Consider the following 60,948-nt stretch of genomic DNA (forward strand, 5'->3'; position numbering starts at 1 on the left):
GGAGTGGGGTGTGTGTGGATGGGGCAGAGGTCCCGGGGGGGCAGTCAGGGAATGGGGGGGGTTGGATGGGACAGGAGTCCCGGGGGGGGCAGATAGGAGGTGGGGGCCGGGCCATGACCCCTTCCCCGAACCGGCCCTCCATACAATTTCCGAAACCCGATGCGGCCCTCAGGCCAAAAAGTTTGCCCACCCCTGACCTATATGTACCTAAGTAAGGGCTTGGCTACACTTACAAATTTGCAGCGCTGCAGCAGGGTGTGAAAACACACCCTCTGCAGCGCTGCAAATTGCGGCGCTACAAAGCGCCAGTGTAGTCAAAGCCCCAGCGCTGGGAGCCGCGCTCCCAGCGCTGTCCGTTATTCCCCACAGGGAAGTGGAGTACGGACAGCGCTGGGAGAGTTTTCTCCCAGCGCTGGCGCTTTGATTACACTTAGCGCTTCAAAGCGCTGCCGCGGCAGCGCTGCCGCGGCAGTGCTTTGAAATGCAAGTGTAGCCAAAGCCTGAGATGCACTTGCACACAGTGCCTGTGGGCCTGAAGGCCATTGTCTGATGTGTTAGGCTCAAGGAAAGAGAAGCAGATTATACAGCTAGCTTCTCCTGTTTCCTCCTCTTCTACTCGGATGCTTTGAGTGGTCCATGCTGATGATAGACTGCTCTATAATGCAGCACATGGAAAGAAACCAATCATTTCAGTGTAAGTATTGCATACACTGACTAACAGTAATAAATTAGCCCTGGACCCTCTGCTCAAATATTTGTTAGTGAGAAAACTGAGTGGGAGAGACAGTGAAAAGAAATGTCAGCAACTCTGTTTAAGTTAGACCTGGGGTCGGCAACCTTTCAGAAGTGGTGTGCCAAGTCTTTATTTATTCGCTCTAATTTAAGGTTTTGCGTGCCAGTAATACATTTTAATGTTTTTAGAAGGTCTCTTTCTATAAGTCTATAATATATAACTAAACTATTGTTGTATGTAAAGTAAATAAGGTTTTTAAAATGTTTAAGAAGCTTCATTTAAAATTAAATTAAAATGCAGAGCCCCCCAGACCGATGGCCAGGACAGTGTGAGTGCCACTGAAAATCAGCTTGTGTGCCGCCCTCGGCATGCATGCCATAGGTTGCCTGCCCTGAGTTAGATGTTAAACAACGAGTGCAGCAAATGAAAGGGGGATAAAACAAACCTTAACACAAGCCACAGCGACTTGGTGCCTTTCCCCAGGCTCTGCAGCTCAGAGAAGGTTTGGGAGCTGCTGAGTCACTATGCCCAAACCAAAATGCAGGTGAGTTCACAGTGGCCTCTGTGGCCTATCAATGGGCACAACTTGCCCTGTGAGCAGACCTCACAGGAGACACTGCCCTCAAGTGCCCAGTTCTCTGGGGCTGCTAGTTGCTGCTGGAGGTTCTGCAGCAGAGGCACTATTCTAGGATGGTAGATTAGTGGCAGGGCTGATTCATAAGTAGCACCATGGTGGGAGTGTCAGTGGATGGCCAGGGTGACAGGGCCCAGTCATGCTGGAGTGGAGGCCGTACTGAGTTTCTCTCTGGTTCCCATGAACAGACTCCTATCTCCCAGTTTTAAAGCTTCTCCTCAAGATGGAGGCCCAGTGGGTGACATCTTCCCCTTCCTTGAGCCAAGGACCAGCCAGCAGGGAGAAGCAGGTGCTGAGGAACCCACAGCACAGTCTCTAATGCCTTTCCTCAGCTTTTCCCCAAATCTGTCAATGTTATCATGCCCAAGGCCCAGCGCATACATGCCCAGGAGGGGAAGAGAACAGCCAGTGACATGAGGCCCGGAGACTGCACATCCTCCAGTGGGGAAAGTGACAAAAGAGGTAGAGTTTATTTCCCTTGTTCTTGGAGGACAGAGCTAGAGTGAGCTTGATCAGGCTTCAGCACAGGAGAGCACCTTCTATCATAATAGCAAATCCCCCTAGCTGGGAAAGATAGGATTCAAAGGAGCATATCTGTGGCTCAATAAGAATGGGAAAAGACCTCAAGATAAATCCTGGGGACAAGAGATGTTGCCATGCAGGCGGCTGAGTCTGACCTAGCCTGTGATTTCAAAGACATTACACTAAAGATGCATTTGGCACAAAAACATTTCAATTCAGCAGAAATTTGGATCAGATTCTACAGCAAACATTTAATCCTTCCAGCACAGAGTGAGCCTCTAATCCTGTCCAGGAAAAGGGACCTCCTTCTCCCCCTCAATCCAAAGGACAGCTTGTCAAATAGTGAATGAGCATGCAGAGCTGTGGAGAGGATGTGTGACTGTGGCTGAGACAGAAGAGGAAGGAGCCCTATGTCTGGATTATCCCTGCACCAGAGGTAATGATGATTATCAGCGAGTTCAAGGAAACCCAAACTCCTTTTGGGAAGGCTCTTTGAAAACCCAGCTTGACTCCCCATATCCTAGAGCCTGAATTGTCCCCACAAAACCAGGGCCGGAGTAACAATATGTGGGCCTGGCACCAAACATATTTGTGGGCCCCCACTGGGGCAATGGAGCATGGCGTGGGGAGGTCAGTCCCCAGAGCAAGGGGCCAACCAGGGGCAATGGGGCATGGCAGGAGTGGCCCCACTCCGCCCAGCCCAGCGTGAGGGCACTATTTACAAACTGGCAGTTGCCAGACACACAGTGGCCCGCCCAGCCATGTGCTGCCAGCATGCCCCTTTCCCTTGGGGGTTGGCCTATGCTGCGCCACACAGCCCCCCGCCTCCACCCAAAACCCCATAGGTTCCGACTCCGTGGGTGCTCCAGGGCTGGAGCACCCACAGAAAATAAATAGTGGGTGCTCAGCACCCACTGGCAGCTCTGCCGATCAGATTCTCCCCCTTGTCTCCAGCGCCTCCCGCCTGCTGCTGATCAGCTGTTCAGCAGCGGGCAGGAGGCGCTGTGGGGGAGGGGAGGAGAAGGGGCAGGAAGAGGCAGGGGCAATCTGGGCAGGGTGTGGAATGGGGCAGGAAGAGGCAGAGGTAAAGCAGGGGCAGGAAGCGGTGGGTGGAAGGGCCTTGGGGAAAAGGGTGGAGTGGGGACAGGGCTTGGGACAGAGCTGAGGTCAAGCACCTGTGGGGAAATCAGAAATTCAGCACCTCTGCAACACCCTCCCCCTGACTCCCTATGGCCAGAGCCCCCTTAGGATCCCCCCACAAATGCGGCTCCCAGCGCTGTACGTTATTCCCCACAGGGAGGTGGAGTACGGACAGTGCTGGGAGAGCTCTCTCCCAGCGCTGGCGCTTTGACTAAACTTAGCACTTCAAAGCGCTGCCAAGGCAGCGCTTTGAAGTGCAAGTATAGCCATAGCCTATATGGGGAAATCTTCATAGCAGTACAATCTCTGCCTTGGGGGGGTGGATGGAATTGTCTCCCAAGGGAAGGCTGGAACGAACTATCTGCTGTGGTAGTATGTGTTTAGTTTAGTCCATGTGCTCTGGCAAACACAAGTCCAGGCACCATGTTGTGGGGTAGGGAGAGGTAGCCTGATTTTTCCCTCTCCTATCGGGGAAAAGTTAAACTTGAATTGTTTCCTAAGGGAAGGGCTTGTGATCATGTTGGGAGGAGGGAGAGGCATTGCTGAGTCCCAGGGTTGAGTAATTGTCTGGTGATGGTGGTCATTAAGTTACTAATTGTCATTCAGTTGCTGCACACAATGGCTGGTGATGATTGTTTAACAAGGTCAATGCCTTGTTTCTTGGGAGTTGCCTTCTGTAACGTCTCTAATTTCATCCCACTCTCTCCTGTGAGTACAAATTCTGGTTCTAAGGACCTGGTGCCTGGATCCCATATTGCGATGCACTGAGATTGAGAAATAGTGCCCTGACATGCAACTCCTCCTATTGTGCCAGTGTAGATCCTGCTGTTAGTACAGCTCTTTGCAGGTGCCCTTGTCTTGTGTTTAGCTGACTGACACTACTATCCTGCAAAAAGAACAGGAGTACTTCTGGCACCTTAAAGACTAACAAATTTATTTTAGTATGAGCTTTCGTGAGCTGCAGCTCACTTCTTCGGATGCATAGAATGGAATACACAGACAGGAGATATTTATACATACAGAGAACATGAAAAGGTGGAAGTATGCATACCAACAGGAAGAGTCTAATCAATTGAGATGAGCTATCATCAGTAGGAGGAAAAAAAACTTTTTGAAGTGATAATTAAGATGGCCCATAGAAGGTGTGAGGAGAACTTAACATAGGGAAATAGATTCAATTAGTGTAATGACCCAACCATTCCCAGTCTCTGTTTAGGCCACAGTTAATTGTATCTAGTTTGCATATTAATTCAAGTTCAGCAGTTTCTCCTTGGAGTCTGTTTTTGAAGTGTTTTTGTTGCAAAATTGCCACCTTCAAGTCTGTCACTGAGTGGTTAGAGTGGTTAGAGAGGTCATCTAGTCCAACTCCCTGCTCAAAGCAGGACCAATCCCCAATTAAATCATCCGAACCAGGGCTTTGTCAAGCCTGACCTTAAAAACCTCTAAGGAAGGAGATCCCAATACTCCAGATGAGGCCTCACTAATGCCGAATAGAGGGGAATGATCACGTCCCTAGATCTGCTGGCAATGCTCCTACTTATACAGCCCAAAATGCCGTTAGCCTTCTTGGCAACAAGGGCACACTGTTAACTCATATTCAGCTTCTCGTCCACTGTAACCCCTAGGTCCTTTTTTGCAGAACTGCTGCCTAGCCACTCGGTCCCTAGTCTGTAGCAGTGCATGGGATTCTTCCATCCTAAGTGCAGACTCTGAACTTGTCCTTGTTGAACCTCGTCAGATTTCTTTTGGCTGAATCCTCTAATTTGTCTAGGTCCCTCTGTATCCTATCCCTACCCTCCAGCGTATCTACCACTCCTCCCAGTTTAGTGTCATCTGCAAACTTGCTGAGGGTGCAATCCACGCCATCCTCCAGATCAGTAATGAAGATATTGAACAAAACCGGCCCCAGGACTGACCTTTGGGGCACTCCACTTGATACTGGCTGCCAACTAAAATTCAATAAAATGTTTTTAGAGTGAGAGTCCCTAGTATTGTCTACAGCTGTCTGGTTGGACAATAATCTAGAGAGAGATCTAGAGGCCCGAAGATTCATTTAGATAGCAATCTAGACACCTATCTGGACATTTATGGGATCATAGAATCATAGAATATCAGGGTTGGAAGGGACCTCAGGAGGTCATCTAGTCCAACCCGCTGCTCAAAGCAGGACCAATTCCCAACTAAATCATCCCAACCAGGGCTTTGTCAAGCCTGACCTTAAAAACCTCTAAGGAAGGAGATTCCACCACCTCCATAGGTAACCCATTCCAATGTTTCACCACCCTCCTAGTGAAAAATATTTTCCTAATATCCAACCTAAACCTCCCCCACTGCAACTTGAGACCATTACTCCTTGTTCTGTCCTCTGCTACCACTGAGAACAGTCTAGATCCATCCTCTTTGGATAGTCATGTGCTCCAGCCCCCTAATCATTTTTGTTGCCCTCCGCTGGACTCTTTCCAATTTTTCCACATCCTTCTTGTAGTGGCTACAGTTAATGAGAAGGAACTAGAGCTAGAGATGTATGAGGTATTTTTAAGAGAGATCACCTGAACTGGAATTGGTTTCATTGGGATTTCTCCCCTAGGAAAGCCCTCCTAAGCTACAAGCGGCAGCACCTCTTTAGCAGAAGACAAATGTGCCAGAATGCTGGGTTCTGATGGGCTGATGAAGAAACAATGGTACACAAGGGTAACCCTTTGCACCAAAGGGCTGTGATTGGGGGCTAGCTGCAGGTCTCGGTAAATAGGGATTTCCGGGTGTTATATCTGAGTGCTCTGGTAATCCATGGCCATCTTCACAGAGTCCAGCACACAGCTGACAAAACAGTTCCTTACACATGGATTATTATGGCATTAAACTACACTCATGCTGGATTTCAGGGACATTACACAGGGGTTCTCAGGACAAACTTTTTGGTGGCCTCAGAGTATGGTCACCAACTCTTGCTGGTGGCCATGCTGACAATTTTTCCTAAAATACTTAATTATCTTAGGAAAAATAAATATGCACATATACATGATCAAATCATTGTAATTTATATGTTCTAGCTAGTAAGTCTGTTGTGAAGAGTGATATTAACAAACATACAAGTATTACTTTTCATAGCGGATTTACTCAGTCTGGGCAAGCCTGGGGACAAATTAAGCCCTGGATGGGGGGCCAGGCGAGGCCCGAAGCCCCACGGTCAGAGCTTGGAGCCTGCTGCTGCACAGTTGGAGCCTGAAGCCTGAGTCCCACTGCCCCTGGGAAAGGGGGGAACTGACTGGTTGCCTGCTCCTCAAGCGTTGTGCCCCAGGTGTCTTTGGGGGGGACAGGGCCAACCCCTGCTGGTGGCCCCAGCAACCAACCCGAAGGCGGTACATCTAGGAGCACCAGGGAGAGGGAGGGGCCAGTACTTGCACACACACACACACCCAGTCACACCCAGGAGGCTGTGGCCACAAGAAAAGTCCCTGGTGGCCACATGCCGGTGGCTGCATTTGAGAAACGCTGACATAGGAGCTCGTTCTTTACTCCTCCCCCATTCCTGTAAACAATTATGCATGTGCTTAACTTTATTCCCATGCATAGTTCCTCTAACCTCAAGAGTTTGGTGGATAATGACCTAAGTCACAACTCTATTATACTTTCCTGCCCACCCAATCCTCTGTTTGGGCATGAGTAGCAGATAGAGATGATGACAGGTGGTTTAGAAGTAATTGGCTTAATCAAGAAGTAATGGGCTTAATCTGCAGCAAGGGAAATTTAGATTAGATATTAGGAAAACCTTTCTACTGATAATTGTTAGTTAAACTCTGGAACAGGCTCTCAAGGGTGGTTGTGGAATCCCCATCATTGGAGGCTTTTAAGTACAGGTTGGATAAACCCCTGTCAGAGACGCTCTAGGTTTATTTGGTCCTGCCTCAGCACAGGGGGCTGGACTAGATGCCCTCTCAGGTCCCTTCCAGCCTCACATTTCTATGACTACTAGAGCCTGTAAGCAGAGCTCCCTTTACCTGCCTGCTGATCCCATAACTGCATTCATGCACTGAATTCCCCCCTCTCTGGGGTTTTCACTTCTTTGAGCAGTCCCCTATTTTTCTCTGTTTTAAGCCCTGCCCTCTCCCATCTCCCTGCCCTCTCCCCAAACATGCCATGCTCTGCTATACAGCCACTGAACTGCAGTGTGGCCATGGCTCAGGCTAGATGCCTGTGTGTGTATGCATGCGGGGGGGGGGGGGGGGAAGGGGGCAGTATTCTACCTGGTGACAAGCTGCTATTTTTAGCATGCTAACTCAAGCATCAGCATGTGTCTGTCTGTCCTTGCTGGGAAGTGCCCATCCAGCTGCTGTGCAGACTTAGCCACTATCCTTGCCTGTGAGGACTGGATGAGACTTCATTTGGGGAACCCACTACAGTTGTTTTGCATTTGGTTTCCGCCTTTGCCCTGAACATTACTTAGAGTGATAGCCCAGCGTGTTCCTGGCAAAGCTGGTTTGAAGCAGCTTGGTTGGTGATACTCAGCCATTGGTAATCACTTTGTTGTGGGTGTTGTGTGGAGGAGGGTAACTGTCACTAGGATGATCATTAGGGAGGGTGTAATGTTACTGTGCACAGCTGAAAGTCAAGAGTTCCCCTCCACACCATGAACAAACAAAAGGTCCAGTTGCTTCCTGGACAGTGTCTCGGTGTGTGAGACTCACTGTACCTTTTGCAGATTCAAAATATCACGAGCTGGGGTTGCCATGGTGGTGCTGCCAAATAACTACTGGTGTCACTAGGAATGGGCCCAAGAGCTGCATTTAGATCTGCATCTGGAGCCAACTTTCTCCTACATCCAGATCTGGGATTTGGCTTGTCCCGTTTGAAGATATTTCCAGCAACATATGGGATAGTGCCTGTTCATTGTATTAATTCATTAAGGGCAAGGTGGAGACATAAAGCTGAGATCTGCTTTCAAATCAGCTTGGTTTTCCTCCACTTTTATGAGTGAATTTTATATACATTTTTTCACTATATGTCCTGCTCTCATAGCCCGTCCACGTGCACCAGTATCCTGATGGTTTTGTGTACATGTGGCAAGCAGAGGGTAGGTGTGCATGATTTACCCCAAGACCCAAGGTAGGGTCCTTCGCAAGAGGATATTAAGGAAGTGTGGTCAGCATGGGTCAAGAGAGAACAACTTTGGATTCATATCAAATTATGAATTTTATTTCTTACTTACATAGCCCTTTACAAACACCAATGACAATGGATTCTCTGCCCCAAGGAATTTGCAATCTACATTGAAAAGTAGCAGGAAATGTGCAGGGTAAGTAGGAAAATACAAAGAGGACAGTGGTCCAGATCCTCCAGGGTATTTAAGCTCTTAACTTGCATGAAATCAACGTGAGTTAGGTGCCATATCTTTGAGGATCTAGGCCACACTTCTAGAAGGGAGCAAAGACATTTCATTTTATTATAATTAAAATTCCCCTTGCCCTGCATGCTGCTGACACAATCATAGACATGTAAGACTAAAAGGGACTGTGAAAAGTCATCAAGTCCAGCCCTCTGAATCAATCACATAGGCAATTCTTGTGCATATAATTGTATAAAAGTTGCTTAATCTCCAGGCTGATGGTGATAATAAATACAAGGAAGTACTGGCTGGATAGACAGAGTCCTCCCTCTAGTCATGTAGATCCAGATCCTCAAAAGTATTTAGGTGCCTGACTCTCAATGGGAGTTATGTGCCTACACGCTTTTGAGGATCTGGGCCGTACAACAAGCAGAAGGGAGGAAATGAATATATCAGGTAACACAGGCCTTGTCTGCACTAGGAAAATTAGGTCCCATAACTACTAGTGCAGCTCCATTGATGGCAGCACTGATGGAAACCATGTATGGTCAGATTGCAGTGTTATTACTACCAGGAGTCCTGCTCAGAGTAGCACCCTTAAGTCTGCACCGTTGGGGGATTTAATGCTTGAGGGACTTTAACATTCCTGACAGGCAGTATGTCCTCAAGCCACTGATATGGCCCTGCAATCCTGATTGCGGTCTATCTTGGGTACTTATTTGGTCCCATAGGATATAACCACTGCCTCCTAACACTCCAGCGAGGCAGGGCAGGGCTATTTTCCCTATTGTGCAGATGGGAAACTAAGGCAGAGAGTGGCTACATGACTTGCCCCAGGTCACACAGGAGGTCTGTGGTGGAGCAGGGACTTGAACCCATGTCTCCCTAGGCTAGTGCCCTAAGTACTTCACCTTAACAAAGTTTTGTATATGAAATAAATATAAACAGGGTGGGGGTGGGGAAGAGCTCCACCCCCCACCGAACACCTGATCCAAGCATCCCTGAAATTCGTAGTTCAGATCTAGATGTGAGCTTTTAACAGGCCCTGCTCTAAATAATGGGCCAAACTGAAAATGGTGAATTCTGGTGGAGTCTGGACCTGAGAGCTGAAAGTTGCTGCTCAGCCTCATACCTGAGGTGCCATACACAGATATATTTGTCTGAGCTGTAGATGTACGTCAGTAGTCTGGCTCACTCTTTATTGCTCGTGGCAGTTCATTTGCTGCTGCTGCTGCTGCTGCTGCTTGGTGCCCAGCTGATGGCTGTGGGCTCTGGAAATGGGCTTTGATCTTACTTAGCTTTCGGATTTTCTTCTCAGAGCTCTGCAGCCGAGAATTGAAGAACCTGCAGAACTTCTGCAGCCCTTTCTCAGGGTCCCTCAGGTATAAGGTGTGGAGCTTGGAAAGGCTCACGTTGTGCATGGACAGCATCTGCACCGAAGGCTTAGTGAGAAGTTTCTCATTCAGCAATGGCTGAAGGGAAGCATAACATTCCAGATTAGAGCAGGTGAGCACAGGCCTCGGGTCCTCCACTGGATCAACCTCCAGAACTGTGCACAGATCCCTTAGGGCCTTTGCATTATCCAGGGGGCTGTTATCACTGAGCTGCCGCCAAATGTAAGTGTTGGCCAGGTTCTTCAGTTTGTAACTCCCAGCCTTGGGGATCTTCTCTTTAATCAGGGGCAAGATGTCCAGGAAACCAAAGACAGCTGCACTAAACTCCTCTTTCTTGCTAAGGAGATCTAGGGATTGAAACAGGACAGGAAGGGCTGGTGACCAGAGGTCATACCCTGCTAAAATGGGTTTGTGGACAGAGCAGAGGTAGTGGAATAAGGTCTTCACACCAATCTCACAGACGCCGCCTTTTGAGATCAAGCCAGGCAAAGATTTCAGCGGCTGAATCAAGATGGTAAAGCTCTTTTCTCCGTCCACCACAGCCAGCTGAAGGATCTTATTTGCTGCTGGGAGTGAAAGACAGAATTAGACGAGGGAAACTAGAACATTGAGTGAGCTCCTCACCTAGTATAACTATGGACTTCAATAGAGCTACAGCAATTAACAGCTACTGGAGATCTGGCCCATTCCAATTCTCCTCATAGCCTTCCCCAAGCAGGTCATCAATGTCTGACATCCAAGTATAGCTTGCTGCATCAGGGATGCTTCAACTAACTCTTCCCATTTACAGTATTAACTGCTATCTCTGTAGCATCGTGTTCCTGGGAGAGGGGAAAGGTGTCTCTCTGACGCTGCTATGATGGGGCATCTGAGGTGCTTGAAAAGCAGGCGCTTCCTCCCTCAAATGTGTCACTTCTGAAAGGGAATAGCTGCTCCAGGAAGTCCTGTGGCCATTAACCTACAGCCCTGCATGACCATGTGGAAGGTGCACTAGCCACTTGCACCTGACCATTCTTACATAAAAATATTCATGTCCTCATGGACTTGGTGCTCCTCCCAATGGCAGAGCTGCCTCGCCATGCTGGGGAGCATATTGCACCCTCATGGGGACATGGCAGATTATACTTTCCCCAGCATTACCAGGAAGCCCCATGACATCTGGCCTGCCCCTCTCTCCCCCAATAGGGCTGTTGCTAAGTGCAGTGATCTCGCCCCAATGATTTGCAGGAAGGATTCACAATCTGAGGATCTTACTCAAGAACTTGAGGTCGAAGAAGAGCAGTGATGCTTGTCTCATGTCGAGTTCCCTCGGGCTGCCGGCAGGAAAGGCCAGGAGGTCTCCCTCGCTGCTCTCACAACTGACGCTGTTGATGTTGTCTGGCAGACTAGAGTCCTGGAGAAGGAAATGGTGACTTGTCAAAAGCTCCTAAAGATGCCAGAGCAACAGCTCTGGAAACTCATGCCCTCTAGTTCCCCCAGGATGGGCTGAGGCACTGCAAACTTACTAAGGGTAGGTCTATACTTACCTGCTGGGTCGACGCGTAGAGTTCGACTTCCCGGAGTTCGAACTATCGCGTCTAATCTAGACGCGATAGTTCGAACTCCGAACGCGCTCCCGTCAACTCCAGAACTCCACCACCGCGAACAGCGGTGGCGGAGTCGACGGGGGAGCCGCGGACTTCGATCCCGCGGTGTCTGGACGGGTGAGTAGTTCGAACTAAGGTAGTTCGAGTTCAGCTACGCTATTCGCGTAGCTGAACTTGCGTACCTTAGTTCGACACACCCCCCAGTGTAGACCAGGCCTAAGACTCTGTCTTCGTTGCAGAGTTCATTTGGATGATCGGCACCCGGGGCTGAGCTCCTGGGTTAGCCTAGCCGGGATGTGAGCAGCAAAGCCCTGCCTGGGTTACTGTGTCCTCATGGGTGCTGTGCTTCCCCGTGTGTGTCCCTAGGGCTGTGGGGCCGATGGTTCTTAACACAGCAGTGAGCTAAGCTGATCTTCCCAGAGAATTGGGGGAGACCTCCTTTATCCTTCTGGGCACAAGGGGATTGTGGGAAGGCAGTGGAGGACTATCAGCACTGGAGTGGTTTAGCTGCATCCTCACTGCAAAACAGATGGGTTACCCACCGCAGTGAAAGCAACACCTGGGCTCTACCTCCACCCCCACCCCCAAGCTGGGCAAGCTAGCCTGGGTGTAAAGCACTGCTAAACTCAGTAAGGGGTTTTTGCGTGTGGATAGGATGGGGGTTGGGGCAACACCAAGGGAAGAGCCCAGGTTAACTCTGCAGGGAAGACAAACCCTTAAGGTAAATCCCATTAGGCGCCTCTCTGCATCGTTAGGTGCTTAAATACCTCTAACAATCTGGCCAGGGGCATCAAATCTCCTTTGAAAAATCAGTCTAAATGCTGAGCGCCCTACATCACATGTTCAGACAGTATGTTCCAGCTGAGACAGGTCATACTGGAGGTTGCTCTCAATCTCCCAGCATCTGCCCTGGATGCTGTGATGCCATAGGTGCTGTTGAGCATTATGCTGCACTCACTGTTGACTCTTCATCACTGTAATCCCCTTCAGAGCTGTCCAAACAACCTGTGGGATCATCTGCAAGAGACGAAAAGGCACATCAGACCCCTGAAGGGGATTGGTGTGTGTGATAGGTGACCTTCCTTTTTCACATGGTGTACAATTAGCCTGTGGAACTCACTGCCAGAGGAGATCATTGAAACCAAGATCTTAGCAGGATTCAAAAGAAAGACTGAATATTTACATGGATTTCAATTTTGTTGCTTCTAACTACCCTGACTGTCCCCTTGTTCTTGTATTATGAGAATGGGTGAATAGCAGCCCCCATCTACTTTCTCCATCCCATTCATGATTATGTATGTCTGTGTCACATCCCCTCTCATTCATCTCCTCTCTAAGGTGAAGAGTCCCGATCTTTTCAATCTCTCTTTCTATGGAAGTTTTTCCCTGCTCTAATAGACTCAGACTTTAAGGTCAGAAGGGACCATCATGGTCATCTAGTCTGACCTCCTGCACATTGCAAGGCACAGAATCTCACCCACCCACTTCTGTAATAGACTCCTAACCTTTTGCTGAGTTACTGAAGCCCTCAAATCATGATTTAAAGACTTCAAGTTACAGAGAATCCACCATTTACACAAGTTTAAACCTGCAAGTGACTGTTCCCCATGCTGCAGAGGAAGACGAAAAATCCACAGGGTCTTGGCCAATCTGATCTGGGGAAAATTCCTTCCTGACCCCAAATATGGCAATCAATTAGACCCTGACCATGTCAGCAAGACCCATGAGGCAGATACCTGGGAAAGAATTCTCGGTAGTAACTCAGAGCCCTCCCCATGTAGTGTCCCATCACCAGCCATTGGAGATATTTGCTGCTAGCAGTCGCATATCAGTTACATGCCATTGTAGGCAGTCCCATCATACCATCCCCTTCATAAAATTATCAAGCTCAGTCTCGAAGCCAGTTATGTTTTTTGCCCCTACTCGTCCCCTTGGAAGGCTGTTCCAAAACTTCACTCTTCTGTTGGTTAGAAACCACTATCTAATTTCAAGCCTAAATTTATTGTTGGCCAGTTTATATTCATTTGTTCTTGTGCCCACATTGGCCCTCAACTTAAATAACTCCTCTCCCTCCCTGGTATTTATCCCTATTGATGTATTTATCAAGAGCAATCATATCTCCCCCCGCCCCCTTCTTTTGGTTAGGTTAAACAAGACCAGCTCTTTGAGTCTCCTCTCATAAGGTGGGTTTTCCATTCCTAGGATCATCCTAGTAGCCCTTCTCTGCACTTGTTCCAGTCTGAATTCATCTTTCTTAAACCTGGGAGACCAGAACTGCACACAGTACTCCAGATGAGGTCTCACAGGGCCCACATTTATTTCAGGAATCTCTTTGTGAATTCACTGATGTAGATGGTCAAAGTGATCATCTCTGCCTACCTGGCTCACATAGTTTGTAGATGTTATTTTCCAGCAAGTCAGCTACTTTGGCTGCACTGAAGCTGTCAGTCACACATGAAGAGCTGCTTGATGTTGAGGAGCTGGTCCCCGGTTGTTCCAGCAAATTCTGCTGGTGCTTCCTTGCTGATTGCTCCCATTTGCCTGCATCAGCTTCAGTCTTGATCACCTTCGCAGGGGCCTCAGTTTGGACTCCTTTCCTCTTCGCTGGTAAAGACAACGACGAGGCCTAAACAATGGAAACAGATCCTTGACAGCTCATCGTTTTCTGCTTGGGAATATGTTTGAAAGGGTCTTTGGAGATGGCGTGGCTCTAGGTTACTTAATGTGGAGGCTAGACATACGCATTTTACACAATTTGGCATACATAATAGGACATACCATAACAATACCTGACATACCATAACAATAGATGATGGATGGATGGACAGACAGCAGTGGATGTTCTCAGTTCTTGGAGATGACCCCAGAAATGTGGAAAATGGGTGGCTCCTTCTGCCACCACCCGCCAGTGGATGGAGAAGGGAGCAGCACCCAAGTCATAGTCAGTGATAGTATCATTATTTTTTTCTCTTTGGGGAAAAAAAACCCAAGGTAATTCAGTACAAATAACTTTGTTAATTGAAACTGAAGTTGGCAATTTAAACCCTCATCAGGAAATTCTGACATAAGGAGAACTTACATCTGCTTACTCGCTCTGTCTCTGTTCTCAGGAAGTCACTTCATCCTCCCAGCACCCCAAATACATTTCCCATTCTCCCATCCCCTTAAATAGTTTGTGAGCCCATTAGTGACCCTCACTTTCTTCTGTGCTTCTGAAGACACCAGGACCCTGTCAGAACAGCGGCCTATATACATAGGGAGGCCGTGCATGTAAGAGATGTCTCGTAAACATGCTCATTTGGAGCCACCATACCCATGTGCTTCCTTTATATTACATATGTTGAGTAAAGAGCCAAAGACACAACAAAATCCCCTTGCCAAGTATCAGTTAGGGAACCGTTCATATGCATCTGTACATCCCGAGCATTTGCTAACATTAGAATCTGGAATATTTACATGGCCTGTGTTTTGATGCCTCAAGGCTCAATGTCTTTCCTACACCCTATCATGTAAGGTGGCAGGGTTAGGAGTGGCATGGGAAGGGCAAGAAGGACAGTGAAGGCTAGGCTCTGCAGCCCTTCCTCATGTTGGTGAGTTCTTACTCACATCAGCAGTCCCATTGGTGATAATGCTACTGATCTCCTTTGTAAAGTTCTTTGAGATCTACTGATGAAAAAAGTGCTAGATAAGTCTGACAGGGTGTATCAACCCCACACTGGCGAGGTGAGGGTTAACAATCTGCTTTGGGCCCAAGACGCCACACCCCCTCACCCTTTCTGGGCATGCTCCCAGTAGAGAGAGTGTTCAAAAGGGAGCAGCACAACACAGTCTGGGCTCACTGAGGAGAGCAGCTGTGTGCTGCAGTCTCCTTCCAGGAAGCCGCCAGGACTCCCAGCTGCTGGGGCTGAGCCTCCTAGTCAGTCGGCCATGGGAACCAAAGGGGATGACTTGCTATTACCGGCGAAGGAGCTGCCCCAGATGGACCGGTGCGATCATGAGAGATACCCCACACCCGACCCTGGAGATGATGCCGGAGGAAATGAGATGAGGGCAGGAAGCGACCCAGGGTACGATCTTAGAGATATTGGGCCTGAGCTCTGTGCTAGGCTACCTGGTTTTAAAGGGCCTCGGGTCAGAACATGGTGGAGTAGGGTGAGCCCTAGTTCCCTTACCCTCCAGACTCTCACCACAGGGCGATAATGTCACGAGGAAAAGAGGCTCCTTGGACTCTCACCACAGGGCAACAATGCTGTGAGGTGAAGCGGCCCCTTGGACTCTCACCACAGGGCAACAATGCTGTGAGGCAAAGCGGTCCCTTGGACTCCCAGCCACGGGGAGGTAACTCCACAAGGCGAAGCAGCCCCTTGGACTCTCACCAAGGGGTGATGACTCTGTGAGGCGAACCAGCCTCTAGGACTCTCACCACAGGGTGATAACGCCACAAGGCGACGCAGCCCCTAGGACTCTCACCACAGGATGATAACACTGTGAAGGGAAGTGGACCCTTGGTCTCCCACCACAGTGTGGTAATGCTGTGAGGTGAAGCGGCCCCTTGGACTTCAAGCCATGGGATGATAATCACATGAGCTGAAGTGGCCCCTTGGACTCTCACCCAGGGGTGATGACTCTGTGAGACGAAGCATCCTCTTGGCTCTCACCATGGAGCAATAACGCTGTGAAGTGGCTCCTTGAACTCCGAGCCACAGGGCGAGAACGCTACACAGTGAAGCGGCCCCTCGTACTTTCACTATGAGGCTATTACTCTGTGAGGCGAAGCGTCCTCTTGGCTCTCACCTTGGGGCGATAACGCCATGAGATGAAGCGGACCCTTGGACTCCCACCACAGGGCAATAACGCCGCAAGGCAAAGCGTCCCCTTGGACTTCCAGCCATGGCGCGATAACTCTGCGAAGCGAAGCAGTCCCTAGGACTCTCACCACAGAGCGATAATACCACGAGGCAAAGCATCTCCTTGGACTCCCAGCCACAGGTTGATACCACCACAAGGCGAACTGGCCCCTTGGATTCCCAGCCACGGAGTGACAACTGTGCAAGGCAAAGCAGCCCCTTCTACTATCACCACAAAGCGATAACGACACAAGGCGAAGCATCCCCTTGGACTCTTACCACAGGGCGATAATGCCATGAGGCAAAGCATCCCCTTGGACTCTCACCACAGGGCGATAATGCCACGAGGCGAAGCAGCCCCTTGGATTCCCACCAAGGCAATATCTCCACAAGGCGAAGCGGCCTCTTGGGATCTCACCATGGGGCAATAACCCCATGAGACGAAGCAGCACCTAGAACCCCAACTATTGGGTGCTATATCCTAGAGCATCATTGGATGGTGCTGTCAGCCCAGTTCACCCAACCAACCCCCTGAGAATAAGAGCTAGAGATTAATATTTGTATTGGCTCACATGTCCACCAGTATGTATGTGCGATCGAACCTTGAGGCAGACCAAAGGGATGGAATTGAGGGAACAATAGGACCTTAGATTAAAATTGCTGTTTTAAAAAATAAGACGGTGCAAGAGAAGCATGTATATCAACCAGCCCTCCATTCCAGCCAATGAGCCTGGGAACTGAGCTTGGATTCCTGCCACAGGTGCAGGGAATGCTGCATGTGCTGATCCCTACCTCTGTCAGAACAAGCACAAAACTGTCTTACCTTGCTGAAATTATCTGTGAATCTAGCTGGGGCAGCTTCTAGAAAGAACAAAAAAGAATGAGTTAAGTAACAGGTCAAACCACCATTGGCATGCATGGGAACAGCAGTTCTGGCTAATAACAAAACCTAGCTCTAATATAACATTTTTCAGTAGTACATCTCAAAGAGCTTTGCAAAAGAAGTGTCATTCTCCCTGTTTTAAAGATGGGGAAACTGAGGCACAGAGTGGTGACGTGATTTGTTCAAGATCACCCAGCAGGCTCGGGGAAGGGCCAGTAACAGAGCCCAGGTCTCTTGAATCCTAGTCCAGTGCTCTATTTACTAGGCAAAACTGCCTTCCAAAATTGCTGATAGGAGCCCCTGCAGAATGCAGCCAGAGAGCAACTAATATGCACAACCCATTCTCAGAAAGCTGCCAAGGACAGGACTCAAATTCGCAGTACACTGGAGCTGCATGGGATGAATGGCCATGGCATATCAGCTGCCATTATTCAAAAGCCCTAGCAACTTTCCTACATGCCTGAAAATGTGCTGCTGCTCTGACTGAGTCAGCTGGCACCACTTGGCTCACACAGCTGCTCCCTGAACTAAGCAGCCATTGCACACCGGCAGAGCAGCCTACTCACTGCTCACAAGACCCAGCTAACACATTGCAGGATCGGGGTTGCACACGGGACCTGGGAGGGGCAGGCAGAGAGAACACACATCCTCACGCACTCACACACGGAGGGAGACAGCAGGCATGTACTAGGGAACTCATGAGAGAGGAATAGATGGGGCTAGGTGTAAGGGAAGGGGGAACTTCCTCATCAGGCAGTGAGGCCCCGAGGGGAAGGAGCCATATGGCCCTTCTCTCAAGGCCACAAGAGGCTGCTGAGGCATACAAAGGCGGAGAGGAGGAGGTGCAGGGTGAAGGGGAATCCAAAAGTCCAATGGCCAGAAGCTAATGGTGCACTAACCCAGCCTAGAGATAAGGGGCAGATTTTAACAGGGAGGGTAACTGACCATTGGAAGAACTTACCAAAGGAGACAGTGGATTCTCATGCCATGAAGTCTTTACACTGAGACTGGATAGATGTCTGTCTAAAACATACACTCCAGCTCAACCATAAGCTTTGGGCTTGCTGCAGGACCCCAGGTGGGTTCTCTGACCTGTGTTATACAGGCAGGTTGGACTAGATGACCATAATGGTCCCCCTGGCTTTAAAACCTATCAATGGATGCAGAGACACACCTACAATTCAATCCAGCAGGACTTCACTGGCCTGCCAGGCTATACAAGGGTGACAGACAGACAGAGCCTCGGGAACCTGTCAGGGATAGTTGCTGCGTGCTATGCAGACACATAATGAGAAACAGTGCTGGTCTGAACAGCTTGCAGCCTGACTTGACAATCCACCAGGATGAGGCAGCCCAATGGGTTTGGGGGTTGACCTGCTGTGCCCATCTGTCACTCCTGCCCGAGGGGCTGGTGGTTGCATGTGCTAGGCCTTGGCTGCCACCTCTCTTCTAGGGTCAGGAACAGTTATTTCCCTCACAGTTTTTTGATGAGATGACTATTCTGATTCCTGCAGTAATCTAAGGAGAGGTTTTCCTCACACTCCATTGCAACTCGGATACTGGCATGGAAGCTGATTCCAGCAGAACACTGAGATGATGTCATTGTAGTACTAGTGTTATGCAGAGGCCCCTTAATGCTAGGTGCTGTACAAACACATGGTGAATGACCATCTCTGCCCCAAAAGACTGACACAGGCAATGCTGTTATCCCCTCTGTACTGAGGAACTGAGGCACAGAGAGATGGGGTGCAATGCCCGGGCTCACCCAGAGAACTGAGCCCAGGTCACCTTAGTCTTCCTTATACACAAGGCCATCCTTTCTCCTTAGTGACACTCGCTTTTCAGGGACATAAGGGGAAAGGAAACATGCAGCGTCCAACTCTGGCAATTATCAAAGCACCAGGAAATCAAGAGGACCAGCAAGGGGAACATTAATGCTTCTTCTTTTTGGAAGCAGCTGTAGTCAGGCCCTGGCTTCTGCACTCGCGTCGCTTGCCTCTGCGATGATCCATCGATGCACCGGTTCCTGTCCCGGCCCCCTCTCCTGTCCTGGCCCTCTCTCCTGCCTGTTTGCGGGAGTGAAAAGGCTGGGGTTGGACAGGTGGTTTGGTGGAGGAGGTAGATGCCTGGGGAGGAGGGGAGATGGAGTGGCTGCTGGAGCGATGAGCAATGGGTGCTGCTGGGAGCAGGGAAACACTGCCCTCCGGGGTGTCAGGAAGGAACAGGTCCAGCAGGTCCGAGGGCAATGATGGCACTGACAAGCCCATGGTCTCAGGGAGGGGTGGGCTCCCTGGGCCCGGAGGGACTGGAGGAGGCAGCTGCATGGCTTGCCACCAGCTAGTGGTCTCCTGCAGAAAGGGGTTCAAGGTTGAGGTGAGGGTGTGGAGGGAGCGGGAGATGGACGTGACCCCACGCAACATAGACAGCAGGTGCCTGTTTGTGCTTTGCTGTCCTTTCAGGATGCTGCTTCCTAACACCAGGAGGCTGTCTGCCTGGCTCACACTGGCCCTGGGCCGGGCCGCTAAATCCCCATGCTCGGAGGCCAGAGGGCCCCGTATCCCCCCAGGGACACTCGGGATTTCCACCTCAGCACTTGTGAGCTGCCTGAAGGCGTTCTCCTTCTCCCCATTCCTTCGTGCCTGGGATGGTGGAATGATTGGTAGCACTGGAGAGCCATCACCCCAGTTAGCTGGACAGACATCTCCTCCTCCATCCTTGGGTGGGCATGGCTCAGTCTGGGAGCTGGGGGGACACGTGGGGTCCTCATGGGAGAACAGCCCTTCACTGTCATTGGCAGGGAGGTGTCTCCGCTGGTGGGAAGCCTCTGGAGGATGCAGAGGCTCAAGGCTGAGTGTCACAGTGCTCTTGTCCTCCGACGGGGGGGCGCATTGGGGAGCAGAGGTACCTGTGGGAGGGGGACATAGGAGGGAGAATCAGGAACTGAAGGGCTGCCTGCTCCATGGGACCAGTGACCAATTCAACAAAGCAGATCGTAGGGTTCACAGGCGCCTGCTCGCACAGGTGGTAGCACTGTGGACAGGGGAGTAGAATAGATGGGATGGAGATTCCTTACTGGAAACCCCAACCATCTGGGGCAGTCTCTTTCCAGTTGGCTACAGCAGGGGTCTTCTGAGGACCTACTTGAAATGCCTGCCCCCAGCTCTGTGCCCCGGACCCCAGGAGGAAGGATGAACAGAGTTGCAGGCTATGCCAACGGTGCCCAATCTCCCAATGCCCATTATGGTGTCTCAAAGCATGCCCTCCAGCAAAGCCGCATCCTGGGTGGAGACATTGAGCCCCTGTGCCCCCGACCAGCTAGCCCACAACAGACCACCACACACGCCACATTTATTTCAGTGATGCTGCATGTCTGCCTCAGAACTAGTGCCATCTGCTGCACGGCTACGCTGCTTCATTCAGACTCCGAGGCTAGCGTCTAATCATCAGTGCCACTGCTCATGGAGGTCGAGGCAGCAGTGCACAGCTCCCATGCGAAGCGTGAGACATGACAGTGCATGTAATCAAGCCCAGTTGTTCCTTTGCACCAGGGTCCCCCAGTGTGCTGTCTGCCTACATATGTTTCATCGCTATGTGCCTCCCTTCCTGCCCAACCAAGCGGGTAGGTCTCTCCCCCCGTACACTCTTCTTTCATCATATGGTGAAGTGGCTATGTCCAGTAGCATCTCTGCTGTTGCCCATACCCCCGGTGGCTACTACTTCCTGGCCAGACTGCCCCTTTTTGAGCACTTGTGACTGCTGTTATCTTGACCAACACATTGGGATTGAACCAGGAACTGCCAGGGCCACCCAGACCGGGGGGGGGGGGGGAAAGAGGGGGGGAGTGGGGCTATTTGCCCCAGGCCCTGCAGGGAGCCCCATGAGAGTTTTTCAGGGCCCCTAGAGCGGGGTCCTTCACTCGCTCCGGGGGCCCCGGAAAACTCTCGCGGGGCCCGGGCCCCCGGAGCTTCTTCCGCTCCGGGTCTTTGGCAACAATTCGGTGGCGGGAGCCCCCCGCTGTGAGTCTTTGGGGCACTTCGGCGGCGGGTCCCGGAGCAGAAGGACCCCCTGCCGCCGAAGCGGGGGCCCCCCGCCGCCGAAGATCCCAGGCCCCCTGAATCCTCTGGGCAGCCCTGGCCAGAGCTAAACGCATGAGTTCACGAACTGGAGCTGTAACAGACATCTCCTGTGCACTGGACATAGATAGAGGCTTTGTCACACCCACCTACCAGTGGGTTGCACACATTCCCCTGGAGAGGGGCCAAGACCCATCCCTAATGGGCAGTGTTCAGTGTGTATTTTCTGAAGCCTTTATATAGCCGAACTGACATCTAGAAAACTAGCATCACATTCAGTGCAGCCAAAGGAGAGCTCTCACGCCTGGAAACTCTGGCCTTAACCCTTATTTTTGCTTAGCAAGTCATTCCAGAACCAGCTGTGTCTTTGCTATTCATCAGTACTCACTGACGAGTCTGGACAAACACATTTCAGATCAAGGATTGTTCACCAATGTTTCACTTTGACTAGTCACTGTTCATGATTCTTGCTGTATGATTTGTCACCTAACCCTTTTCACTCCCTGATTGGATAACTGAGTATAACAAGTAAGGAATTTCCCTCTTTCCAGCACTGTTTTTCAGACAACAGTTCATTAGAGTGAAAGTTCAGGGCTGTCAAACACCCAGCTATTTTTCAGATAATGCGCCCTCACCAGCCAGTGAATGCAGCTTGATGTTTGGGTTAGAGGAAATATTGGCAAATCCTTTCTTTTACCATTCAGCCTACTCTAGTGAATGACCATGGTAAGCAGATAACGTTGATGGTGTGGGGAAACTGGGTGATCACTAGGACTGTCAAGCGATTAAAAAATTTAATCGCCATTAATCACACTGATAAATAATAGAATACCATTTAAATATTTTTGGATGTTTTCTACATTTTCAAATATATCGATTTCAATTACAACACAATACAAAGTATATAGTGCTCTTTATTTTTATTACAAATATTTGCACTGTAAAAAAAAAACAAAATAGTATTTTTCAATTCCTCCATTACAAGTACTGTAGTGCAATCTCTTTATCATGAAAGTTGAACTTACAAATGTAGAATTATGTACACAAAAATAACTGCATTCAAAACCAAAGCTTTATAGCCTACAAGTCCACTCAGTCCTACTTCAGTCAATCACTCAGACAAACAAGTTCTGTTACAATTTGCAGGAGATAATGCTGTCCGCTTGTTGTTTACAACGTCACCTGAAAGTGAGAACAGGCATTTGCATGGCACTGTTGTAGCTGGTGTCGCAAGATATTTACCTGCCAGATGCGCTAAAGATTCATATGTCCCTTCATGCTTCAACCCCATGCTTCCAGAGGACATGCGTCCATGCTGGTAATGGGTTCTGCTCAATAACGATCCAAAGCAGAGTGGACCAATGCATGTTCATTTTCATCATCTGAGTCAGATGCCACCAGCAGAAGGTTGATTTTTCTTTTTTGGTGTTTCAGGTTCTGTAGTTTCCACATCTGAGTGTTGCTCTTTTAAGACTTCTGAAAGCATGCGCCACACCTCATCCCTCTCAAATTTTGAATGGCACTTCAGAATCTTAAATCGTGGGTTGAGTGCTGTAGCTATTTTTAGAAATCTCACATTGGTACCTTCTTTGCGTTTTGTCAAATCTGCTGTGAAAGTGTTCTTAAAACGAACATGTGCTGGGTCATCATCCGAGATTGCTATAACATGAAATATATGGCAGAAGGGGGGTAAAACAGAACAGGAGACATACAATTCTCCCCCAATGAGTTCAGTCACAAATGTAATTAACACATTATTTTTTTAACAAGCATCATCAGCATGGAATGGTGACCGTAGCATGAAGGGGCATATGAATGTTTAGCATATTTGGAATGTAAATACCTTGCAATGCCAGCTACAAAAGTGCCATGCAAATGCCTGTTTTCACTTTCAGGTGACACTGTAAATCAGAAAGCATGCAGCGGTATCTCTCATAAATGTATACAAACTTGTTTGTCTTAGTGATTCACTGAACAAGAAGTAGGACTGAGTGGACTTGTAGACTCTAAAGTTTTACATTGTTTTGCTTTTGAATGCAGTTATGTAACAAATGAAAAATCTACATTTGTAAGTTACACTTTCTCAATAAAGATATTGCATTACTGTACTTGCACAAGGGGAGTTAAATACTATTTCTTTTATCATTCGTACAGTGAAAATATTTGTAATAAAAATAATATGAAGTGGGCACTGTATACTGTATTCTGTGTTGTAACAGAAAACATATTTGAAAATGTAGAAAAACATCCAAAAATATTTAATAAATTTCAATTGGTATTCTATTGTTTAACAGTACAATTAATCATGATTAATTTTTTCAAATCACGATTAATTTTTTTGAATTAATCGCATGAGTTAACTGCGATTAATTGCCAGCCCTAGTGATCACTAGTTCATAGGCCAGAAGGGACCATGATGATCATCTAGTCTGGTCACCTGCCTAACACAGGCCAGGGCATTTCCCATACAGGCTGTAGAATTGATGCTCATCTTCTATTCTCACACACACACAACCCCCCACCCCCACCCCCGAGGCAATATGCTCCATCCTCACTCTTCAAACTGACCCAACTTACTACATTAAAAAAGCAATCAAAAGCTCCATCATGCAGTCACACATGACAGGGTCACCAGCCCCACTCCATCCCATGCTGGCAGCAGCCAGAGACAACCATGATACCATGTCCACAACCACCACCTCACAGACATGTGTCAGATCTGTGAAAGTGTCTTACCTCCCTCCCCAGTCACTCTTTCAAACAGAGCCTGGAGTCTGGCTTTACACTTGGTGAAGCCTCCAGCCTGGATACTGGCTCCCACAGCCAGAGGCTGCAGCTTCCTGAGCTCCTCCAGTGATCCCTTGATGAAGGAGTGAAGGTCCATCACCTCCTGGTCCGATGCGTAGAGATGCATCTTCTCCACCAGCTGCTTGCTGGCGCCCATCCTCTTGAGCACGGCTTCTGTCTGCTGCAGCTTCCCCTCCAGCTCCTCGTTCCCCAGGTGGTGCTGCCTCTCCACCATCTCCAGCAATTCCTGCTCCTTCTCTCGGATCAGCTGCACCATCTGCTCAACTCTCTTTCGGATCAGCTCCTGGGTTTCATTCCTCACCTGGTCCAGATGGTCAGCTTTTCTCTTCAGGTTACAATAGGCATCTTGGAAGAGTTCCTCCTTCTTCTTCAGCTCTTCGCTCACGCTCCCCAGCTCCTGCTGCCTCTGCTGGATTTCCACCTTGATATCACAATGCCTGCCTGTGTGCCGGCTGTCCAGCAGGGCACAGATGCAGCAGATCGGTTTTTGGCACTCTCTGCAGTAGATGCTGTTGATGAAAATACAATTTAGAGCAGTCATTTAAACGACTCTTACCCTATTCTGCTGGTGGCCTTATCACACCCTTCCCAGAGCCAGTTCTCCTTTGTCTAAGGGAAGTATGGGAAAGTGGCCAAGGATAACAAACAGTAGAGCCATTACACCCAGCAGTGAGTGACTTGGGATGTCTGGCTGTGCTGGGTTTCAATTGACTGTTCAAATAAAGGCCTTCATTTCTTCCCTCCTTATACTGCTGCCTGTTGAGGAGTTCAGATCATTCCCCAGGTAGAACACCCCTTCTCTTCCCGCAACCCACTTCCCCAGCAACATCCTTGACTAGGACAGAGACTGCCTGATTCCCAGCCACCTCTCCCTCCTACGACTGACTGAACAGCTCTGCATTGACATTCTCATTCCTCCCTCCAACTTCCTCTTTGCCAATCTGCGTCTGCTTGCTAAAGAAAATGGGCCAGATCCCATCTGGGGTAAATCACTGCAGTTAAAGAGGCGAGGCCCATTGATACCAGCTGGCCCAATATGATTTGTCACCCAACAGTGTCTGCCACAGGGTGGTGGGCCCCTTTAAATGATGCAGATCCAGTGCCCTGTGCTAGAACAGGTGCTCTCAGCTTGGCCAGTTAAGAGGGCAGGGTAGCACCTGAGGTTGTGAAGAGCCAGGCTGTCAAGAGGGAAGGGGGAGCAGGAGCAGAGCGAGTCCCCTGGAGAGGAGGCAGTGGGAACCTGCTGGGGAATGGGAGCCTCTGGGACAAGAGCGGTGGGAGGTGATGCTCAGCTAAGAGTGGACAGAAGAATCCTGCAACAGGCCCTGAAGCAGGAAGGACTGACCAAGGCACAGGGCTGGGAGCTGGAGTCCAGGATGGGCTGAGGAACTGTTTTGCCTATATGTGAAAAAGAAAGCTGGGCCTGGAAAGAGACTTTGGGTGCAACTGCATGGAAAACAGATCAGGTTGTGAACATTACCTCAGCATCTGGTTTGCGTGGGTTGGATTGGGACAGGACAAGTTACTGAGCTTCCTGGAACCACCAAGAAACTCCTTGGCAGATCCCACCTTGAGATCCCTCACTGCCTTGGCCTCATGGCTCTCTCGCTTTAGATACCTCTGGTGGGTCTCAAAGCACTTGACACAAAGGAACTCCTCGCAGTCAGAGCACCAGAACTCTCCCTCTTGCCCACAGTTGTCACAGACCAGGTCATTGCCTTGGATGATCTTCTGGTAGGTGCTCAGCTTGGCCTGCAGATTGGCAAAGAGCAGGTTGTCCTGGTCTGGGATCCCACTGGCTTGTGGGATGGGAGCATGGCAGATGGGGCACTGGCCAACAGGCTTGTTCTCTTCCAGGCAGTCGGCGCACAAAGTGTGAAGGCAAGACAGGAGCTTAGGATTTCTGGGTTCTTTCTGGCATCCCTGGCAGATCAGGAACTGGAATTCTTCCTCCATCACCTTTGGGAAGGAGAGAGATTGAGGCCTGGGGTTACCAGTGCTGTACAACTCTGTTCTGCAGCCCAGTGAGGGAGGCGACACATGCCATATGCAGGCAACTTGATGGGCCAGGACCCCATTAAGGGTGCTTTCCCACTGCTGCTCTGGTAGCACAGAGCAAGTCACATGCTCTTGGGGGTGTGAGGTGACCCTATGTCACCTCCTATACCAGCCTCAGCATAAGGGGCATGGCATGAAGGAGACAGAGGAAAAGTATATTTTACTTTCTCAGCTGGGTACCATCCTAAGAAACCCCTCCCTCCCCTACATCTGTCTCTTCTCCCCCCGCTTCTCTCTCTCACCTCACTTTTCACCCCCCAGGGTGTACATTACCCCCTCTCCACCAGGCTGTCTCTCTTCTGGCAGGGCTAAGAGGGAGTGCTGCTCAGTGATTCTGGGCTGACGCTCCTTCCCCCACTGTAGATGCATCTGCCCAGCCTTGTTCCATCTCTCTAAGGTACTTATTGCACCCCTGTTATCACAATTCCTCACAAACATTGAGGCACTCACAATGGTGAGGTGGGGATCAGTTATGCCCATTTTACAGATGGGAAACTGTGGCACAGATGCTCAAATAGGCTCTGAAACCCCCCTAGAGTCGATGGGAGTTAGGCACCTCCCTACCTTTGAGGATCTGGGCCTGAGTCATAGAATATCAGGATTGGAAGGGACCTCAGGAGGTCATCTAGTCCAACCTCCTGCTCAAAGCAGGACCACTCCCCAACTAAATCATCCCAGCCAGGGCTTTGTCAAGCAACTTGCCAAGGTCCCATGGGAAACCTGTGGGGCACCAGGAATAGAACCCAAGTCTCCTGATACACAGGCTAGCACTCAAACCACTGGGCCACCCTTCCTCTCAAGGGCTATGGCTACACTTGCACTTCAAAGCGCTGCTGCCGCAGCAGCGCTTTGAAGCGCTAAGTGTAGTCAAAGCGCCAGCGCTGGGAGAGAGCTCTCCCAGCGCTGTCCGTACTCCACCTCCCTGTGGGGAATAACGTACAGCGCTGGGAGCCGCGCTCCCAGCACTGGGGCTTTGACCACACTGGCGTTTTGCAGCGCCGCAATTTGCAGCGCTGGAGAGGGTGTGTTTTCACACCCTGCTGCAGCGCTGCAAATTTGCAAGTGTAGCCATGGCCAAGGGCTTGCTGAAGAAGCAGCCCACAAAAGTCCTGGGCGGAGCTGGGTAACTGGCAGGCATCCCCAGCTGCAAGCAGGAGACTCCACAGAGCTGTGAGACCTCCCAACTTCCAGGTTGTCTCTCACTTCCCCTGCCCCCTTTGATGCCCTATTCCCCCTTTGCCCAGCCACTTCCCCTGCCACATGGTCACTATTGTCATGCTAAGCTCCCATGTGTCCCGGACACAGTACCACCTGCAATGGGGAGGCGGGGTCCTCAGGCATCTCCCGGCCTCCTACACATCTTGCTGCTCCTCGTTTTCCTTTTACATGTAGCAGAATGTCTCAGTCACTAAACACCCAGCCAGTCCCTCAGGGAGAAGATCCGACCATCGCAATAAGCTCACCTGTGTCTGCAGACTGCCTGGGCTCACCTGGGACAAGAGAGCAACAGTCCACGAGGCCCTGCCTCTATCAGAACTGTACCTGCGGGATCTGGGCACTCCTCTGCTGAGTAATTGCTTCAACACGTTCTGGCTGGTAAGTTTCGATTTCTGAGAAGGGAAAATAACCCCTCTTCCTGTTTCTGGCCTGTAGTGAGTCCCTTTCCCTGTGCAGCCGCCTCCTGCCCTGCCCTCTGGTGATCATTCTGAGAACACCCGGCCCTCCCAGAGAAAGAGCTTCTCAGGGAGATAAGCAGCCTGAGGCCATGCATGTTGGGTCTGGATCCAGGCCTGAGCTTTCCAAAGCTCCAGGGTGCATAGATCAGCATTTGGGGGGTTGAGCCTCTCAGAAAAGACTTTAACTTACAATTAAGAGGCCTAATTCACTGCCCCATTTTTGCTCCAGGCCCCCATTGGCAGACGGGGAGGTGCCGCTGGGCAAGCTGCCTGCAGCACTCACTCCATGCGTGGCTGCGAGTGGGCGGGACAGCTGCTAATGTGGACCGATTCCTAGGGTTACCACATGTCCGTATTTTCCTGGACACGTCAGGCTTTTTAAGTTGTTAATTGCCGTCCGGGAGGATTTTTTATATATATAAAAACGTCCGGAAAGTACCCTACCCACTGCCCCTCTCTCTCTCCTCTTGGGGTGTCAGCTTGCTGCAGCCTGCGGATTGCAACCCCCTCTCCCCCCAGTGCTGTTACAGAGTGGTGGTGTCTCTGCAGCCAGCTGCGGGTGAGGTGGTGGGGACCCGTGGCCGCTTCTCCCTCCTCCAAGCATCCCCCACAGCTCTGGCAGCGCCTCAGTCTCCCTCCTCCGCCCCAGGGGCGGCTCTAGGATTTCCACTGCGCCAAGCAGGGCGGCACGCCGCAGGGGGTGTTCTGGCAGTCGCCGGTCCCGCGGCGCCGGTGGACCTCTCGCAGACGTGCCTGCGGAGGCGCGGCTCCGGTGGACCCCCCCCTCGCAGGCACGCCTGCGGATCCTCTACCAGAGCCGCGGAACCAGCGGACCTTCCGCAGGCATGCCTGCGGGAGGTCCGCCAGAGCCGCCTGCTGCCCTCCCGCGGGACACCGCCCCAAGCGCTCGCTTGGCGCGCTGGGGTCTGGAGCCGGCCCTGCTCCGCCCGGGCTGTGCAAGGAGCGCCCCCCACAGCGGTTTGTGAAGCTGGGGCTGCCTCCCCTTCCCCTCCCAAGGAGCGCAGGGGAAAGTTTGTCGGCGCGCGGCAGCGGCTCCCGGGAGCCCGAGTTCCCTCCCCCTGGGAAGGGCCCGCGCTGCAGCGCCTCCCGCAGCCGCCCGGCCTGAGCTGCCGCAGCCTCGCCAGGTCCGGCTGGGAACAGGGTGGAAGCCCCCCTGAGCCTGTGGACAAGGCCCGGGCCACGCACGCAGCACTTCTCTACTCCAGCCCAGCCAGACAGGGATCCCGTGGCGGGAGCCGGTGTACCGACAGAAACATGAACCGCTCCCGATTCGCTACTTTGGCTGCACTGAGCATGCGCGCCCGAACTGAGCATGCCCAGTAACCTCCGCTGTCGCCACTGCCCTCTCTCTGCCCTCACTTCTACTCACGATTTGCTGCCTGCTCTTTGGGGGCGTTTAAAATGCTCAAGGGGGCAAATCGCAGCGGGGGGGCTGCCAGGGTCTGAGCGGGGGACAGAAATTTACTGGCCAGAGGGGTTCAAGCTGCTGTAGGCAGCGGCAGGAGAGAGGCTGAAGGGGAAAATTCGGGGGGGGGTAGCCGGGGTTAAGCCGGGGGGGGGGGGGGAGATGCTGCCAGACCCTGTGCGGGGACAAAACCCCTGTTTAGGGAGGGGGGGGGACAGTGGCCCCTCGGGATGAGCCACCTGCTGCGCTCGCAGATCTGGGGGGGTCAGGGTTGTGGGGGGGTGCACAGGCTGTTTTCAGTTCTGCAGTGTGTCAGCCCCGGAGCAGGGGGCGGGTTCCTGGGGCTGGGTCTTAAAGGCACAGGCAGCCCAATTCCTAGACTGGCAAAGCTCAGACACCGCAGCTCCTCGCTATCCTATACAAGCGCTGCGGGGCTGTTACTGCTCCATCCAGGAGACTGAATGCGGGGAAATATTGTACAGATGCCCCCTCCCTCCCTCAAACTCTGCCTCTCACATTTTGACTATGTAAAAGTGTCTTAAATCATTTTCTATGTCTATATGAAATCACTGCAGCTCCTTTCTCTTATACAACGTGCTGATTTGGTAACTCCCTCCCAGAGCCCACATGTCTGTACCCCCTCCTGTACCCGAATCCCCTGCCCCAGGTCAGAGCCTGCACCCGTCACTCAAACTCCCCACAGCCTGCAACCCTCCTGCACCCCCAACTCCATCCCAGAGCCTGCACCCCAAACAGGGCCGGATTAACCTGTTGTGGGCTCGGTGCTAAACATATTTGTGGGTCCCCATGGGGGAAATGGGGACATGAGGCATGGGGGCAGAGTCCTCAGAGCGAGGGGCTGGCCGGGGGCAATGGGAGATGGGTCATGGCACGGCAGGGACAGCCCCACTCCACCCAGCCCAGTACAAGGGCACTGTTTACAAACCAGGAGCTGCCAGACCCACACTGTCCAGCCCAGCCCTGCACTGCCATTGTGCTTCTTCCCCTTGGGGGTGGGCCCATGCTGCACCATGCTACCCCCTGCCCAGCACCCCTCCGGCTCCCTACACGCAGTGCCACACCACCCAGAGACCCCCACAAACCCCCTGCCCTGCACCCCTCTGACTCCCTTCGCCCAGTGCTGCACCATCCAGAGACCCCCACAAACCCCCCTGCCCAGTGCACTCCCAGATCACTCCCCCACCCACTCAGAAACCCCCCACAGATCCTCTCACTGACCAGTGCCCCCCAGCTGAAGACCCCCCACAGCCCTCCCACAACTGCACAGTGCCCCACACCTTCCCACCCAGAGCCCCCCTACAGATCCCCTCACTGTCCAGTGCCCCCCACCACCACAACTGCAGTGACCCGCACAGACCCCCCACACTTCCCAGCACCCACACACACAGAGATCTCCCCCACTGACAGCCCCCCAACACACAGAGATCTCCCCACCCCCCAGTGCCCAGCACCTACCCAGACCCACTAGAGACCTACTCTCCCACACCCTAACCCCCAGCCACAGTAGCCGGCCCTGATGGGAGGTGACTGTGGCTGCGAGGCTGAGATGGCAGCGCAGCCAGAACTGGTCCTGGGGCAGGATAACTCTGGCCTCTTGGGAGTGGTGGAAGCAGCCAGGCTGGAGCAGGAGCAGAGCCTACCCGGGCCAGGCTCTCTCAGGACCCAGCTGAGCCTCCCCCCTCCCCGACTGTTCCCTGTGAGTGGCTGAGACTGGCCCAGCCTCTGCACCAGTCCCAGGTGGCTCTTCCCCCAGGGAGGCAGGTGGGGCCAAACAGGTCCCAGGCAGTGGGGACAGCTCAGAGCTGGAGCAGTGCTGGGGAGTGGGGCAGATCCCTGAGACGTGACTCCCGAGATCCCACCCAGCCAACCCACACCCATGGCCCCGTGGCCAGCAGCCTTGCAGAGCACACACCTCTCTCTCTCCCTGCTTTCCTATCACCAGTTATGTTACTACAGGAATGAAATCGAGACATCCCGTAAAACAGCTAGTTCCACATTGTTATAACAGATAATTACAAAGACTAAAGTCCATGCTTTACTATAATTAGGACCAGGCAACCCAAGATGAAAACTACACCGTGGCAGAGTCCTACAACCAGGTATTTGAGGCCCAATCCCTTTATCAATGGAATCCTCAACCAACATATGAGGAAGGAGAAGAGTCACCCTCAAACTTTTGACAATAGCTCAAGGTCAGACACCAAGAAGACCAGCGCCATTCGTATTCTAGTTTTGGATAAAATACTTGATCTTGCCTACATCATAGAAACCTTCCTCTCTCCAAGTCTACACCCCACTACACCCTTTAGCGATAAAGTAACCATTAAAGAAGTTCTGAATCAGTCGTCTTTCTTCCCAATTTAGGTTTAACAATAAAGCTGCAACCTAAGTAGCTATGGGAGATGACAGTGCAACTACTAGGTATTGGTGGGGGAAAAGTGTGCTACTAATATCCTGGATATACTGGCAGGGCCGGCTTTAGGCTAATTCAACCAATTCCCCTGAATCGGGCCCTGCCCCTAAGAGGGTCCCGCGCCCAAGCCCCGGTTTGGTGTATTGGCAAGAGTCAGTGCACTGTACCGGGGTGGCCCGGCTTCTCCAGGGGACAATTTAAAGGGCCTGGGGGCCCTTTAAATTGCCACCACTGCCACACTGCTGGAGCCATGGGGTAGGGCTGTTGGGATCTGTGGGCTACTTAAAAAGTCCGTGGCCCCCGTTGCTTCTATCGCCCCAGCCCTTTAAATAGCCACTGGAGCCCAGCCGTTCCCCCAGGGCTCCGGCAGCTGTGTACATGGCCAGGGCTGTGGAAGCAGGGGAGCCCCAGGTGGCTGCTGTCACTCTGGTGGGGGAGGGAGGAGGAGGAGGGAGCACTTACCATACCGGGTGGTCTGTACCCCCTGTACCTGCACCCCGTGCCCTGTCTCCAGCCAACCCCTGCTGCACCCCCCCTGCCTGAAGCCAGCCATTCCTGCACTCCTCTGTCTTCAGCACTGCCAATCTATGCCACACACCCCTATGGCCCTGCTTGAAGCCAGCCAGCCCACCCCACCCCACACACCCCTGTCTCCAGCCATTGCTGCACCCCTTGCCCTGCCTGCAGCCAGCCCCATGTCCACTGGTGCCCTGCAATTCCATGGGCAGTAACCCTGCACACCTGCTTCAATGATGGGAGAAGAGAGCAGCTGGTACCCACACACATGTGCACACCCTAGGGTGACCAGACAGCAAGTGTGAAAAATCGGGATGGGGTGGAGGTTAATAGGATCCTATATAAGAAAAAGACCCCAATATTGGGACTGTCTCTATAAAATCGGGACATCTGGTCACCCTAGCACACTCCCAGGGAGTGGCGGGGACCCACACACGTGAAGCGGAGTTCATTTCTAGTTCAGTCCCATCTTTTTAAAAAAGAACTGTAGGTAGTGTTAACATACAGCCATATTTTCCCGGACATGTCAGACTTTTTGGTTTTTAAATTGCTGTCCGGGAGGAATTTTTAAATCTGGAAATATAGTAACCCTATTGGTACCAGAAATACATATTCTGGCACATCCCTTAAATCCGAACTTTTCATAGGGAACTGGTTGCTAAGAAAGGAAAGGCTTTTTTTTCCCCACCTTTTTTTCCTTTTTTTTAAAGTCATCCCTGCTGGGGCCCCGCCGAAAATGTTTGAATTGGGTGGGCCCCAAACTTCCTAAAGCCGGCCCTAACTAGTCTGTTCAGTGTTATAGCTTTTAATATGCTACTGCAAACACTGTAATAGAGCATTAATGTCCCAATGTACTATAGCTTGTTTTAACTTACTGTAATACTAGAGGTGGTGCATGTGAACATTGCCGTAACGAGGGCAAGGCGAGTGAGGCATTTGCCTCGGGCACGGAAAGTGAGGGGCTCAGAAAGTCTCTCCTTCAGCGGCAATTCGGCAGCAAGTCCTTCCCTCTGAGAGGGACTGTGGTACTCGTTGCCGAAGTGCCGCTGGTCGTCTTCAATGGAGAGGGGCGGCGCATACGGCTCTTTTGCAGAAATTCGTTGGTGGATCCTTCCCTCTAATAGGGAAGAGCCGGACATGCTGCCTCTGTTCCTTGCCTTATGTGCCAAAAATCCCTACTGACGGCTCTGCATGTGAAGCTCTCTTAAAAGCTGACACTACAGTAGTGATATTCCCTAGCCAGCATGCATAGGGCTGGGTGTGGGGAAGGGGAGTGAATTTAGGTATAAGTAACATCTCTCACACCAAACAGGAACTTTTACAAAGTTCATTATTATGCCTTGTCTTACAAACACCAAAAACTATTATTACATATGCAGAAAGGTCAATAATCACCCCCTGCCCATATATACAGAGTTGTGCTTCTGCATATAGTATCTATGTCAGATTAATATTGAGTTACCAGCTGTTCAGAAATCAGTAAAGAGTCAGCTGCCAAGCCACATGTCGATTCCTATTGCAAACTGTATGGGTGACCCTTGAGGCATTCTGAAGCAAGAGATTACTGTAAAACTGTAAATAAGACGCAGAAAGAATAAAATTTTCCTAGGTTTTGTTTGTCAGATGTATTGTATTATGTATAGTAGGTGTTTAATATAAAAACCAGGTAGTATGGTTTACAATGTTTTAACAAGAGATTATTCTATTACCATTATCCAGTCAACTTGCACACTATTTTGAATTAGTGATAATTCACAGAGAGAGAAAGAAGAAAGCTGAATTTAGATAATTATTAACCAGATTCCTGGTTATTCACCAGCCACTTTGCTTCAGTCCATGGCATAAAGCATCATAAACCCAGGACAGTATTGACAAGATAATATTCACCTCGAATTTGCATCTGCTACACTCCCTGCCAGTCATAATATTCAGGATATAGCCTAGTGAGAAAGTGGCCTGGCTGAAGCATGTAGCTGGCAACTGAAAACTAGTACTGAGTACAATAGCCTTGAGAACATTGCTTAATTCTGAGCACTGTGTCTGCAGTGAGATGCAGGGTGGCCCTGGTGCCATGGCACCATTGTAAAGTCAATACTGACTCTAATCCCATAGGCGGCAGGTTTGTATAATTTTTGGTGGTGCCCAAAATGGTGGTCCGTCCCCCCGCTCTCGCCCTGTAAGCCGATATAAAATTAAGCTACAATGCATCAAGAAAACCTGAAAGATGAGAAGAAAGAGTACAACTGCAAGAAATGTGCATAGTTCACTTCATTACCCCCCCAAAAAACCCCAATAGAAAAACCCCTAGTTTAAATGCTTCTTGTTCAAAACATAAAACTATATTTCGTTGGGTTGCATTATGTATAATCAGAATTTAATAAAACATGTTTTTTACTTGAAAAATTTATTCTCTGTATTTGTGTCCATATATATAATGCAAAGTATAAAATTATAAAAATATATTTAAAAAAAGAAAGTGGTCTCATCATGGGCGTACTCCATACCCCCAAACCTTACCTCCCTTTTCACGTATTCACACTCAAAAAAGTGGAAGCGCGTGCCTCAATCATCCAATAGGTCAATTTGGCACATTAGCCAGGAGGAAGTAGATCGTGAGCGTTTTTTACCGCAAAGCCCATCCCTCCAGATTTGCAACCATCCCTGGACCGGTGACAGGTGCATAGGGAGCCAAGTCATTGGAAATAATCAAGGAGGAAGCCAGTGGAAAAAATGAATGGGGCCACTCTGGTTATCACCTTGGGGTCAGGGGCGTCCTCTGTACCCCCAAACCTTACCTCCCTTTTCAGTTATTCACACTGTGACGAGGCAGTTCTGGCGGTACCAAAGTGAGAGTGCCAATTCAGGACAAATTCCTCAAACAGGGCAGTTACAGCCCTCGGCTGGGGGTTTTCCACCTATAAGGCAACCCAAAACAGCCAGACAAAAAGTACTTTGGTTTCACCGCACTGGGGAACACAAGTCACACAAACAATGTCCTTAGACACTCCAGTCTCCCAGTATCACCACCAGACCCACTCGTCCTGGGGATGAATGGTTATGAAAACCAACACCCCAATAAAAGAAACCAGTTCTCTCGATCCCAAAGGACCAAGCCCCAGCCCCAGATCAATATACACATCTGATCTTACCCACAAATCACGCTGTTGCCAATCCTTTAGAATCTAAAATGTAAAGGCTTATTCATAAAGGGAAAAAGGTAGAGATGAGAGCTAGAATTGGTTAAATGGAATCAATTACATAGAGTAATGACAAAGTTCTTAGTTCAGGCTTGTAACAGTGATGGAGTAAACTGCAGGTTCAAATCAAGTCTCTGGAGAACATCCCCCGCTGGGATGGGTCACTAGTCCCTTGTGTAGAGCTTCATTTCCTAGCAAAATCCCTCCAGAGGCAAGAAGCAGGACTGAAGACAAGATGGAGATGAGGCATTAGCCTTATATAGGCTTTTCCAGGTGTAAGAACCTTTGTCCTTACTGTGGAACATTACAGCAAAATGGAGTCTAGAGTCACATGGGCAAGTCCCTGCATACTTTGCTCAGTTACAAGGCATATCTGCCTTCTCTGCATGGGTCGATTGTGTAGCTGATAGTCCTTAATAGGCCATCAAGTGAACTTATCAGAGCTAACACCAACTTGTCTGCGGTGTCACCCAGAAGCAGAGCACAAATACAAAATACAGACAGTACAGAGCCAATACTTATAAATTCAACTACGAAATGCTACAGACAGCATAATCATAACCACCAACCCATAACCTGGTCTTAGCCACCGTATATGACCACCTTTACCTAAGATTTGGTGCCACTACAGGACCTTGGTTGCAAACCATGTTCTATATGGTCCCAGTTTATATCAATAATGTCACACACACACAAATGAGTGGAAGCGTGTGCCTCAATCATCCAATAGGTCCATTTTGCACATTAGCCAGGAGGAAGCAAATCGTGAGCGTTTTCGACCACAAACCCCATCCCTCCAGATTTGCAACCATCCCTGGACCAGTGACAGGGACATAGGCAGCCAAGTCATTGGAAATAATCAAGGAGGAAGCCAGTGGAGAAAATGAATGGGGCCACTCTGGTTGCCATCTTGGGGTCAGGGGAGTGCGCTGTACCCACAAACCTTACTTCCCTTTTCACGTATTCACACTCAAAAAAGTGGAAATGCGCGCCTCATTCATCCAATAGATCAATTTGGCACATTAGCCAGGAGGAAGCAAATCGTGAGCGTTTTCGACCACAAACCCCATCCCTCCAGATTTGCAACCATCCCTGGACCGGTGACAGGGGCATAGGCAGCCAAGTCATTGGAAATAATCAAGGAGGAAGCCAGTGGAGGAAATGAAAGGGGCCACTCTGGTTATCACCTTGGAGTCAGGGGAGTGCTCTGTACCCCCAAACCTTACCTCCCCTTTTCACATAGTCACACCCAAAAAAGTGAAAGTGCGCGCCTCACTCATCCAATAGGTCAATTTGGCACATTACCCAGGAGGAAGCAAATCGTGAGCGTTTTCGACCACAAACCCCATCCCTCCAGATTTGCAACCATCCCTGGACCAGTGACAGGTGCATAGGGAGCCAAGTCAATGGAAATAATCATGGAGGAAGCCAGTGGAAAAAATGAATGGGGCCACTCTGGTTGCCATCTTGGGGTCAGGGTAGTGCACTGTACCCACAAACCTTACTTCCCTTTTCACGTATTCACACTAAAAAAAGTGGAAATGCGCGCCTCATTCATCCAATAGGTCAATTTGGCACATTAGCCAGGAGGAAGCAAATCGTGAGCGTTTTCGACCGCAAACACCTTCCCTCCAGATTTGCAACCATCCCTGGACCAGTGACAGGTGCATAGGGAGCCAAGTCAATGGAAATAATCATGGAGGAAGCCAGTGGAAAAAATGAATTGGGGCCACTCTGGTTACCACCTTGGGGTCAGGGGAGTGCGCTGTACCCACAAACGTTACCTCCCTATTCACGTATTCACACTCAAAAAAGTGGAAGTGCGCGCCTCACTCATCCAATAGGTCAATTTGCCACATTAGCCAGGAAGAAGCAAATCGTGAGCGTTTTCGACCACAAACCCCATCCCTCCAGATTTGCAACCATCCCTGGACCAGTGACAGGTGCACAGCCATCCCTGGACCAGTGGCACATGCATAACCATCCCTGGACCAGTGACAGGTGCATAGGCAGCCAAGTCACTGGAAATAATCAAGGAGGAAGCCAGTGGAAAAAATGAATGGGGCCACTCTGGTTATCACCTTGGGGTCTGGGGCGTGCTCTGTACCCACAAACCTTACCTCCCCTTTTCACTTATTCACACACAAAACAGTGAAAGAGCGCACCTCAATCATCCAATAGGTCAATTTGGCACATTAGCCAGGAGGAAGCAAATCATGAGCGTTTTCGACCACAAACCCCATCTCTCCAGATTTGCAACCATCCCTGGACCAGTGACAGGGGCACAACCATCCCCGGACCAGTGACAGGGACATAGGCAGCCAAGTCATTGGAAATAATCAAGGAGGAAGCCAGTGGAAAAAATAAATGGGACCACTCTGGTTATTACCTTGGGGTCAGGCGAGTGCTCTGTACCCACAAACCTTACCTCCCCTTTTCACGTATTCACACATAAAAAAGTGGAAGAGCGCGCCTCAAGCATCCAAAAGATCAGGGTTCAGCAACCTTTCAGAAGAGCTGTGCCGAGTCTTCATTTAGTCTCTCTGATTCAAGGTTTCGCATGCCAGTAATACATTTTAATATTTTTAGAAGGTCTCTTTTTATGGCTATAATATATAACTAAACTATTGTTGTATATAAAGTATATAAGTTTTTTAACATGCTTAAAACGCTTCCTTTAAAATAAAATTAAAATGCAGAAACCCCCAGAACCCTGCAATAGGTCAATTTGGCACATTAGCCAGGAGGAAGCAGAATGTGAGTGTTTTTGACCACAAACTCTGTCCCTCCTGATTTGCAACCCCATTTGGCACATTAGCCAGGAGGAAGCAGAATGTGAGTGTTTTTTACCACAAACCCTGTCCCTCCTGATTTGCAACCCCATGGATCAGGCGGCAGCAAGTCCTGAGCAGGAGCCCAGATGGTTAAGTTGTGCGGCAGAAACTGCAACTAGTAGCAAAACGGGAGGGTTTCGAAATGTGTCGGTACACCTGTACAGTTGGAGCCTAGAGAGGTAACAGCTGTTTCGGGTGGCTGGAGGGGGGAAGGGGGGGATGTGGCGCGCTCAGTGGAGGAGGCGGGGCCGGGGCGGGGATTTGAGGAAGGGGTCCAATGGGGCAGGGAGGGAGCGGAGACTTTGGGGAAGGGGGCCTCCTGGAGTGTCCTCTTTTTTCAATGTTCAACTTCAAATATGGTAACCTTACCAATTCCACTACACGTGATTGCAGCAGCCCCCAAGGGGCCACTGTACCAGATGGGGATGGTCAGACGGCAGTAGTGTTCCAGTCACACCCCAGCATGTCTTCTCTGCAGGCGGGGCGGGAAGGAGGGGCTTGAAGGGGGTGGGATAGAACAAGCTAAGCCCCTGTGTGCGGTTAGAGTGATACAAAGGGGCAGATGTGTTTTCCATGGCACTGTTTATTTCTGTGGGCATCTTTAGACCCCTTCTGTTTCTGCTTCATCTTCTGTGACTCATAAGTAGATGACTTAAGATGCAAACATACGTCATCATTTCCTGGCTGCTACCAGGGTCACTGGAGATGTGTGACAAGGGACAGGCGTTGAGGACCACCCTCTGACTGGGATTCAATCACAGTGTAACATGCATGGGATTCACCACACAATAACAGCTGTGCTGGGTGCCTAATGCTGCCATGGGTGCCAATGAAATCCTCCCCTCCCCTTAGCACATGACTCAGGAGCAGAGGTAGGTCTTTTATCTCACTGGGCCAGATTCCTGATCTGTTAAGTCAGTGTTATCAGATCAGTTCCCCCAACATTTGTGGGTACTCCTGATTAACACTAGCCTATCTTGGCCCAAGAGGAGGGGTGGGGAGGGGAATAACTCTCTTACTCTGTTGCAGTTTTGCTTTCAGCCACAGTAGGGCTTCAGCCTGCTATTTAAAAGAAATCTAAAGCTTGTTTCAGGACAGGATGGTTATTTACAGAGAGTGGGGCCAGCAGAAGGGATTGTAGATCAGGCCTGAAAGCACCAGTAAAAAGGCACCTCCTTGTTTATTGCAGCTTAGTAATGAATTGTTATGGGCCAAAGTGCACCTTCCTTATATAGCAAAACTCCTGATCAAGGCACTGAGCTCTTTGCTTGACTAAGGTTATAGAGTTTGCCCCTGGTGGTTTTGTGCTGCTCAAAGATTGGTGCTTAAGGCAACAATCAGGTTCCTGGCTAGGGAACCTGCCAGCCCTGCCCAGGATATACTCACACCATAGATTAGAGCAACACATGCTCTATAGGGGGAGCAGTGGGCGTGTTTCCTTTGTCGCTTTTGCCTCACCCCTGGCCATGACACTGGTATGGAACCAGGAGGCTTATAACTGTGTCAGCTGCCAGCTGAGTGGTCTGCTGCAGGCCTAGCTTGCTCTTGAGGCTGTCTCAGCTTTGGATGGTAGGACAAGTCCTTATCTTCCTGTATCTTTTAAAGGGATTTGGTGCCAGATGAATGGAGTCATCTATCCTTGGTGTACAGCACATTAATTATTAATAAACATTTCTACTGTATAAGTGCCCAGAGGTGACCCATTCTGGGCCCCATCGTCCTAGACCCTATGATCTCAAAGCACATGCAGAGGCAGGGATCAGCACCTCACAAGATGGAGCTTGAAGGTCCCCTCTGTTTACTTTCCTGAAGTTATGCTGATTCACAGCACCTGAGGATCTGGCCCCTGACCTCCAGAGCTCTTTGTAGTCTCCATATTTTCAGGCTGAACATTTATCATTTAGACAAATGATTGTTCCCCTGAGAGAGTGGGGATCTCCCGCTTCCAGCATGCTGCATGAGTTCTTCAATGCATCCTGGCAGACAGCAGAGCTAGAAAAATTTAAAGCCACAGTGCACCAAAGTTACATAGCTACAGATACCACAAAAAGTGTTCATTAGTAATCCCAAGCTCTCATGTAGGGCTTTTCACCCATAGATCTCAACACACTTCACAAAGGAGGGCAGTATCACTATCCCTATTTTACAGATGGGAAAACTGAGGCAGAGAGGCAAAGTGACTTACCCAAGGACACTTGCAAATCAGTGGCAGAGCCAGAAGTAAAACCCAGATCTCCTGAGTCCCAGCCCAGTGCTTTATTCTCTTAATGTATACAAATGATCAAACCACCACACTCAGATAGCTAGGTACATGTAACATGTTTATTGTAGATCAAGAATTAATTTAGAGGAACTTAAAAAATAAATATATGTACATATACACATATACACACCCACATATATAGCTAATCAAAAGCATGCAAATCACTTTGAAGCACAAATTAGACCAACCACTGAATTCTAACAACTTGTGCAGGGACGTTCAAGAACTTCTAGGGATCCTTAGTCTAGGACATTCCCAAAATCTCCTTCTCTGACCCCTCCTCTATAAGAACATAAGAGAGGCCGTACCAGGTCAGACCAAAGGTCCATCTAGCCCAGTATCTGTCTACCGACAGTGGCCAATGCCAGGTGCCCCAGAGGGAGTGAATCTAACAGGCAATGATCAAGTGATCTCTCTCCTGCCATCCATCTCCATCCTCTGACGAACAGAGGCTAGGGACACCATTCTTACTCATTCTGGCTAATAGCCATTTATGGACTTAGCCACCATGAATTTATCCAGTCCCCTTTTAAACATTGTTATAGTCCTAGCCTTCACAACCTCCTCAGGTAAGGAGTTCCACAAGTTGACTGTGCGCTGCGTGAAGAAGAACTTCCTTTTATTTGTTTTAAACCTGCTGCCTATAGATTCTGTGGCCCAAAGTTTTAGAAATGCTTTTGTTTTCAAAGGCACAATTTTTCACTTGCAAATTATGGGTGCAAAAACCAGCAGTTAGAGAATAGGGCTTGTCTATGTGGAAGTTACTGCATGGCAAGTCAGGGTGTGAATGCACGCACATTCTGGGATTTTTAATACGCTGTAGCAGTGTCCACATAGGGATGCTGCACTGTGGCAAGCTAGTGTGCTGTAGAGTCACACCTCTCCTCGCCATGCCTTGCAGTAATGTTCCATGTGGACAAGACCTAAACATCCCTTTGCACCAACAAATCAAGTAGTTAGATGACTAGCTGCAGTCCTGGAGCACTGCAATTCCACCTCTCCTGCTGGAAGGGAGTAGTTTATCTTTTGTTGACAGGAACCCAATGCCACTCAATGGAATTCACCTGACAGAGCAAGATGCCCAGCAAGATGGATGGGATTTTAAGGGTTTAGTTGCCCAAATGTCCCCATTCAGGGGATACGAAACTCTTGTAGACTTCAATTAGGGAGTAACACAAATTCCAATGGTGGGGTGGGGGGAGAGGTTCTGTACTAACATGTGCATCCACAAAAACAAAAGCCTGGGTTGAAGCCTGTGCATCAAGCCTTTCACCTGATGTTTTTCCTCTTCTTGAGCTGATTCATAGATTGTAAGCCCAGAAGGGACCATTAGACCTCCTGCATAGCATAGGCCAGATAATTCACCTAGGTACACCTGTGCTGATCCCAACAATTTGTGCTTGGCTAAGCCACATCATAGAATCATAGAATCTCAGGGTTGGAAGGGACCTCAGGAGGTCATCTAGTCCAACCCCCTGCTCAAAGCAGGACCAAACCCAACTAAATCATCCCAGCCAGGGCTTTGTCAAGCCTGACCTTAAAAACCTCTAAGGAAGGAGATTCCACTACCTCCCTAGGTAACCCATTCCAGTTCTTCACCACCCTACTAGTGAAAAAGTTTTTCCTAATATCCAGCCTAAACCTCCCCCTCTGCAACTTGAGACCATTACTCCTTGTTCTGTCAACTTCTACCACTGAGAACAGTCTAGATCCATCCTCTTTGGAACCCCCTTTCAGGTAGTTGAAAGCAGCTATCAAATCCCCCCTCATTCTTCTCTTCTGCAGACTAAACAATCCCAGTTCCCTCAGCCTCTCCTCATAAGTCATGTGCTCCATCCCCCTAATCATTTTTGTTGCCCTCCGCTGGACTCTTCCAGGAAGGCTTCCAGGCTTGTTGAGAGCTGCAGAATCCACCACTTCCCTTTGGAAGTTTGCTTAGGCCTGACCCATTGGTACACAACCACCATCATCAGAGCCTTGTGCCAAGCGGATTTTGCTGGGTTCTCAGTGTGATCTCTTGGCATTATCATTCTGCGCTCCCCCAGGGCACTCTTATTTAGCAGGTGTGACACACTACACCCCAGGGGAGCGCCTTATAACCCACATATTAATCATTTTGTATATAACTGTGATATTGCATATAAAGCATGCCATGTAAGGTATCATGGGAAAGGTTATGATCTGCTGAAACCCACTGTTCCATATATATATATATATATATATATATATATATATATATATATATATATATATAATTGGTGCATATGAAGTTATGAGAATTGTGTTGTATGATTGTCACTAAAATATGCTGTGAGTTTGGGAAGCTCCCAGATCCTAGTTCTCCAGAGACAATAACCAGGGTGATAACCAATGCCTGGGCGAGTGTTGAACAACCATCAACAGCCGTTGTCTAGCAAGGGAGCTACAATGCAATGACTCACCTGCATAAGGCCATGCCAGTGGAATTGCTTAACCTTGTCAGGTGGTAACTCAGCAATGCCCACCAGACATGCCTGGACTTGTGTTCTCCAAGCACATGGACTAAGGGTATAAAACAGAACACAGGGCCACATGCTTGGCCTTTTCTCCTTCCCCCACCTATGGAGGATTCTCAGAAGACTGAAGACTCCAACAGAGGAGACTGGCCAAGGTTTCAAGGGTGAAACCTGTGTACTGCAATATCCAGAGGGGTGAGAAAAACTGCTTAATCTAGATAATACCCAGTCTAATAGAATTGAGAGTTTAGACTGCATACTTATATTTATTTTATTTTGGTAACTAACACTGACTTTTTGCTTATCACTTAAAATCTATTTTTTGTAGTCAATAAACTTCTTTTACTGTTTATCTTTACCAGTGAATTTGCTTGAAGTGTTTGGTAAATCTGCTCAGGTTTGCAAAGGCTGGTGTATATCCAATTTCCATTGATGAAGTGGCAAACCAATTAATAAACTTGCACTGCTGTCTTGAGCAGTGCAAGATGGTATATTCTTGAAGTACAGTGCTGGGAACTGGGGGGATTCAGCTGGTGCCTTTCTCTGTGATTCATGAGTGGCTCTGGGAGCATTCATGCAATCTGCGTGTGGGGTTCCACATGCAGTTGTGCTGAGTGATCACAGCACCTAGAGGGGTTTGCTGCTTATCATTTGCAAAGCATTGTGAGAGACAGCCCAGGCTGGAGAGTTAAGGGGGTACAGCAGTCCCATGGTCCCAGGCTGTACCCCAGGGATCCCATCAAAGAGGGGATTTGTCTTCCTGCTTCCCTGGGCAATGATCAATATCCCCAGAGCATGAAATAGAGAATAGAAGAGCTTGAATCCTCACTCCCTTCACAATCAGATGGTTCTCCTGCCAGACTCTTTGCTACTCCTGCCTTCTCACACCATGCACACATGTGCATGCACACTCTCACACACATTCTCTTTCTCTATCTACGTTGTTTCATTGCCTTGAAGAGCTCCTCCAGTTTCAGGGCAACACTCAGGTCGCCCTTGACATGCAACCTCCCGCTCACGTAGGCACTCAGAGGATGAAGTTCACCTGAGAAGAAAGCCTGCAGGTCATTTTCCATCATCTCCAGAATCACATCAGGGTTGCGCTCAGGGTCCCCACGGCCAATCCGCCCACTGCCTGCAGGGCATGGATATATGAGAGAGGGAGAGAGAGGGGATCAGTATCAGGGTTTCACATCTAACACTTTGGGGAAGCCAGAGGCCCTTTGTGTTTGGTTTGTTTAATGAAGTGAATTTAACACTGGTGAAAGGGGACAGTCCCCTCCCTCCAGCAGCAGGGCAAGCTTCTCCCTACACTGCTCCAGCAGCATCCCAGATGGGAAGGGATGTCCTCCTCCACACCCTCTATGCTGAGGGCACCAACAAAGGTGCCAGTTAATGTCTAGGATGCTGGTGAGTTACCGAGCAACATGGCTGCCCGTCAGCTAAGAAGTGGAGATCACCCAGACAATGTGCTTTAGGCCAAGCAGCCATTGGAGGGGAGTGTCTTCCTGCCACCTTGGGCTACAGGTGGACAACAACTAGCAATCCCACACCACAGTCACTGCTCGTTATGGAGATGAGCAGGAGATATATTTCTGTATGTAAAATTTTCCATCTAAATGTTTTTTTTTTGAAGGAATATTGGGTTTTTGCTCTCCACAGAAAACTGATTTTTTGTTGAACCACCAAGTGCCCAAAAACTGGAATATTTTCAGCTGCAAAACCAAAATACTTCTATTTGGAAATGCTGCCGCGGTGCCTGATAGGAGTTGTAGTTCTGGCGCTTCATGCTCCTATTCTTCCTGTGCCAGCCAGGCTGGATTTCATCTCCCATGGTGCATCATTGCCATGAAAGGCATGGTCATGGAACAGTGTGGTATCATGGGAAATGTAAAGCTATATGCCATCCCTATGCACCCTTTTGTGGCTGAATGTGACACTGCAGGTTAGCTCTATCTTATATTCCCCAGTTGGTATCAAAACGTTCCTCATAAAGGATCTGGACAAGTGCAAGCCAAAAAACAAGCTAATCAGAGTAAATGTGTCTCCTTTAATAAGATCTCACCTCAGACCCTGGCTCATAACTCCTCAGCTCAGAGACCTCACTGCAAGGTGTCAGAACCAGGCACCTCCCACTGGGCCTGAGTACTCTCCAGGCTGATTGATGGGTTCTGCTAGTGCTGCCTGAAGAGAGTCAGCAGGCCTGTATTTAAGCTCAGCAGCAGGTCGCTGGCTGCTCAATGCTGGGCCACGCAGCTGTGATGGATTGTGCTCCAGCCCATGTCCCCTTCCTGGCTCCTGACTCGGGCTCTGACCCTTTGCCCCCTCAGCCCAGTTCTAACCACTGAGATGGGCTGCCAGCGCCCAGATCCCTGACACAAAGTCTCTGAGCCTAGTCAGGTTCATCTTCTGGAGCCTAGGAGAGAGAGATATCACCACCCCTTGCAACCTGGATTGCTTATAGTCCCATCTCCTGCTCAGCGTCCTGTTTCTGTTTACACAGCAGAACAGGGAGCCTCCTTGATTATACCCAAGCTGTCTTGGTTGCGAATTCTGGCTGACCCATGGGGTGCTACACCCCTATACAGAGAACAAATACTACCAGGAGCTTGTGTTAGAGAGGAAACTGGGGTGCCTCACCCCACCCCACGCCCCCGCCAAACTACAACTCCAAAGTGGCACCATTTCAGAACCAAAATATTTCAATTATTCACTGAAAAGTTGAATTTTTCCAAGGAATTCCCCCAACTCTGCATTTTCCAACCAACTCTACTAATGAGTTCAGCTCTCTGTGTGGGGAATAAAGAGCATGCACACACTTGCACCCACACACACCACAGCTCAAAGTCCTCACCCACCAAAGTGCCTCTCAAACACAGGGAGAATAAATAGCAGTGACCTGCAGTGAGATCTATGAAGTAGGTGCCCTGAGCACCACTCAGAAGTATGATGTTGAACTGGTAGGAAGCTCTGACTGCGCTAACCAAGGACTCAGACAGGAACAGCTCCACAGCTGACAGCAGCTCCTCAGGGCTAGGTTTCCTCCTGCTGCTGCTACTGGTGGTGGTGATGGTAGGAGTTGGTGGTTCTGCCTCATTCACTGTCACCACGCTGTCTGCTGGGGACAAAGGTGTAGAGATGGGTTCGGGGGCGCCAGGCTGATTGGGATGATAGCTGTCAGCCCAGGAGTGGCAGGGATCCAAAAGCCACTGTTCAGTAAAGCTCTGATGAGCGGTCAGAAAGGAGTCCCCTAGTCCTTCCTGTCCATCCATCCTCTATCGGCCACACGTATCGCACGTGAATTCCCATTGTATCAGGGTATTATATTAACCTGCTACAACATAAAAACAGAGGAGAGTGGTATTGTGAGTCCTGTTCTAAGAGTTAGGATGATCCAGTGGTTAGGGTAACAGTCTGGGATTTAGGAGACCCAGTTTCAATCCTCTGCTCTGCCACAAGTTTCCTGTCTGAGCTTGGGCAAGTCTCTTAACCTGTCTGTGCCTCTATATACTAGGGATAATAGCACTGCCCAACCTCTGATGGGGGCTGTGCAGCTAAATACAATTGACTGTGAGGTGCCCATATACTAGGGCAAGGGTTTGAGAAGTACCTAAATAGACAGTCCTCATTTAATCTCTTCTTCCTGTCCTAGTGACCATTAAAGAGACATTTGGCAACACTCATTGCACAGCAGCATCAGAGATACCAGTTAATCCCTCCTCTCACAATGGGAGGTGTCCTCGCACCTCAGTTGCTGCTCTACGGTCACTTCTGGCAAAACTTTGCCACAACAGACATGGTCTGTCCCACTCGGGATCTGAGAGCCAGATTCAACCATTGATGCCTATAGACATCCGGGCTGTTTAAAAGCCAACAAAGCTGTTTTCTCCTCCTGAGGATAAAAGCAGAGCACGTAGCAGGCGTGGGAGAGGGAGGTGTAGCCGGGCTGGTTACCTGTCTCAGGACTAGCTGCTGCTGCCACCGCCATGCTGTTGCTAAAGAAGTGAGCAGCCAGCCGCTGAATGGTGCTATCTAGTCCTTCAAACCCAGGGATCGGGGGTGTCATGGTCAGAGGTCCAGACAGACTCTCTTGGGAGGGTTGCAGCATTGCCTCCAAAATCAGCTCAACCTGATGCACTTCCAGGCCCCAAGACTTGGTCATGTCATTGATTTCAAGCTAAAAGACCAGCAGCAAAGCAAGAAGCAAAAACATCCCAGTCAGATCTGGGTAAGTGCAAAGCAACAGACTATAATGGAGCATGGAAAGGACCTCTTCCACTCTGAGCTCTGGCTGAGCAGGCTGCATGGAACGAGAGAGGCCCCCAGAGTATTCTCCATTCCCTCCTTGTAGTCCTGAGGTGTCCTCTGTGTATCCGCCTTATCCTCTTTACACCTGGTAGCCCTTCGCTTGATTCCCCCTGAGGCATTCTGCCTGCCTCTCTCCTGTGCAGGTGTAACGACCCCAGACTGCCCCACAGGGGCTGCATCTCCACCTTATCCTGCAACCTACACACCCCAGGCTCTGAGACACAGTGAAACCTTGAGAGTCCACATAGTCCCTTGTGGGCTGACTCAGAGTGCAGCAGCTATAGTTTCCCTCCTTGGTCATCATTTCTGTGTGTTACATAGCTAGAGAATTAGGGATTCGGGTCCTGCAGCTGGTGAGGCACAGACTGCAATGGGCTGCTTCACTTTCCATGTCACAGCACAGGAGCAGGGCCCAAGGTCATAAGCAAACCCTCACCAGGAGCTGGTCCCCAATCCGCAGCTTCTCCGTCTGTATCTCCCTCAGGTTCTTCTTCAGCAGGGTCTTGGTCATGGCGTTTTGGGCCGTCATTCGGATGGCTGCATTCAGATCCTTCACCATCATGACAGACAGCACTGGATCCTGTTGAGATGAGTTCCTGTCTGCATCCTGAAAAACTTGCCCATACCGGTATTGCCCTGGCCTCTTCTTTTGTCATTCAGTGTTGAACGCATTCTAAAACAATATGCATTTCCTCACCTTTTGGGGGCGAAGCCAGACTTTAAGGCACCTGCTCCCCTACTTGGTGTAAACTTTGCTTGTGCCAATCAGAAACGAACACAAACAGGTTTTGGGCCCCGTCCCCTATGACACTTCTATGATGTCATAGTTGGTACTTTAGGCCTGCCTGCCATGTGCAGGCAGGGAGAGGAGAAAGAAAAACGAATCCTGTGTATCCTGTGTACATCCGTAACCGAGCATGATCACCTCGAAGCCTCTCTCTCAGCTCACGTGTTTCAAACAGAGTTTCTACGTTTGCCGGTCGTTATGCGTTGGTTTGTATTTGTAAGTATCGGTTATTACTAAATGCTGCATCTTTGTTTATAAATATTGTTAGTAGATATTTTAGTCATTGTGTGTTTTAAGTTTCATTAACTCTATTAGCTAATCATACGCTGCTCCCTTACCCCTTGTAATTATCCCCAATAAAACTTTAAATTGATTAACTTTAGTTGTGTGTGTGTGTCTGCAGTTTGCATCGTGACCCATATTCTCCTTGCATCCCTTACCAATATAGTCTATTGCCACGTGCAGCCTGGTAAATAACAGGCCTGCATTTTCTTTCGCCCCTGCGTGTACGTGGCAATCCACATGGCGTCACGAACAGGATGCAAGGGAGTTGGGCCATGCCCGTGGCACGCTGCAGACCGCACAGATAATGAAACTGAACAGTTCCAACATTTGCAGTTTCACCTTTTTACTAGCCAAAATTCGACCAATCCAAAAATAGAATGGATCTGTTCCCTTGGCTCGGGCAAAACTCTAAAAGGCTATACTGTGCCATTAACCCTGGTAGATACTCTGAGGATGTTTCTACCGTCCTGTTTAGCATGATATGCAAGGTCCTTGATCTGTGCTCTGTCCTCCACGGGGGCACAATGTTTGCAGCTAAACAGGCAGCCCCAGACTCTCCTAAAGATGATAATGAGGAGAAGACAGAAAAGGTAGAGCCCATCACTACCCCGCCCCCAAGTCCCTCTCAGAAAATTTTGCCACCCCCATATGAAGCTCCTAAAACTCCTCTGTATCCAGCTCTGCCAAAAGCCCCAGAATTTACTGAATCTAAAACTGTAGCAGAAGCTTTGCCTATTGCGATAACTAACCTTGATGGAGTTAATCTTTCTTGGCTCAGGTCTCGCTACCTTCCTAGGTTGCTCTTCACCCCCCCCCTTCCCCCCCTCCGTCTCTCCTCACTTCGGCTCTCTCTTTTTGTTTTAAAAGTTAAAAGCTATAGTTTTTACAGAAACCTCCAAAAAATAAAGCAATTGAAAACAGAACAAAACAAGAAACAAAAAGAAAACAAGGTAAAAACTTTAAATCCAGTAAATTAATTATTTTAACCCTTCAGGAATGCAACAGCTGGAATTATTCCTAACTTTCTTGAAGATATGGTTGCCAAGCAACAGAAGTGCACACTCTGCTTCTTATCCTAACCACTAACTAATATTTGAAACATGGGCTTTTCTTATTTCCATATAGCAGAGTTTTAAAATAATGTTAAATATAAAGTAATGCAAAATTCCTTGTTACCGAATTAATACAATACATTTGGCAAATACTAATATATTTTTATCAAATTTATGCTACAAGTTTTAAATAAGGTAATAATTTGTTTATTCAAATGTTTAACCCTTTTACTTTTTATTTTTGGTTGTGTTATTTTGTATAAATATGAATAGAATTTTGGCGCCATTTGTTTTTAATTGTAAGTTTGTCCTGTATGTCATGTATGTGTGTTGTGTCTATGTTGTGTGTGTCACATGACTATTTTTTTTTTACAAATTATTTTTATTTTGTTGCAACAAAAGTCAATTTTATACCCTTTTAAAAATATATATATATGATGTGGTACCACACTATTTTAAAATCATGGTTGGGGTGTAATCGTAGTATATTAACACCAATTTTTTGAGCAAAGTTCAAAAAGGTTTCAGTTACAAATATATGTACATATATTTCTGCCTCAACAAATAATGCAATTGCAAACAAAGGAATTCTCTTTTATCAATCGCAGTTTTGTTTTTTAAGTTTTTTTTTAATTTGTTATTCAAAAAAAATGTAAGGGGAAACCTCAACATTAAGGTAAAGATAATATTAACAAATGTCAATTTCTTGTTTGGGCTTTTTATAGTTTGCACTTTTAATTATAGTTATAAGAATGTCATAACCAAAATGTTTTAAAATAACAATTTATGCATAAAGCTAACCAAACAATTTCAACAGGTTTCCACCTTTGGCTCCCAAACATAACAAAGCATCATAAAAGTATACCCTCAAATACCCTCAAAGTATTTGCATGTATCTGTATTTAAAATTTATTTTGGTTTAATTTTATAGTTGGTTTGTATTTGTTATACTGCTCTCCCTCACAACATCTTTGCCCACAGAGCCCTTAGGAGAGGGTGGACTACAAACTTGGTTCGCCACCTACTGGGTGCAGGAGGTCAGCAGAAACCAGTCCCTGTCAGCGCTGAGTCCAGAAGATTGTCTTGTTTGCTCCACTCAGTTCTCACCTAAATATCCATTACTCTTTCAATTTGTATCAATAGTTTATAATTTTTCTTCATTTAATATATCTAGTGTAAATTGTTCTTCCCCCTATGTGCAGTGGGCTGCTTCTAGTGTTTGGAATAATTGTTCTTCACAATTTAATTCTTATGTGTTTCCAGTTCTTAATGCTTCAGGTCGAAGTGATCATAGCTTTCCTTTAATTGAGAGTATTAGAGTTCCAGCATCTCATTGTTGGGTTTTTGTTGGTAATAGTTTAACCCCAGCCCCTACTTGGGTTGGTACTTATTCTAATTGTTCTATGTGGAGTTTCTCTTATGCTAATACCTCCCTAACTTAATCCACTCTTAATTTTACCTACCCCCCTCCCATTAATTGTTCTTATCGTCTTAATTATAATATTTTTTTGGAACCTTCTATACCTCCATAACACATACGTATCTGTTTCATGCCCAGCATATGCATCATGCTGAGGCTGCATGTATCAATCGTGCATCCAGCTTTTATTCTGTAACCAATAATGGGTGGAGCCATACCACAGTTTCTTCCTTAAGACCCGGTCATTTTTTGATTTGCGGTAATGTTGCATTTGCTGTGCTTCCTCCCAATCCCCGGGGTATATGCACCATTGGCACCCTGTATCTACAGGGCGGAGGTATTTATACCTTGCCATCTGGCCACCGACACCATCGTAGTACCCACTTTTTGGACTCGTTTGCAAACAGTAGCTTCCTCCCTCGCCTCCTCTATTGTTAGTTTTAATCCTGTTGGTTATATGATGTTACGTGATCAAGTGCTCTTTCAATCCCTTGCTATTGAAATGCTTGCTAATACTACGGGCAAGGGCCTCTTCTTAATTAATCAGCAGTTAAATTCCCTTGTTCAGTATAGTATTCAAAATAGATTAATGATTCAATATTTGTTACAATCTTCCTCATTTTGTACTAAATTTGCTGAAGTATATCCCGACTTTGCTGATAAATGTTGCGTTTCTTTGCCTTCTATTTCTCCTAATTTGTCCTCAATTGTTAAAGACCTGCAAACGTTGAGCTCTACTGTCAGAGAGTCACGACAGTCCTTCCAGTTTTGGTCATGGCTCGATTGGCTTGGCCTTGCGTCCTACAAATCCTATTTCCAATCCCTGTTTGTGTCCCTTCTGGTTGGGCTCGCTCTTCTCTGTCTCGGATGTGCCTTCATTAAAGCCTGCATTCACAAGTTTGTTGCCTCGGCCTACATCGCTTCCACCCCCGAAGCGCATCCCCTCGTAGGTGGGGATGAGGAGTCGGACTCGGAAGTTTAGGTTTTCAGCCTAACTATTTCGGCCAGGGCACGGGGGCATGTTGAGATGAGTTCCTGTCTGCATCCTGTAAAACTTGCCCATACCGGTATTGCCCTGGCCTCTTCTTTTGTCATTCAGTGTTGAATGCATTCTAAAACAATATGCATTTCCTCACCTTTTGGGGGCGAAGCCAGACTTTAAGGCACCTGCTCCCCTACTTGGTGTAAACTTTGCTTGTGCCAATCAGAAACGAACACAAACAGGTTTTGGGCCCCGTCCCCTATGACACTTCTATGATGTCATAGTTGGTACTTTAGGCCTGCCTGCCATGTGCAGGCAGGGAGAGGAGAAAGAAAAACGAATCCTGTGTATCCTGTGTACACCCGTAACCGAGCCTGATCACCTCGAAGCCTCTCTCTCAGCTCACGTGTTTCAAACAGAGTTTCTACGTTTGCCGGTCGTTATGCGTTGGTTTGTATTTGTAAGTATCGGTTATTACTAAATGCTGCATCTTTGTTTATAAATATTGTTAGTAGATATTTTAGTCATTGTGTGTTTTAAGTTTCATTAACTCTATTAGCTAATCATACGCTGCTCCCTTACCCCTTGTAATTATCCCCAATAAAACTTTAAATTGATTAACTTTAGTTGTGTGTGTGTGTGTCTGCAGTTTGCATCGTGACCCATATTCTCCTTGCATCCCTTACCAATATAGTCTATTGCCACGTGCAGCCTGGTAAATAACAGGCCTGCATTTTCTTTCGCCCCTGCGTGTACGTGGCAATCCACAGATCCCACACCCAGAACTGGATATCGGCCCCCATGGAGATCACGGCTCCATCCTTGGAGGTCAGCTGTGAACAGCAGCATTAACAAAGAGGGCCTAGATCCTCCAAGGTATTGATTCAATAGAAGTTAAATGCCCACATACCTTGGAAGATCTGGACTGCTATCTCCCAAATTCTGATTCCTGACCAGTGGGGCATCCCTGATTCATTTAAACAGGCAAAACAAAATGTAGGAAAACCCCACAAACCAACCTCCACAAATCTCAAACCAAACCTTATTTATAGAGTTACAAAAACCCAAATGAGTTAACTCCCTCTCCTTCATTTCATGCATCATGGCTAGGGCCCTACCAAATTCATGGCCATGAAAAATGTGTCACGGACCATGAAATCTGGTGTTTTGTGTGCTTTAATCCTATACTATACAGATTTCATGGGGGAGACCAGTGTTTCTCAAATTGAGGGGTCCTGACACAAAAGGGAGTTGCAAGGGGGTTACAAGGTTATTTTAGGTATTACCACCCTTACTTCTGGCTGCCTTCAGAGCTGAGTGGCTGGAGAGCTGCAGCTGTTGGCCAGGTACCCAGCTCTGAAGGCAGTGCCCTACCAGCAGCAGCGCAGAAGTAAGGATGGCAATACCATACCATGCCACTCTTACTTCTGCACTGCTGCCTTCAGAGCTGGGCAGCCGGAGAATGGCTGCTGTTGACTGAGGGACCAGCTCTGCAGGCAGCAGCGCAGAAGTAAAGGTGACAATACCATACCGTGCCATCCTTACTTCTGTGCTGCTGCTGGTGACGGCTCTGCCTTCAGAGCTGGACTTCCGGCCAGCAGCCACCGCTCTACAGCGGCCCAGCTCTGAAGGCAGCACCACCACCAGAAGTAGCATAGAAATAAGGGTAGCAGTACTGCAACCCCCCCTACAATAACTTTGTGACACCACCACCCCACCACCCCAAACTCCTTTTTGGGTCAGGACCCCTATAATTACAACACCGAGAAATTTCAGATTTAAATAGCTGAAATCATGAAATTTATGATTTTTTTAAATCCTATGGCCATGAAATTGACCAGAATGGACTGTGAATTTGGTAGGGCCTTACTGATGGCACTTCTTGGTCCTTCTGGAACCAGATGCCAATGCAACCAAGAGACTGTGCTAAGGGCTCCTCTTGTGTAGTTTCCACCCCAAGCAGACATCGGAAGTACTCAAGATTTCATCAGGCAACCTGTCAGCGTGAGCCTTCTGGCTGAATGTTGCTGTCTTGGGTGAGTATCTGAATCAACTTTAAGGTACTTGTCCAGACCCAAACGCTACACCCTCACAGGGTCACCCAGCACCAATGGGGGGGGGGGACACACAAGTTCTACCCCCTCCCTCACCCTGCGTCTGTCTTGTCTATCTAGATTGTAAGACCACAGATGCAGGGGCCATCTGGTACTCTGTGGTTGTCCACTTCTTGCACAATGGGGCCTCATTCTTGGCTGGCCCTTAGACACTGTCATAAAGAACATGATTATTATTATCGATGTAAGCAGGGTCTGAATGAATTCTTCCCTGACAGCTAGCTGGGAGGGAGGGAGACTTTAGGTGTGTTCATGTAAATACAGTTTGCTCTTGCTCTGCTTAGATATCAAGCAGATAGAGTGGTGTGTTGCTCAAAGTAATCAACTTTGGCTGGTGTTGGGTTACAAATCATTTTAGTACTGAATGCAGGGGAAGTGAAATGCTATTACCAATGTTGTCAGTATTGTATGAATAAAAGGGAACAGAAATTTGCTTAACCTGTCCCAAACGAGAGGGTCCCCCACAGCTGAAAGGACCTTGTTAAGCCAGGGGCTCGAATGCCAGAGCCCTGTGACAGTAAGAGGGGTGGGGACAGGTGTCCCAGCCAGGAGATGTGGGCCCTCTCCAGGGGTCCTCCCCAGACTGATTTAACCTGTTCCTCCACACTGTTAAAAGAAAGCGCTAAATAGGCATCATTAGGAGCCTCTTTATTATTTTAAAGGCTCAATCAGAGCTGATATCAGTTGGGGTGGGACTATGTTCTACACAGAGTTGAAAATTACTAAGAGACTGATGTGCAGAGGACAGCAGAAGGTGACTGACACTCGGCTGACGAACAAGCGGCTGGCGAGGCAGTGAGAACAAGCGGCTGGCAGGACGGCCAGTGCAGAGGAACCACGGCTGATGGGGCGGCCAGCCAAAACAAGTGCTCAGATGGTGAAGCAAGCAAGGTGCCTTCTTCCCCAGGTGGGAGGTGAACTCACACAGATGCACCTCTGAACCCTGGGTCTTCTCTGACCAAGGACAACCACTGTGAGTGGGGTATGGTGAGGGAGCAGAGAGTGGCACAGAAAAGGAACTTTTGGTCATAGAACTCAAGAACATGAGGCGGAAAGCACTGCCCCACGCACACTGGGATGGGTGTCCTGCTCACAGTTTTATAATTATGAATCCCGCTTGTGGCATTTTCCCTAATTAATGTTGGGTGACTTCCCTCCTTTCATTAACACTCAAACTCTGTGCTTGCGAGTGGGAAACTATTGCCTCTCAGGTGCGCCTAGGGGTGATGTGTAATTTTCCCAGGTTATGGGATTGGGGCTCGAGCCGGTTCTGTGTTGCATCAATGGAAAGGAACTCCTAGATATTGAACCCAGCCCTGGTTGCTGCTGGCTCCACGTGGCAGAAGGGTTACATTAACAACATCATCTCAATTTCAGATCACACAGATTTGCAACTAATAATTTTTGTTGATGAGACATTTGTCTTTTGTCTATGGCTCAAATCCCTCTCCCCATTTCATTCTGAGTTGGAATAAACACCAACCTGGCCCAAACCACCAAGGTTGGGCTGGTCTAAATCACAGCCAAGTTCTACAAGAGTAGTGATTGTGGGTGCCTACCTGGAGATACCTGAAAAGGACCCGATTTTCACAGGTGGATGCTCAGCACTTTTGGAAAAGCAAATGTCACTTACCTTGGACACCCACAAATTCAGGCACCCAGAACCACTGGTTGCTTTTGAAAATCTTGGCTCAGCATGCCCCCTGGAAGGCTGTATGGAAGGAAAACCTGCCCTGCGATCTCATGATATTTGGCCTCAGTTCATCTAAAAGGTTTGTGAATCTGTACTACAATTTTACAACTGGAATGAAAGCCCAAAGCATGCAAGATTCAACATGTGGCTTTCACTAGGAAGGTTTGCAAAGGTCTATACCCTGATCTCTTCAAGAGGGTTGCAATGGATAACCAGGCTCATTGGAGAAGCTGCCCCATCACATAGCAAATCCTCCACCTTAGAAATGGATCTAGCTCACCTTACGTGGTGGCACGTTAAAGGCTCTTGTCCTCAAGTCTACTAGTTGCCAGTGATCTATGAATGGCAACAGCAGGACCATGCCTGGCCCCTGGGGGGCTCGGATCCGGCCCAAGCGGAATACAGTCATTCGCTCATAGGCAGGGACTTTCTGGAAAGGAAACATTTAAATCAAATAGGCAGAAGGAAAAACACACATTGGGCAGTTTAAGAAAAGTCATTTCTCTGTCCCTACAATGCCTGTGCTTAATGCACAGTGCTCCCTCTAGTGGTTGGCTCTGGCAAACATAAGCACCCCACATAGCTAATGAAGCTCATCCTTTTGCACCAACAGTAAGGGTTTGTGCTTCTGGTGTGGAGCTCGTGGGTTCAATCCCCAAGGACAACCATGGTCTCTGCTGCATCTGGCCATGATTCATTACATTCTAATCAACTGAGGAGAAAATGAAAAACTACTGAGATCTCTAAAAGTCATTTGGCCCCACCTGCAAGGTATATCCTTCTCTGACAGGTGACCCCAGATGTTTGCTTGTAAACTCAGTACTCAGTAAGTTGAGCAGAATCCCATGTCCAGATGATGCACACTACAGGCAAGCTGAGCTCCTCCAACTCCCACTGGAGTCAACAGGAGTCAAGGTTACGTGGCACCTCTCAAGACCAGGAGATCCCTAACTTTTAGACGCCACAGGCTGCACTGACAACTTGCCAGTAGCCTGCAGCTGCATTTACCTTGAATATACATTTACACAAATTTTAATAGTAGAAAATAAAGACACTCCTCCCTTCCAGTCCCCCAAGAAAGCCTCTTGCACTCACACCTGGAGCATTGCCAGGCTTCATTCATGATGATTACAAAGCCTTTTCTGATCCTCAGGGGAAAGGTGCCCTAGAAATGCAGAGAGAGTACTGTGTGCACCAGTGGCAGCCTTTGCGCTACAGGAACTCCTGATGTTATACTCGCTATGGACTAGCTGGTGGGTTGGCTCTAGTCTGGAGAGCTGGGTCTTATCGGCAGCACAAAGGGGTTGGCCTGAGGTGGAGAGAATGCTGCCACTCCTGTCAGTTGGCTTTTATGCCATAGGTGCCCACTGGAAAGGCTGCAGCAGTACACAATGCAGTGAGTATACAGCTTCTTAAGGACACTCCAAGCAGCAAAAAGGGCATCGTTGCCTTTCCTCAGACTTTCCCCCTCCCACCACCACCTGGATTTAGGAGGAAGGACCAGGCATTATTTCCCACTTACTTTCAAGACAAACCATCCGGAGATGGGGAAGGTGATGACCATCAGCAGGAAGGCCAAAGATGTGACAATCCCATGGCAAATCCATGACAGACAGCGCTGGGAGGAACCTGTAGGAGAGAAAGAGAGGGGCAGGGAATGAATTTGGAGAGAGCAGCAGCTCCCCAGTCCCTCAGCATCGCCCACAGCTTGGTCTCAGGCCCATGGCCTTTCCCTTGTTTCAAGACACACATGCAGCGAACCACAGAAAGCAATCCTGGGATCTCATAGGCAACTCATGGATCCACCCAATGACCGTGGTCACAGATCTCTGCCCTGGTGCCCTTCAGCAGCATTGTCCTTGAGGGGAATGCCATAAGCTGGAAACCGCCCCAGAGACAGAAGGGGCTCCCTCAGCTTCAGTCTGCTCTGTTACATCAGCCTCAATCCACTGAAGTCAGTGCAGTGACTCCAGATTGATACCAGCACAACACAGAGCAGCATCTGGCCCGGTGTCTCTTGCTCTTGGTCAGTGAACATCCATATGCCTAACAGCATTCACTGAGGACCACAGGAGACAATCCCCAGACTGGACTCCCCCAGCCTGCCTCCATCTTGGACTCTTCCAACCCCTGAATCCCCATAGGGCCTTATTCTGCTCAGCCCAGTGCAAGTCAGGAGTAATGCCAGCGCAGTCGTAGAGCTGCAACCTGCATAAGGCTGGCGTGAGGGAGAGGCCAGTGTTTGCAGGGGCTATAACCACCAAGGTGAATGATTATGCTTGGGCCAGCAGAGAAGGAAACCTTGCTCCCCTGTCCTGTACTCACCTTTCATTTGCGGGACCTGGTCCCATGGGTCTTGCACATGCCCAAAGGAAAATAAGCTCTTCTGAGATCCATAGACTCCAATGCTGGACTGTGGGAAACGGTTATAGTCCCCCAGTGGAAGAGCTTGATATCCTGACTGGCTGAACATGGTCCAGTTTACCTCCTAAGACTGTCAATAATCTCTCCACCCCTTCCCCCTGCACACCCTGCCGGTAAACTGACTGGTGGGAGTCCCCAGGGCAGCATTCAGTTCCTAGTGCTTCAGACTGAACAAATAATCAGCTCACTCCCCACGAACATCAATATCCAATTAGCTCAAAGCACAGCCACACAGTCCTGCTTGATTCTTTGAATCTTGCAAGTGGGTGCCGTTCTTACCTGCAGGTTAATGTAAAAATCCCTGCACACCCAAGCTGTTTAGGAGCAGGGGAAAAAAGATACCAAGAATGCTTCAAGATGCTGCATAAAAAAGAAACGAGTCTTTACAAGTGACTCTGAATCTGAGAAATCCAGTCACACGATGGCTCCTTCAGGGGGCCTTTGCAGGCCAGAGGGGTAACAAAATATAGTCCTTGCTTGCTTGCTTTCTACACTCAAACACAGTTTTTGTAGCTAGCCAGCAGGGTTCTGGGTGATTTCCAAGCCCCATCAGCACCATAAATAAAGACAAAACACCTGACAGTCAAATGCCAAACAGCAGCACCATAGCTTTTCAATACCAGGCCAAGGGCAATTCTTAAGCCTTAGATCAGAAATCATTGCTAAGCCGAGGTGAGTCATCACAGAGCAACATTAAGGGCTCGCTCCCCAGCGCCCTGATCCAATCCCCTCCCCTGGCTGCTCAGAGACAATCCTTCCTAGGCTGGAGCAGTGAGTGTCTCCATCTGCTTTGTGTCTCCTCTGTAACGCCAGCAGATCCCTTTGTAGCCCTTGCCAGTTGATCTGGTCTGTCTCCTTCCAGGCAGGGATGCTGGCACAGTAGCACTTCCTGGTTTTCTACGTCATGTGGGCACTGAGAACAGTACTGGCTGCAGAGCAGGGGAGGAGGAAGGTTTTCTTCCTAAGAAGATTTGCTTCATCAGCTGCAGAACAGCTCCATCTGCCATGGGGAGGCCTCCATTCAACCTCCCCAGAGGCAGCAGCAGAATGGCATCTCTCCAGGAGCTCCTCTCTCGATGTGCTGCAGGGACCCCTTCCGAAGGCTGACACTGACCAGCAAGGATGGGGATTGGGGGGAAAGTCCTTGGGAGGGAGATTTCCCTTTGGGGTGATCATTGTCAACAAATCTAATGAGAATACTGGCGAGGGGATCCCCAAGGGCAGCCCCTGGGATGTGGGGTGAGTAGCATTCACTAGGAGCCCAGCACAGGGGATTTAGGCTGTGGGTGGGGAAGGTTTTTCTCAGTTGCCAAATCATCCCCTGGGGTCACCCATGCCCCCCTGACTATGGCTGACCCGCCTCCCCCCATCCCCTGTTTCCTGAAGCGGCCTTATGGGGAGAGACTCCAGCCCCAGGTTCTCAGCACTGGTGTGAGACAGCAGCTGCTCCTCAGCTGTCATTCTCTGCTTTTCCATGGGGCGGGGAGGCTGGGGTGGGGGGAAGCTGGGCCATGGGAAGAGAATCAGGGAGTTTCTGTAGCATGGAGGTGCAGGGTTGCACTGGCAGAGGGTCCTGATTGGACAGTCAGGTGGTGGCTGGTTCTGACACTGGGACTGATACAAACCTATCAATCAAAGGACCCACTCACCCCCAGCCTGAACCCCATTGCAGAGAAGGGGTAAAATGCTATGGAAGCAAGGCCAACACCTGCCCAATAGGATCCCCAACCTGCTGCTTGTCATGGCTTCGTTCTGCTGGGATGCTGCCCCCAAGACTCCCCCCGTACCCACACCCGCAGAGCACTGGGTGGGGATTAAGTCATCCCTCTTCTGGGACAGGCCCCAGCCTGAGCACACAGCAGGAGCAGTGCTCCAGGCAGAGGGCTGGCAGTGGGCCCAGCAAACAGCTCTTTTGGGGGGTGGCATGAGGCCAGAGGTCCAGCATGGGGGAAGGGCAATGAGCCTCATGTGGGGTTAGGGTGACCAGATATCCGGTTTTGGACCAGAACACCCAATCAAAAAGGGATCCTGGCAACTCCGGTCAGCGCCACTGACCGGGCCGTTGGCTGTTCAGTTGGCGGCACCGCTGTGCCACATAGCAGGGCTGACATGCTCCCTGCTAGCTGCCACGCTGTGCAGCTCCTGGGTCAGGAAGCAGCCAGCATGTCCGGCTCCTAGTCTTAGGGGCGGACGGGGGGTCCACATGCTCCCCCACCCCCTGCCTGCAGGTGCAGCTCCCATTGGCTGGGTCAGGGCAAGGGAGGAACTCGCAAGTGCTCAGCAGGCAGCTGTTGAGGGGTCGCGTGGCGCACGCCTCTCTCACTGCTGCCCGGCCCTCTTCTCCTCGCACTCCTTGTGTGGCTAGGCTCGAGCTGCACTGTGTGCCCTGTGGCGAACCACAGTCTGTCTGTCACCCCATCACCGGCATCCAGGAGTTTGAGGTATGTATATCACCATCTCCAAGTGCTGGGAATGAGTCTGCATTCCCATCCCGCTCACTGCATCCTTCCCCATCCCATCCCCACACCCCCATCACTGCATCCCTCCCCATCCCAACCCCCCCCTGTACCCCCATCCCCCATCACTGCATCCCTCCCTGTCCCACCCACCCCCGCACCTCCATCCCCCATCATTGCATCCTTCTCTGTCCCCTCCCCACCCCCCTCACTGCATCCCTCCCCCGTCCCATCCTGTCCTGTCCCCCAAACCTACCTATCCCAGGCCTGTACCCCTTACAGTGCTCTCCCACCCATCCTCTTCCCCTCCCAGAGCTGCCACCCCCGTGTTCCTCACCCCCCACAGCCCTGCACCCCATTCACCTCCATACACTGCTGCACTCCTATTATGTCCCTATATACCCCTGTGTCTCCTCACATCCTCATACACCTATTGCCTTCTGCCTCCCCCTGCATCTCCATCCACCCCACATACCCACCCACACTCGATCATCTCTGCTTCACTGCCCCCTGTCACCCCCATCCTGCTTTCATCCTTGGCCTCTTTCCCTCCCCATCCTCTCTCCTCAACCCCACCCCCATCTT

The 60,948-nt window shown here is 49.4% G+C and overlaps 2 protein-coding genes across 5 annotated transcripts; both read right to left on the bottom strand.

Annotated features, from left to right (window-relative positions):
- Positions 1–8,185: 8,185 nt before the first annotated feature.
- Positions 8,186–45,715, bottom strand: LOC123343725 (protein PML-like). Of its 4 annotated transcripts, none has more exons than XM_044979013.1 (10): positions 28,884–29,038; positions 27,465–27,611; positions 25,424–25,902; positions 23,872–24,452; positions 19,059–19,967; positions 17,003–17,040; positions 13,712–13,958; positions 12,291–12,349; positions 11,001–11,139; positions 8,186–10,312 (listed from the first exon to the last, which is right to left on the bottom strand). In XM_044979013.1, the coding sequence occupies exons 1-10, from the start codon at positions 29,010–29,012 to the stop codon at positions 9,531–9,533; spliced, it is 3,510 nt and encodes a 1,169-aa protein (XP_044834948.1). In that variant the 5' UTR covers positions 29,013–29,038; the 3' UTR covers positions 8,186–9,530. The 4 variants fall into 4 exon arrangements, with proteins under 4 accessions (XP_044834948.1, XP_044834951.1, XP_044834950.1 ...); XM_044979015.1 differs by lacking the exon at positions 28,884–29,038 and adding an exon at positions 43,888–45,715 and having other exon boundaries at positions 8,187–10,312; XM_044979016.1 differs by lacking the exon at positions 28,884–29,038 and having other exon boundaries at positions 27,544–28,076.
- Positions 43,218–58,773, bottom strand: STOML1 (stomatin like 1). The gene is made up of 7 exons (XM_044979018.1): positions 57,809–58,773; positions 57,006–57,112; positions 55,764–55,913; positions 47,587–47,730; positions 46,785–47,019; positions 45,742–45,957; positions 43,218–43,977 (listed from the first exon to the last, which is right to left on the bottom strand). The coding sequence occupies exons 1-7, from the start codon at positions 57,954–57,956 to the stop codon at positions 43,775–43,777; spliced, it is 1,203 nt and encodes a 400-aa protein (XP_044834953.1). The 5' UTR covers positions 57,957–58,773; the 3' UTR covers positions 43,218–43,774.
- Between the last annotated feature and the right edge of the window lie 2,175 nt (positions 58,774–60,948).

The sequence above is a fragment of the Mauremys mutica genome, chromosome 11 (assembly GCF_020497125.1).
Source record: "Mauremys mutica isolate MM-2020 ecotype Southern chromosome 11, ASM2049712v1, whole genome shotgun sequence".
Classification (NCBI taxonomy): domain Eukaryota; kingdom Metazoa; phylum Chordata; order Testudines; family Geoemydidae; genus Mauremys; species Mauremys mutica.

Coding starts and splice junctions, on each gene's coding strand:
- LOC123343725 (XM_044979013.1), bottom strand. CDS start 29,012: ATGCTCAGTTCGGGCGCGCATGCTCAGTGCAGCCAAAGTAGCGAATCG. Junction 24,453..25,423: donor CACGCAAACCAGATGCTGAG/GTAATGTTCACA, acceptor TTTCATCAACAG/CATCTACTGCAGAGAGTGCC. Junction 10,313..11,000: donor CTTCGACCTCAAGTTCTTGA/GTAAGATCCTCA, acceptor TTTCACTCCCAG/CAGCAAATAAGATCCTTCAG.
- STOML1 (XM_044979018.1), bottom strand. CDS start 57,956: ATGTTCAGCCAGTCAGGATATCAAGCTCTTCCACTGGGGGACTATAAC. Junction 55,914..57,005: donor CCGGATGGTTTGTCTTGAAA/GTAAGTGGGAAA, acceptor TTTCCTTTCCAG/AAAGTCCCTGCCTATGAGCG. Junction 45,958..46,784: donor TGAGACAGGTAACCAGCCCG/GCTACACCTCCC, acceptor TGTCCCCAGCAG/ACAGCGTGGTGACAGTGAAT.